Genomic DNA, 72089 nt, shown 5'->3' on the forward strand with positions numbered 1-72089 from the left:
CGAGTCTGGATCTTGGATAAAGCTGCATGAGCCAGTCTCTAATCCCACCAAAAGTGTCACAAAATGCTAATCCCTTTTCAAGACAATACGTCTCCAGTAGCAGTGCAATTGTCCCCAGGAAGTCAACAAAGAAGCTGGAAAGCTATCGCCTTCCAGAACCTGTCAGAGATGTAAATAGTGGGGCTGCGTTTTCTGCGACGCTGGGGTAAGGCGGCTTCGCCACCACGTTTTTAGACCTTGGTCTTAAAGGGGTCATACTCTGATTTGTTTTCTACATTTAAAACACTTCCTTGTGGTCTACATAACATGTAGTTGTGGTTCTTTGGTCAAAACGTTGCATAGACTGTTTTACAGACCACCTTCTTGTGGCTTTCTGACCGTCCCTTCAGGATGGGTCGCTTTATGGGTGGCCTAATTTACGTACCTCCACTTTGACTGTGTCTTCTCCCAGTCAGCCACGTTGTAGTTTTTAGCGTTTCAATATGGACTCTTCTGACAGATATAAGGTAGAACTATACGCTACTTTTTATCAGAAATGGCTACCAAAGGGCTTCACGGTGGAAGAGGGGTTAGTGCGTCTGCCTGACAATATGAAGTTCCTGCAGTCCTGGGTTCAAATCCAGGCTCGGGATCTTTCTGTTTGGAGTTTGCATGTTCTCCCCGTGAATGCGTGGGTTCCCTCCGGGTACTCCGGCTTCTTCCCACTTCCAAAGACATGCACCTGGGGATAGGTTGATTGGCAACACTAAAAACTGGCCCTAGTGTGTGAATGTGAGTGTGAGTGTTGTCTGTCTATCTGTGTTGGCCCTGCGATGAGGTGGCGACTTTGTCCAGGGTGTACCCCGCTTTCCGCCCGATTGTAGCTGAGATAGGCGCCAGCGCCCCCCGCGATCCCAAAAAAGGAATAAGCGGTAGGAAATGGATGGATGGATGGCTACCAAGGACTATAACAGTGGTACCCATTACCTCCCTGCTTGGCACTCAACATCAAGGGTTGGAATTGGGGGTTAAATCAACAAAAGGATTCCCGAGCACAGCCTCCGCTGCTGCTCACTGCTCCCCTCACCTCCCAGGGTGTGGAAAAAGGCGATGGGTCAAATGCAGAGGGTAATTTCACCACACCTACTGTAGTGTGTGTGTGACTATCAGTGGTACTTTAACTTTTAACAGCGGAGTTACCCACATTAGGAGCATTGTGAAAAAGAAGGCTCTTATTGACTACAATGCTGGACTCATCGGGTAAATCTCCACCATATACTGTTGTAGATATCCGCTGATGTTACACTTGGGAAAAATGTCACAAATTGGGCAAATTCCAAACGGCTTGTTTGAAGGAAGTATGAAGGAAGGCAAGATTGTTTTGGCAATATCTCTGTCATGACTCCATGGTTTGATTTCACATTTTTTGGACTTATGCAGATCCCAAGTACACTTAAACAGGTACCAATGGTGTAAGAAAAGTGGGGTTTTGTTTATCAGGTCCCCTTTAAATCTTGCGTTGTATCGGTGGTACACCGATAAAAGTTAGAGGGGACGATGTAATAGTGTGGCTTTAGGTAAGGCAAAATTTCAACAGTTAGAAACAATAACCCTTTTCACGATTTTAACGGTTCCAAGAGCTAAAACAATGCAAGCATAGGGCATCTTTTTTCTACAAAGGCACAATGCCGCCCGCAGAGATCGCTTTGACAACAGACGCTCCTTTGACCACCACTTTGAGTCTTGCATATTTAATGAGCCAGACGTGACGTCAGGTGATTACAACCTGTCGTGCCAATGTCACAAACACTTACCTGCTGATGTCATCATAGTGTCCTTGTCGCTGTATCACAGGTGTACACCTAATTACAACGGGGAGGTTATATGAATGCATACCGTTTTGTTTTAGTGGTGAAAAACTAACAATCAAATCTGATTGGCTGTCCTTCCTCACGCATTCCGGCCCGCCTTGTGATTGAAAGACTTGGTGTTGGATAGTTTCCACACCTGTCCCACCAACTTTCAATACAAAATTATGATTGGCTTTTGTTTCTGTCAACATTTTTGTCTCGTTTTTAATCGCTGATTATACTTTTCTGTTTCTGTTCTGTCAATTTCATTTGTGTTTGTTTTCATGTTTTGTATTCACTTCCTATCAGTGCATTTATTTTGTTTCCACTTCCTGCTGGTCCCCGCTGAGCACTGTGTTTTTTACCCTCACCTGCTGCTGATTGGCAGCCGGTCCACATCTCCCACCAATCAGCATGTTTCTATTTATGCTTGTCTCGCACGCTGCTCAGTGCTCAAGGATTGATTTATGAGTCAACTGTTACATGCAAGACTGCTTTCTCTCTGTTTATCCTATTTAAATCCTCTTACCTGATTGTTGTCCTCCTGGTTCCTGCATCTTGGGGTCACAACACGTGCAGCCATGCGAGTTTGTGACATTTTAAATAATTTTGTTATCGTTTTAGACTAGTCAAGGTGATTTGTTTTGATTAGTTATTGTCTTTTCTTAGTCTTAGGGAAATATGTGGTTGATGAAAACTCAAGACAAAACTTAGTAGTCGACAAAATTAACACTGTCTCTCTGGTCCCCCCTGCAGAGTGGAGTCAGTACTGCATGACTGAGTACTGAGTTGAATTTTTGAAATATTTGTGAAATGTTTATTTAGTGGTCCGTGCTTTTAAACTAAGTAGTGCTTTAATGTTGTCATTCCTAAATAATGAGGTATGGATTGAAGTTGAGTTGATGAAAATATTTTCAAAATATGGCATCGTGAAGTTTGTGTGTTGATACCTTGAAACATGTATTTATACAAGTATTTATTTCGTAATGCTCCGAACTTTACTGCAATGTTTAATGCTTAATAGAGTCCTATAAGAGAAAGAAAGAGGAAAAGAGAAATTCACTTATAAGAATGTAAAGGTCACCAATTGATGTTCTAAGTTTTTATTGCCGAGTCTTGGCGCTATTGTGACTATTACATAATATCCGCTGTTATTAAATAAGTGGCGTCACATGACTATGTGACATTTAGGATGTTTCAAACGCAGTAATTGACTTCTAAAAATAGCCCTGCTGATATCCACCAGCAGGCCAGGGGCCTCATGTATTGAGAGTTGCTTGGAGTTTTACTCCTAAAATATGCTGTACGCTCAAATCCAGAAAACGCACGAACAAACAGTTTCAGATATGTTCAAGTGTGTGCAAACACGTTTCTTTTTTACACCCCAATCAATGTGGACTTGAGTGCACATAATGGAGTGCAGCTGGCTGCTACTTGTCCGGCCCCCCTTTGAATATGCAAATCATATTTAAATTAGCCACGTGCCCGAGACCCCACATGCTACACAATCAGAAAACACAAAGATAATGTGCTGATAAAAGAATTCACCGACAAGGAGTAGGAGGTACTTGTTCCCGAAGTCAAGGCCAACATAGACTTGTTGGCACAAAGAAGGGTTGAGTGGGATAAATGTGCCAAGCTGTCAGTGCTGTGGAGTCAGAGAACTGCACACGGGAACAAATAAGAAATAAGTGGTTCTACTGTATATCAAGGAAAAAAGGGCTGTGCTTGGCAAAAACAGGCGAAGAGACTGGAGATTAGTGTTGTCCCGATACCAATATTTTGGTAGCAGTACCAAAATTATTTCTATACCTTTCGGTACTTTTCTAAATAAAGGGGACCACAAAAAATTGCAATATTGGCTTTATTTTAACAAAATATCTCACGGTACATTAAACATATGTTTCTTATTACAAATTGTTCCTAAAATAGTGAACATACAAGACAACTTGTTTTGTTTTTTTATTAGTAAGTAAACAAACAAAGGCTCCTCATTTAGCTGCTGACATATGCAGTAACATATTGTGTCATTTTCCATTCTATTATCTTGTCAACATTTTTAAGGACAAGTGGTAGAACATTTATTATTATTGAACTTTTCCAGAGGAAGTATATTACCGAATATGATTCGTATTGCGGTACTATTCTAATAGCGGTATTAACCCCACTGGAGATAAAGTAGTGTTTACCCCGTTTGAAAAGATAAGCGCTGCAATGACCCGTCAAACGTTAGAAGAAGTGTGAGCACATGTGGGTGACTCTGACAACCCCCAATATAAATACAATTTGTGTAATTTACGGCAATATGTGTAGCCTGTTCACAGCCAGATTAGAGTTACCGTATATCCTTGAATAGCCACCGGGCCGCTAATTAATTTAAAACCTCTTACTCCTGCGCTTATTCAAGGCATATGGTAAAAATAAGCACGCACTAATAATTTTAAAACTTCTTCTCACCCCTGCACTTACCAATGGCATGCAGTAAAAAATTGAGTGTGATATAAAACAAAAAATAAGAAATTATTCTGCGGCCACAGCCCGGTGGTTGGGGACCACTGCTCTATAACATGTCATCGCGCCCACCTTTACGCCATGCTATTTGCGTGCCGGTCGGACACATGCATATCACCGCTTCTCCTACGAGATTGCAATGCATACTTGGTCATACCTTTTACATGATGGTTGTGATATAAACACCTTTAACACTCTTACTAATATGCGCCACACTCTGTGAACCCACATCAAACACATTCCTGGAGAACATTGGCACTGTAACACATTATAAACGCAACATAAGAATTACCCAGAATTCCAATGCATCCATGACTCTTGGCTATATTATACACGCACCCCCAACCCCGCCCACCTCAAACGGCGCACGGAGAGGGGGGGGTGGGGCGGGGTTTGGTGCTAGCGGGGTGTATAATATAGCCAAGAGTCATGGATGCATTGGAATTCTGGGTAATTTTTATGTTGGGTTTATAATGTGTTGCAGAGCCAATGTTCTCCAGAAATGTGTTTGGTGTGGGTTCACAGAGTGTGGCACATATTAGTAAGAGTCTTAAAGACAAGTTGTTTTATATCACAACCACTAGTGTGATCCGTATGGCTGTGAAACAAGACCCCTGGTTTACGCATAATAAAACTCCTCCGCCATTTTGGAAATGACGACAGGGGAAGCGTCACTCGTGACGTCACGACTTTGACCTGGCGGTGAAAGTAAGCATGTGCTAATAAATTTGGGGAGCGAGTTTGACCCGGCAGTAATTCAAGGCAGGCGCGTATTACATGTGCGGCGGCTATTCAAGGAAATACGGTATGGGTGGAAAATTATGTAATATTTTGTTTATATATATATATATATATATATGTGATATGCAAGATGGCGGCGCCCGGACGGGCTGCGACACTGCGGTGCTCTTGCTAAAGATGGAACATTTGGCGGAAATGCCAGACTTCATGGCTGGCTCGCATCGTGGTCACTCCGTGATCACGTACGACCGCCAGACACTTCTGGATATGGACATATCGGGCCGTTTTGGACTGATAGACGCGGGCGTGCTAAACATGCTAACTAGCATGGGAATACGTCGGCGGCTACATCCAGCGGCCTGTGAAGCAGGGGAGTCTAGTAGCAGCGGGGGCCGTCTACGGAGCAGACGCCAGCGGTGTGATCGGAAACGCGGATGCCGAGCGGGGCTTAAAACAAAGCAGAAGGCTAATCCCCACAGAACACCACTTCCCTCCATCCTGAAGACGGATTTAGATGAAAGATGCGAGACTACTGGTCTGGGTAAGGAGTCAGTTAAATTAGAACAAGTTTTTTCTGCTTTGAGTGTTTCAGAGTTGGACATGTGTTTTACTGAGGTGGCTAACTATGATGCGTGCAGTTTATCAAAGCAACAAACAAACAATCGAAAAATCCCCGTTACTGAGGTGGCTAACTATGATGCGTGCAGTTTATCAAAGCAACAAACAAACAATCGGAAAATCCCCGTTACTCAGGAGGCTAACCATGATGCGTGCAGTGAGGAGGCTAACCATGATGCGTGCAGTTTATCAAAGCAACAATCAAACAATCGGAACATTCCCGTCGTATCAATTCCTAGATATGGTCGTAATTATACTGAATGCACTGGGCATAATAAACACAACATTATTAATATTGCTACTACGGATAATTTGATCAACAATTCCCTAAAACAGCCCACAACCTATAATATAGGTTTTTTAAACATAAGATCATTGTCTCCCAAAACGTTGTTAGTTAATGATATTATCAGAGACAACAATCTTAACGTCATCGGTCTCAGTGAAACCTGGCTTAAACCAAATGACTTTTTTGCGCTAAATGAGGCATGTCCTCCTAACTTTACACATGCGCATATTGCCCGTCCGCTTAAAAGGGGTGGGGGGGTCGCACTAATATACAACGAAAACTTTAACCTTAGTCCTAACATAAATAATAAATATAAATCGTTTGAGGTGCTTACTATGAGGTCTGTCACACCGCTACCTCTACACCTGGCTGTTATCTACCGCCCCCCAGGGCCCTATTCGGACTTTATCAATGAATTCTCAGAGTTCGTTGCTGATCTAGTGACACACGCCGATAATATAATCATAATGGGGGACTTTAATATCCATATGAATACCCCATCGGACCCACCGTGCGTAGCGCTCCAGACTATAATTGATAGCTGTGGTCTCACACAAATAATAAATGAACCCACGCATCGCAACGGTAATACCATAGACCTAGTGCTTGTCAGGGGTATCACCGCTTCCAAAGTTACGATACTCCCGTATACTAAAGTATTGTCCGATCATTACCTTATAAAATTCGAGGTTCAGACGCATGTTCGTCAAACTAATAATAAGAAATAACTGCTATAGCAGCCGCAACATTAATACGGCCACAACGACAACTCTTGCTGACCTACTGCCCTCGGTAATGGCACCATTCCCAAAATATGTGGGCTCTATTGATAACCTCACTAACAACTTTAACGACGCCCTGCGCGAAACCATTGATAACATAGCACCGCTAAAGTTAAAAAAGGCTCCAAAAAAGCGCACCCCGTGGTTTACAGAAGAAACTAGAGCTCAGAAATTATTATGCAGAAAGCTGGAACGCAAATGGCGCACGACTAAACTTGAGGTGCACCATCAAGCATTTAGTGATGGTTTAATAACTTATAAACGCATGCTTACCTTAGCTAAAGCTAATTATTACTCAAATCTCATCCACCGTAATAAAAACGATCCTAAATTTTTGTTTAGTACGGTAGCATCGCTAACCCAACAAGGGACTCCTTCCAGTAGCTCCACCCACTCAGCTGATGACTTTATGCAATTCTTTAGTAAGGAAATTGAAGTCATTAGAAAGGAGATTAAAGACAATGCGTCCCAGCTACAACGGGGTTCTATTAACACTGACAAGATTGTATATACGGCGGATACTGCCCTCCAAAATAATTTCTCTCGTTTTGAGGAAATAACATTAGAGGAATTGTTACAACGTGTAAATGGAATAAAACAAACAACATGTTTACCTGACCCTCTTCCTGGGAAACTGATCAAGGAGCTCTTTGTATTATTAGGTCCATCAGTGCTAAATATTATAAACTTATCACTTTCCTCGGGCACTGTTCCCCTAGCATTCAAAAAAGCGGTTATTCATCCTCTTCTTAAAAGACCTAACCTCGATCCTGACCTCATGGTAAACTACCGACCAGTGTCTCACCTTCCCTTTATTTCAAAAATCCTCGAAAAAATTGTTGCGGAGCAGTTAAATGAAGACTTAGCGTCTAACAATCTATGTGAAACCTTTCGATCCGGTTTCAGGGCAAATCACTCCACGGAGACAGCCCTCGCAAAAATGACTAATGATCTATTGCTAACGATGGATTCTGATGCGTCATCTATGTTGCTGCTCCTCGATCTTAGCGCTGCTTTCGATACTGTCGATCATAATATTTTATTAGAACGTATCAAAACACGAATTGGTATGTCAGACTTAGCCCTGTCTTGGTTTAACTCTTATCTTACTGATAGGATGCAGTGTGTCTCCCATAACAATGTGACCTCGGACTACGTTAAGGTAACGTGTGGAGTTCCCCAGGGTTCGGTCCTTGGCCCTGCACTCTTCAGCATCTACATGCTGCCGCTAGGTGACATCATACGCAAATACGGTGTTAGCTTTCACTGTTATGCTGATGACACCCAACTCTACATGCCCGTAAAGCTGACCAACATGCCGGACTGTAGTCAGCTGGAGGCGTGTCTTAATGAAATTAAACAATGGATGTCCGCTAACTTTTTGCAACTCAACGCCAAAAAAACGGAAATGCTGATTATCGGTCCTGCTAGACACCGAACTCTATTTAATAATACAACTCTAACATTTGACAACCAAACAATTAAACAAGGCGACACGGTAAAGAATCTGGGTATTACCTTCGACCCAACTCTCTCCTTTGAGGCACACATTAAAAGCGTTACTAAAACGGCCTTCTTTCATCTCCGCAATATCGCTAAAATTCGCTCCATTCTGTCCACTAAAGACGCTGAGATCATTATCCATGCGTTTGTTACGTCTCGCCTCGACTACTGTAACGTATTATTTTCGGGTCTCCCCATGTCTAGCATTAAAAGATTACAGTTGGTACAAAATGCGGCTGCTAGACTTTTGACAAGAACAAGAAAGTTTGATCACATTACGCCTGTACTGGCTCACCTGCACTGGCTTCCTGTGCACTTAAGATGTGACTTTAAGGTTTTACTACTTACGTATAAAATACTACACGGTCTAGCTCCATCCTATCTTGCCCATTGTATTGTACCATATGTCCCGGCAAGAAATCTGCGTTCAAAGGACTCCGGCTTATTAGTGATCCCCAAAGCCCAAAAAAAGTCTGCGGGCTGTAGAGCTTTTTCATTTCGGGCTCCAGTACTCTGGAATGCCCTCCCGGTAACAGTTCGAGATGCTACCTCAGTAGAAGCATTTAAGTCTCACCTTAAAACTCATTTGTATACTCTAGCCTTTAAATAGACTCCCTTTTTAGACCAGTTGATCTGCCGTTTCTTTTCTTTTTCTTCTATGTCCCACTCTCCTTTGTGGAGGGAGTCCGGTCCGATCCGGTGGCCATGTACTGCTCGCCTGTGTATCGGCTGGGGACATCTCTGCGCTGCTGATCAGCCTCCGCTTGGGATGGTTTCCTGCTGGCTCCGCTGTGAACGGGACTCTCGCAGCTGTGTTGGATCCGCTTTGGACTGGACTCTCGCGACTGTGTTGGATCCATTATGGATTGATCTTTCACAGTATCATGTTCTCATATGTTCTCATAGTCATCAGTATCATCAGTATCACAGTATCATGTTCTCATAGTCATCATTGTCACCGACGTCCCACTGGGTCATTATTGTCACCGATGTCCCACTGGGTGTGAGTTTTCCTTGCCCTTATGTGGGCCTACCGAGGATGTCGTAGTGGTTTGTGCAGCCCTTTGAGACACTAGTGATTTAGGGCTATATAAGTAAACATTGATTGATTGATTGATTGGTTTGAAATCTTTTAAATTTCAAAATGCCAGCTTATCAGTGAGGATACAAACGACTTTGACTCTTTTTTGATTGCTCAATGTATTATTATAACCCAGGAGAGCTACTGGCGGTAGCAGCCGTACGTGACACAAAGTCAGGCCGTTCCTCCACCGTCTCCGGTGCCAATTAATGTGCAGCAACCACCGGCTGCAGCTGTCTGCTGTGCTGGCCAAGCTGTGCTGGAATAACAGGAACATGCTCTGACAGCAATAAGTGGTAAAATTGTCCCCTAGACAAATTTATATACGTCCCCACAAATGTGAATATGAATCATTACGCATTGGTGAAAAAGTGAGTTCTGTGTCCCTGCCTCAATCTTTTACATTGTTGAAATTAAATGTCGGCAAAGCCCAAAGGACCACATATGTGTGGAAATGCACGTACCACTGCCATGAAGTTGCTGTGAGACAGTGCAGCTTTCCACTTTCAGTTCACTCATGGTACGTCTTCACTTTGCTGCGAAAAAAGGGCGTATGCCAAAAGTTTGTACATACGCCCCAGCACTCTTTACACCTTATTTTGCTTTTTTTTTTGTTAATTGGTTGTTTTATATTTAGTAGTTTTTTTGTTATTCAATATTTTTTGTTATTCTGGGCAACAATAAATTGGCCCTAGTGTGTGAATGTGAGTCTGATTGCTTGTCTGTCTATCTGTGTTGACCCTGTGATGAGGTGGCGACTTGTCCAGGGTGTACGCAGCCTACCACCCAATTGCAGCTGGGATAGGTTCCAGCACCCTCGCGGCTCCAAAAGGGACAAGCAGTCAAAAATGGATGGATGGATGTTTTTTTGTTGTGGTCTTTTTTACACTATAAACAATATATTTCAGGATTTTATAACACTAACAACCTGATTTACTGCGCTGCATGATTGATATTAGTATTTATTTTAAAGCTGCATACATGTTTCACATTTCACATTGTTTTATATATATATATATATATATATATATATATATATATATATATATATATATATATATACATATATATATATTTATATATATATATATATATATATTAGGGCTATGAATCTTTGGGTGTCCCACGATTCGATTCAATATCGATTCTTGGGGTCACGATTCGAAAATATATCGATTTTTTCGATTCAATTCAATTCTCGATTCAAAAACGATATTTTTCCAATTCAAAACGATTCTGTATACATTCAATACATAGGATTTCAGCAGGATCTACCCCAGTCTGCTGACATGCTAGCAGAGTAATAGATTTAAAAAAAAAAAAGCTTTCATAATTGTAAAGGACAATGTTTTATCAACTGATTGCAATAATGTAAATTTGTTTTAACTATTAAACGAACCAAAAATATGACTTATTTTATCTTTGTGAAAACATTGGACACAGTGTGTTGTCAAGCTTATGAGATGCGATGCAAGTGTAAGCCACTGTGACACTATTGTTCTTTTTTTAAATGTTTATAAATGTCCAATGATAATGTCAATGAGGGATTTTTAATCACTGCTATGCTCAAATTAAAACTAATATTGATACTGTTGTTTATAATGTTCATTTTTGTTTCACTACTTTTGGTTTGTTCTGTGTTGTGTTTGTGTCTCCTCTCAATTGCTCTGTTTATTGCAGTTGCTGGGTCCGGTTTGGTTTTGGAATCGGATTGCATTTTTCTGGTATTGCTGTGTAGTGGTTTGTTGGATTGATTAAAAAAAAAAAAATCTAATTTTTTAAAATGAGAATCGATTCTGAATCGCACAACGTATTCGATTCGATTCGTATACGAATTGATCTTTTCCCACACCCCTAATATATATATATATATACATATATATATATATATATATATATATATATATATATATGTATGTATATATATATATGTATGTATATGTGTATATACATATATATATGTATGTATATGTGTACATACATATATATATATATATATATATATATATATATATATATATATATATATATATATATATATATATATATATATATATATATATATATAGTGCCTATCTCAGCTACAATCGGGCGGAAAGCGTTATCGATGGGAAAATGCCTTTTTAGACAATATTATTTGCCTGAGCGGCTAGGAGACATTGAGAGTAACAAACGGTACAAAATGGAATAGAAAAATACTAATTAAAAAAAATATACATTTTGGATGCTGGCTTTAATTTTCCTGAAGGAACTCTCCTGAAGGAATCAATAAAGTACTATCTATCTATCTAGCCAGATCCAGCCCACGGGCCAAAGTTTGGAGACCCCTGATGTAGATAATGCATTTTATTATGAAAAGCACTTTGAGTCTCTAAATAAAAAGCGCTATATAAATGTAATACATTAATTCACAATTATATGTATAAATAAGTCATAAAGTGTACATGAATAGATATTTATTGTAGGGGATGTTCCAGTCAGGATTTTATGCTGGGAGGGAGATTGGCTGATAAAGTACCAATGTATTTAGGCCTGAGTGCTATTTAACTGTTGAACAGTATCAACATAATATCGAAACTGGTTACTTTTTTTTTCTCGGTGTGTAACATGTTTAGTCTCATCCTACAGTCATAATGGTGCTTGATAATGATACTTGGTAATGACACAAGCAAATGCGGTTTATTTGCCATAATGGAGATCATCACTACTATCTTAGAGGAGCGACTCTTCACTGCGTATGCAGATACATAATAAGCTGCTAGCTGCTCTTCAGCCAGGAGCATACTTGCCAACCCTCCTGGATTTTCCGGGAGACTCCCAAAATTCAACGCCTCTCCCGAAAACCTCCCGGTAGAAATTTTCTCCCAAAAATCTACCGAAATTCAGCTGGAGCTGGAGGCCACGCCCCCTCCAGCTCAAACATGCACAGTTCGAAGCTTGAAAAGGAGGATTGCAGGCGGATCTGACTGCATTTAAAGTCATTTTTAAAAACGACTGCTAATCCTCCTCCTTTTCGACCGGTCGGCCGCGGAGAATTAAAGTAGGAACACTCCGGAGGCAGAAGTTCATTAAGAGGGGCGGACTCACCGGCTCTCAGCCATGTTCCGTCACACAGAGGAAGTCAAGTCCACGGGAAGTAAAGAAATCCCTCAGGATAAACGTTTTGTTTGTCAAAGATCTTGCATTCACAAGACCGAACCTGGCGGTGGCCAGCACGTCCAAGGGCACAGCTAATCCAGGTGGGGTCCGACACACAGCCCGCAGTTGGCGGGGGAGAAGAGCCACAAGGCGGGAAAGAAAGGCAGGAATCCAGCCAGGTGAAAAGGCTGACTGGAACGTCGAAAAACCAACGTCGAAGTTGATCATATCAATGGAAAAGGGGCAAAGATCCAACAGTGTTTGGCGGTCATACACAAGCAGTGAGCTGACAGAGACAAAAATAGACGCAAACAACACAAAAACGAACAGCGCTGACAGCGAGAGACGGCAGGGCAAAGCACATACTGGTGCCATCTTCTGGAAACTCGGAAGTGACGTTACTCAAATTGTGAAAGGTAAGTGTTGTTGTTTTTTAGTAACCAGCAAGCACAGTACAGTTAGTAGAACAACTGTGTTTTTATTACTGTGTATTTGATAGGTGCCGTCTGAAATTCAACCATTTATTTTATTTATATGTATAATAAAATAAATATATATAGCTAGAATTCACTGACAGTTAAGTATTTCATACATATATATATACATATATATATGAATTACTAGAGTTGGTGAATTGGCTGTAAATATACTCTCCTCTTAGACACCCCCAACCACGCCCCCAAACCACGCCTCCACCCCACCCCGACCACGCCCCCCACCTCCCGAAATCGGAGGTCTCAAGGTTGGCAAGTATGACCAGGAGATTAAAAATAAATCGTCAGTCAGAGGGGATTGTTGTTTGTGATCGGCATTAAAATGCATTAATCGGCAATGGCTATGAACACGATGCACTTGCTCGTGAAAATCGGTCCATACTGATTGTTGGCCGATCAATCGGCACATTTTTTTTCTATTGATAAGTTAGGAATCACATTATGACATGAATATGTGATAAACGATGTCTCATTATCAATAAGGTTCAAGATGTTTATCAGGATTATTATTTTTTTTGTACTTTGTAAACACTTTCTTAAACAGCTTCTTAAACTGAATGATCTTTACACATTGTTAAATATTACATTTCATAATTTAATTCCACATACTAATATACTAAAGGTTTAACTGTTGTATGTGCATACAAATAATGTAAAGTACATTTTTCTCTGACGTTATATTTCTCCTATTTTTTTGAGGAGAATGTCCATCCATCCATCATCTTCCGCTTATCCGAGGTCGGGTCGCGGGGGCAGCAGCCTAAGCAGGGAAGCCCAGACTTCCCTATCTCCAGCCACTTCGTCTAGCTCTTCCCGGGGGATCCCGAGGCGTTCCCAGGCCAGCCAGGAGACATAGTCTTTCCAACGTGTCCTGGGTCTTCCCCGTGGCCTCCTACCAGCTGGACGTGCCCTAAGCACATCCGTAGGGAGGCGTTCGGGTGGCATCCTGACCAGATGCCCGAACCACCTCATCTGGCTCCTCTCGATGTGGAGGAGCAGCGGCTTTACGTTGAGCTCCTCCCGGATGGCAGAGCTTCTCACCCTATCTCTAAGGGAGAGCCCCGCCACACGGCAGAGGAAACTCATTTTGGCTGCTTGTACCCGTGATCTTATCCTTTCGGTCATGACCCAAAGCTCATGACCATAGGTGAGGATGGGAACGTAGATCGACCGGTAAATTGAGAGCTTTGCCTTCCGGCTCAGCTCCTTCTTCACCACAACGGATCGATACAACGTCCGCATTACTGAAGACGCCGCACCGATCCGCCTGTCGATCTCACGATCCACTCTTCCCCCACTCGTGAACAAGACTCCTAGGTACTTGAACTCCTCCACTTGGGGCAGGGTCTCCTCCCCAACCCGGAGATGGCACTCCACCCTTTTCCGGGCGAGAACCATGGACTCGGACTTGGAGGTGCTGATTCTCATTCCGGTCGCTTCACACTCGGCTGCGAACCGATCCAGCGAGAACTGAAGATCCCGGCCAGATGAAGCCATCAGGACTACATCATCTGCAAAAAGCAGAGACCTAATCCCGCGGCCACCAAACCGGAACCCCTCAACGCCTTGACTGCGCCTAGAAATTCTGTCCATAAAAGTTATGAACAGAATCGGTGACAAAGGACAGCCTTGGCGGAGTCCAACCTTCACTGGAAACGTGTCCGACTTACTGCCAGCAATGCGGACCAAGCTCTGACACTGATCATACTGTCTTGGTTGACAAGACTCTGCAGCATCGCGTGGACATCGGGGGCGGTACCTCTGGATTGGCAGACCGGGGTGGTGGTCCCTCTCTTTAAGAAGGGGGACCGGAGGGTGTGTTCCAACTATCGTGGGATCACACTCCTCAGCCTTCCCGGTAAGGTTTATTCAGGTGTACTGGAGAGGAGGCTTCGCCGGATAGTCGAACCTCGGATTCAGGAGGAACAGTGTGGTTTTCGTCCTGGTCGTGGAACTGAGAAGAATGTTTTGTACGTAATTGTAGCTGTTTGTAAATGCACCAAATCACTGAATTTCAATCATTGTAATGACTAAATAAAGGCTTTGAATGTTCTCTTCTACGGACATTATATATTATTCTAACTGAGCTCTTTTCTAACACAATTAGTAAATGAATATATCCCCATATTTCTACACGATATTTTCAAATATGGTAACATGAGCGAACAGTAGAAAATATGGAGGGATTTTTCGTCTACAACATATTTTGCTATATTCATTATTGGAAATATTTATTTCCTTCAATTTGTTTCTTATGATAATATTAATTGTTTATTCTTCAAAATTGAAGCGCTAAACAAATGTTTTGTTTTTTTATTATTATTTTTGCTATTCAAATACTTTGAAGACACATAAGTTATTAAGTTTGTAAGTTTCTTGTAACTTAAAACTTGTAGTCGCACAACAGGAAGTAGTTTTGTTTATGCAAATGTGGCGCATGCGTAAACATATTTGGCAGCCGAGTAAAAAAGGGAGTGAAATGATATAAGATGCTGTTTTAAGCTAAGTCAAGCTAAAAAAAAATCATATCCTATTACACTTTTATGCACATGAGGGTGATTGCTTAAATAATGAATTGTGTTTTCTCACATTTGTTTTTTTCCTGTCAGACGATGTCATTAATCATGAATGATTTTAAGATTTAATCCTTCTCGAAGTAACCTTGACCAGGAATCGAACCCATCATCTGCCACGAATGTCACCAACAGGTATTTAACCTGCCCTGTAAGAACATAAATTAATATTTTATTTCAAACAATAAACATTCTGTGCTTGCATGTAAGGCTGCCAGTAACATTTAAAACATTAAAACACAAAAGGAGCCAACAGCAGAGTACAAACGCCCCTCGGCGGCCGTGCTTCATATTACATCTTGTACATAATTTCTGTTTTATTAAACATTTTTATATGAAACTCTTTAAAACGACAAAAAATTACCTAATTCTCCCTTGTAATTATACAAAAACGTCTTTTCTCCATAATACATGTATGACGTACTGCAAAAATAATTCTAAGGAAATATACAAAAGGCATTATTTTATATTTTAGGTAATTATAGATACATAGTTATATGCTGGACTTCACTAGAAGAAGGTTTTCAGTATTCACTACTACAAATATTAAACAACTATTGTATACTATAACTATATTACAATCACCAAAAGAATTATTATTTTATGAAATATATATTGACACAGGAATAAAAAATAAAATAAAATAAAAAATATATATATATATTTATATAATATATACATATATTTTTTCCTGCGTCAATATATATTTCATAAAATAATAGTTATTTTGATGATTATAATATAGTTATAGTATACACTATATATATATATATATGTATATATATATATATAGTGAAGTGCATACAGAAAGTATTCACAGTGCTTTACTTATGTTACAGCCTTATTCCATAATGGAATAAATACATTTTTGTCCTCAAAACTCTACACCCAATACCCTATAGGAACTCTCCTGACGGAATAAATAAAGTACTATCTGATCTAATCTAATCTAATCTATAATGACAATGTAAAAAACGCTTAGTTTTGTTTTTACAATTTTTTGCAAATGTATTGAAAATATAAAAAAAAAAAAGAAATCACAAGTAAGTAAGTATTCACAGTCTTTGCCATGAAGCTCAAAATTGAGCTCAGGGGCATCCTGTTTCAACTGATCATCCTTGAGATGTTCCGACAGCTTTATTGGAGTCCACCTGTGGTAAATTCAGTTGGTTGGACATGATTTGGAAAGGCACACACTTGTCTATATACCAGGGGTCGGCAACCTTTACCACTCAAAGAGCCATTTTGACCTGTTTCACTAAATAAAGAAAACAATGGGAGCCACATAAGCGCTTTTGAAATTTAAAATGAAATAACACAGCGTACAAGGTTTTTTTTACTTTGTGCTATGTATAAATCAGGGCTCTCAGACACGCGGCCCGTACCGTATTATGAAAATGTAATATTAGTGCGGCCCGCGAGTTTTATTTGAATGCCGCTTGATAACATCACATTTGCCAACCCTCCCAATTTTTCCGGAAAACTCCTGAAATTCAGAGCAACTATTTTCTTGAATGTCTACTGATTTTACCGATACAACAATAATAAGGGTGTGCCATGATGGCAAGGCGTTTAGCGCACTCTACAACCGTAACAAACAGCTTGCCAGCCAATTCACATATTGTATTTGGCTTCTGCAGGCACACGTGAGTGACTGCAAGGCATACTTGTTCAACAGCTATACAGGTCACACTGAGGGTGGCCGTTTAATAATTTTAAAACTCTTACTAATATGCGCCACACTGTGAACCCACACCAAACAAAAATAACAAACACATTTCGGGAGAACATCTGCACCGTAACACAACATAAACACAACAGAACAAATACCCAGAATTCCATGCATCTCTAACTCTTCGGGCTACATTGTACACCCCCGCTACCACCAAACCCTGCCCCCCCAACCCCGCCCATCTCAAACGATGCACGGAGAGGGCGGGAAGGGGGGGGGGGGGGTGTTGGTTATAGTGGGGGTGTATAATGTAGCCCGGAAAAGTTACGCCTGCATGGGATTCTGGGTATTTGGTCTGTTGTGTTACAGTGCGGATGGGCACCACGAGTTTGTGGTGCCCAAGACCAGACTTAAGTCCAGGGGAGACAGGGCCTTCTCTGTGGTCGGCCCTAAGCTCTGGAACACTCTGCCCCTCCATGTTCAAACTGCGTCCACAGTGGAATGTTTTAAGTCTCGTCTTAAGACCCACTTTTATTCTTTGGCTTTTAACACTACGTGAGTTGTGTGGTCCTCTGTCCTCTGTTGTCCTCTGTGTTTTTTTATACACTTTGATTTCTATTTTACTGTTTTAATTGATTTTACCCTTTAAATTGTTTTTAATCATATTTGTTTTTTTATTGTTTTTTTATATTGGTTTTATATTTATTTATTTTTTGTTTTTATTCAGTCATGGTGGAGCATATTATTGTTTTTTTTTTAAAATATTTTTAACATGGCTGTGCAGCACTTTGGAAACGTTATTGTTGTTTAAATGTGCTATATAAATAAAGTCGATTGGATGGGATTGGATGTTCTCCCAAAATGTGTTTGTCATTCTTGTTTGGTTTGGGTTCACAGTGTGGCGCATATTACTAAAAGTGTTAAAGTTGTTTATATCACAACCCTCAATGTGACCTGTATGGATGTCGACCAAGTATGCCTTGCAGTCACTTGTGCATGTTGACAGCAGCCGCACAATACATCTGACCAGCCGGCACTCAGACAGCATGTTATAAAAGCGGACGCGACGTCGTAATTTAGAGGCCGTTAAAGGCATTGTCATCACTGCACGCATTCAATATTGTTATCCGGTTGAAAATCTGAGAATACTACCCTCTGCAAATTTTTGGGAGTGGCACTGAAAGTATGCAGCTGAACCACATCAGAGAGATCAAAGAGCCGCGGGTTGCCGACCCCTGCTATATACAGTATAAGGTCCCACCTTTGACAGTGCATGGCAGAGCACAAACCAAAAATTAAGTCAAAGGAATTGTCTGTACACCTCGGAGAAAAGATTGTATCAAGGCACACATCTGGGGAAGGGTACAGAAAAGTATCTGCTTCCATTAAGGTCCGAATGATCATAGTGGCCTCCATCAGAAGTTTGGAAGCACTAGGACTCTTCATAGTGCAGATGGCCTGCCATCCACACTGAGCAATCGGGGGAGAAGGGCCCTCGTCAGGAAAGTGACCAAGAACCAGGTGGTCACGCTGTCAGAGCTACAGCATTCCTCTGAGGAGAGAGGAGAACCTTACAGAAGGACAACCATCTCTGCAGCAATCAGGCCTGTATGGTTGATTGGCCAGACAGAAGCCATTCCTTCGCACAAGTTTGCCAAAATCTGTCTGAAAGACTCTCAGACCATTGGAAACAAAATTATTTGGTCTGATGAGACAAAGATTGAACTCTCATGCGTGAATGCCAGGCGCCATGTTTGGAGAAAACCAGGCACCGTTAATCACCAGAATAATACAATTCCTACAGTGAAGCATAGTGGTGGCAGCAACATGCTGCGGGGATGTTTTTCAGCGGCAGAAACTGGTAAACTAATCAGTATAGAGGGAAAGATGAATGCAGCAATGTACAGCGACATTCTGGATAAAACTTGCTGCAGTGCGTTTTTGAACTAACGGTTCATCTTTCAGCAGGACATGCGACTCCTTAGTCTTTTACTTCCAATACATTTGCAAAGATGTCCCCCCCTTTTAAACAAGTCTAATTTCATTAACAACCTGGTCTGATGAAGATAAGGTCCTTTTTTTATTTTATAAATAAAATAAAATAAGAGAAGCATTTTCTTGGATAAAAAGAAAGTAAAATAATATAAAACAATTATATAAAAAATAGTAATTAATGATAATGTTAGTGGACCGGAGGCACACACAATCATGTGTGTTTCATGGACTGTGTCCCTTGCTGACTGTGCTATATGTTGTGGGGGGGGTGTTGATGCACTAATTTAAAGCGTATTGTGGATATTTTTATGTTGATTTAATTAAAAAAAGTAAGATGTCCCCCCAAAAATTGATGCACTAATTGAAAGCGTATTGTGGATATTTTTATGTTGATTTAATTAAAAAAAGTAAGCTGTCCCCCCAAAAATTCACTTTGTTATTATGGGGTATTGCGTGTGGAAGTTTGGGGACAAACATTAATTTATTTTTAATTTTGGAAAAAGGGTGTAGGGTTCCGATGCCAATATTTTACCAAAATTATTTCGGTACTTTTCTAAATGAAGGGAACCACAAAAAATTGCATTATTGGCTTTTTTTTTAACACAAAATTCTAGGATACATTAAACATATGTTTCTTATTGCAAATTTGTCCTTAAATAAAAATAGTGAACATATAAGATAACTTGTCTTTTTTTAGTAAGTAATGAAACAAAGGCTCGTAATTTAGCTGTTGACGTATGCTGTAACATATTTTGTCATTTTCCATTGTATTATTTTGTCTAAATTATTAAGGACAAGTGGTAGAAAACAAACTATTAATCTACTTGTTCATTTATTGTTAATATCTGCTTACTTTCTCTTTTACATGATCTATTTACATTTCTATTGAAATGTAATAATCACTTATTCTTCTATTGTTTGATACTTTACATTAGTTTTGGATGATACCACAAATTTGGGTATCAATCCGATACCAAGTAGTTACAGGATCATACATTGGTCATATTCAAAGTCATGTTGAAATGTGTCCAGGAACATATTTCCTGAGTTTATAGACATAATTAAACAAATGAAAGAAGTTCTTGTGATGTCAAAAAATACTGACGGAATGATAGTGGTATCGATTAGATACGCTGCTGTACTTGGTATCATTACAGTGGATGCCAGATCCAACAATGGCGTTTGTTTAGATTTTGATGCCGGTGAGTTATGGTGTGTAGTGAAGCATGTTTAGCTATTCCTCGTCCTGCATGAATGAAACTTGTAAGAAACTTACTTTATTTGTCGCCATGGAGGCGAGGATTCCGATACTTTTTAGAGAACGGTATAGCACCAAATCGGATTCATTAGTATCGCGGTACTAAACCAATACCGGTTTACCATACAACCCTACAAGGCTGTAAGACAGGGGTTACCAACCTTTTTGAAACCAAGAGCTACTTTTTGGGTACTGATTAATGCGAAGGGCTACCAGTTTGATACACACTTAAATAAATTGCCAGAAATAGCCAATTTGCTCAATTTATATATATATATATATATTTATATATATATACAGTATATATATATATATATATATGTATGTATATATAAAATGGGTATTTCTGTCTGTCATTCCGTCGTACATTTTTTTTTCCTTTAACGGAAGTTTTCTGTAGAGAATAAATGATGAAAAAAAATACTTAATTGAATGGTTGAAAAGAGGAGAAAACAGGAAAAAAATGAAAATTAAATTTTTAAACATAGTCTATCTTAAATTCCGACTCTTTATAATTCAAAATTAAAAATAAACAGCTAATTGGAATCTTTTTGAAAAAAAATTTAAAAAAGAATTTATGGAAAATCATTAGTAATTTTTCCTGATTAAGATTAATTTTAGAATTTTGATGACATGTTTTAAAAAGCTGCGATGAGGTGGCGATTTGTCCAAGGTGTACGACGCCTTCCGCCCGATTGTAGCTCAGATAGGCACCAGCGCCCCCCGCGATCTCTAAAGGGAATAAGCAGTAGAAAATGGATGGATGGATGTTTTAAAAAGGTTAAAATCCAATCTGCACTTTGTTAGAATATATAACAAATTGGACCAAACTATATTTCTAACAAAGAAAAATAATTATTTCTTCTAGATTTTCCAGAACAAAAATTTTAAAAGAAATTCAAAAGACATTGAAATAAGATTTAAATTTGATTCTAAAGATTTTCTAGATTTGCCAGAATAATTTTTTTTAATTTAATCATAAGTTTGAAGAAATATTTCACAAATATTCTTCGGCGAAAAAACAGAAGCTAAAATGAAGAATTAAATTTAAATGTATTTATTATTCTTTACAATAAAAAAAAGAATAAATGTACTTCAACATTGATTTAAATTGTCAGGAAAGAAAAGGAAGGAATTTAAAAGGTAAAAAGGTATATGTGTTTAAAAATCCTAAAATCATTTTTAAGGTTATATTTTTTTTCAAAAATTGTCTTTCTGAAAGTTATAAAAAAAAAACAAAGTAAAAAAATTAATTTATTCAAACAAGTGAAGACCAAGTCTTTAAAATATTTTCTTGGATTTTCAAATTATTTTTGAGTTGTGTCTCTCTTAGAATTAAAAATTTCGAGCAAAGCGAGACCAGCTTGCTAGTAAATAAATACAATTTAAAAAATAGAGGCAGCTCACTGGTAAGTGCTGCTATTTGAGCTATTTTTAGAACAGGCCAGCGGGCTACTCATCTGGTCCTTACGGGCTACTTGGTGCCCGCGGGCACCGCGTTGGTGACCCCTGCTGTAAGATAACAAAATATGGGAAAAGTAGAGCACTGTGAATACTTTCTAGATGTATTGTACGTCATCAGCCGGAACTGTGAAATGCGATGGAAACATAAACTACACCCTTATACAGGGCTTTTAACTTCCTGTGGAAAACTGGCTATTTTTTTTTTTTTCAAATAATAATAATAATACATTTATTATACAAGGCGCCTCTCAAGGCACTCAAGGCCGCCATACATCTCATAAAAACATAAAAGCAGCAAAAATACAATGCAGGCAAAGCAACAATTAAAAACAGACAATTGCGTCAGGCATAGGCCTGCCTAATCAGTTTGGTTGTGATGTAAGTTTTAAAAGTGATTACGTAGTCAGTTCGGGATGTCAGATGAGTTCCAGAGGCGAGGTGCAGAGCGGCTGAAGGCTCTTGACCCCAAGGTAGAAAGGCGGGCTGAGGGGACGGTCAGGTTGATGGAGGAGGAAGACCTGTGGGGTCGGCCAGGAATATTGATGTGTCGGAGGTCAGACAGGTATTGCGGGGTGAATTTATGCATAGCTTTGAATGTATAGAGGATCTTGTAGTTGATGCAGCGTATGATGGGAAGTCAGTGGAGTTGGTGAAGAACGGGGGTGATGTGCCTGATGAGTTCTGCTGATTATAAAGGCAACATGATTCTGGACTAGTTGGAGTTTATGGAGAAGTTTTTTGGGGCGACCAAAGTGTAGGGAGTTGCAACAATCCAGATGGTAAGTGACAAGAGCGTGAACCAGGCTTGCAGAACTATTAAAATAATACAAACCCCGTTTCCTTATGAATTGGGAAATTGTGTTGGATGTAAATATAAACGGAATACAATGATTTGCAAATCATTTTCAACCCATATTCAGTTGAATATGCTACAAAGACAACATATTTAATGTTCAAACCATTTTTTTTTTTTTGCAAATAATCATTTACTTCAGGATTTGATGCCAGCAACACGTGACAAAGAAATTGGGAAAGGTGGCAATAAATACTGATAAAGTTGAGGAATGCTCATCAAACACTTATTTGAAACATCCCACAGGTGTGCAGGCTAATTGGGAAAAAGTGGGTGCCATGATTGGGTATAAAAACAGCTTCCCAAAAATGCTCAGTCTTTCACAAGAAAAGATGGGGCGAGGTACACCCCTTTGTCCACAACTGCATGAGCAAAAAGTCAAACAGTTTAAGAAAAACGTTTCTCAAAGTGCAATTGCAAGAAATTTAGGGATTTCAACATCAACGGTCCATAATATCATCAAAAGGTTCAGAGAATCTGGAGAAATCACTCCACGTAAGCGGCATGGCCAGAAACCAACATTGAATGACAGTGACCTTCGATCCCTTGGACAGCACTGTATCAAAAACCGACATCAATCTCTAAAGGATATCACCACATGGGCTCAGGAACACTTCAGAAAACCGCTGTCACTAAATACAGTTGGTCGCTACATCTGTAAGTGCCAGTTAAAGCTCTACTATGCAAAGCGAAAGCCATTTATCAACAACATCCAGAAACGTCGCCGGTTTCTCTGGGCCCGAGATCATCTAATATGGACTGATGCAAAGTGGAAAAGTGTTCTGTGGTCTGACGAGTCCACATTTCAAATTGTTTTTGGAAATATTCGACATTGTGTCATCCGGACCAAAGGGGAAGCGAACCATCCAGACTGTTATCGATGCAAAGTTCAAAAGCATCTGTGATGGTATTGGGGTGGATTAGTGCCCAAGGCATGGGTAACTTACACATCTGTGAAGGCACCATTAACGCTGAAAGGTAAATTTAGGTTTTGGAACAACATATGCTGCCATCTAAGCGCCGTCTTTTTCATGGAGGCCCCTGCTTATTTCAGCAAGACAATGCCAAGCCACATTCAGCACATATTAAAACAGCATGGCTTCATAAAAAAAGAGTGTGGGTACTTTCCTGGCCCGCCTGCAGTCCAGACCTGTCTCCCATCGAACATGTGTGGTGCATTATGAAGCGTAAAAACTGTTGAACTACTGAAGCTCTACATAAAACAAGGATGGGAAAGAATTCCACTTTCAAAGCTTCAACAATTAGTTTTCTCAGTTCCCAAAAGTTTATTGAGTGCTGTTAAAAGAAAAGGTGATGTTACACTTGGTGAAAATGCCCTTCCCCAACTACTTTGGCACGTTTTGCAGCCATGAAATTCTAAGTTAATTATTATTTGCAATAAAAATAAAATAAAGTTTATGAGTTTGATCATCAAATATCTTGTCTTTGTAGCATATTCAACTGAATATGGTTTGAAAATGATTTGCAAATCATTGTATTCCGTTTATATTTACATCCAACACAATTTCCCAACTCATATGGAAACGGGGTTTGTATATATATAACTTTATAATATACAGTACAGGCCAAAAGTTTGGACACACCTTCTCATTCAATGTGTTTTCTTTATTTTCATGACTATTTACATTGTAGATTGTCACTGAAGGCATCAAAACTATGAATAAACACATGTGGAGTTATGTACTTAACAAAAAAAGGTGAAATAATTGAAAACATGTTTTATATTCTAGTTTCTTAAAAATAGCCACCCTTTGCTCTGATTAATGCTTTGCACACTTTCGGCATTCTCTCGATGAGCTTCAAGAGGTAGTCACCTGAAAAGTTTTTCACATCACAGGCGTCATAGTTTTGAAGCCTTCAGTGACAATCTACAATGTAAATAGTCATATAAAGAAAACACATTGAAATGAGAAAGTGTGTCCAAACTTTTGGCCTGTACTGTATGAAAATACATGTGTGTATATATATATATATATATATATATATATATATATAAAACCCCAAAGGGAATAAGCGGTAGAAAATGGATGGATGGATATATGTATATATATATATATATATATATATATATATATATATATATATATATATATATATATATATATATATATATATATATAACTATACAGTTTATATAATTATATATATATATATATATATATATATATATATATAAACAACAGTTAAACATGACCGGACTATTGTCTGAAAATACTGCATGACCTACAAATACATCATTACTAGTACAACCATAAATTAATGCCATGTCTAAAGTGTGTCTGTGCATTTCTGCACGTCCAGTATTTTTTGTATCAAACTAAAAGATTCAAACAATTCTAAAAAGTATTTTGCCATGGGCTTGGAGGGACAGTGTGTTTACACATCCATCCAGACATTATCTACTGCTTTTCACAGGGATGCTGGAGCCTATCCCAGCTGCGTTTGGGCGGAAGGCGGTGTTCACCCTGGAAATATCGCCACTTCATCGCAGGGCAAACATGAATATTAGAATCACCAGGTATTAAAAAGATCTTGTATTTGATGAGCAGAGCAGCAATACAATTGGAAAAGTCCTTGATAAAATGTTTTGTTGTGCTTAGGAGTGCGATAAATGCAAAACTCCAACTTGGTCTGTCACTGTTCCAAACAGCTCATTTGAAAGAAGGACAAAGACATTATCATCAGAGTTTTATGGTAAAAAGAGGCTTTCGTGATAGTTTCTAAACCTACCCTACGACCTTGGTTCTTGGCGTGTTGATGAAAGTACAGTCTGGAGGAAACAGTTCCGAGAAAGCAGCGGGCTCACTTGGCTTTCTTCCAGGTTTCAGTGAGTGAATAATATATCCAATGAATGCGATTTGAAGAAATCTTAAAAGATGCAAGTCTTACTTGTGACTGGCCTCGCATTTACAAGTGTGTACTATGTTACTGGCGTGTCCTCAAGATGCAGAAGACCGAGGAGGTAACGTGCAGGTAAATAACTATATAATGTAATGATAAAGACAAACAATAGACCGGTATCGTTGAAAAGGGAACTGAAGCATAGAGAAGACTATGCCAAAAACTAACTAAAACTGACAGGTTGCAATACAATAAAACAGAATGCTGGAACACAGCAAAACTCACGACAGGAGGAAAGAGCGTCCACATGAGTGATTGTGCATCCTAAACAAACACACTCAAATTAAAAAGAAGTGATTGCTAACAGAAAGCAGGTGCTTGGATCAGTGATCAGAGAAAGATGTGTGATGCGGTCACGACAAAACACCATCACAACAGGAAGTGCCACCAAAAGAAGAGCGGAGGACAGGAACCAACACCAAACACAGGAGAACACCAACAAAAAGATACGGCCTGGTAGGATAGGATAGGATAGGATAAGATAGGTCTTTATTGTCATTGCACAAGTACAACAAAACTTTGTTTTCAGCACAAACCTGTTCAAGATTAGACAAACAGTGTACTGGGTTACAGAACAAGAACGCTGATGGGTCGCCATAAGGCGCCCCGTAAAAGATGGGAAAAAGGTAAACGCTGAGGATGGATGAGTAAAAAAATACAATCCAAACTGGGCTCCTAAGGGGGCCCGGTTCGGAGTGGGAAAAAACCTCCATAGCACAGCACATATACATATTACAACATACATCTCGAGATATCAAGCATCAGAGGGAAGGTAGTTCAAGGTCATGGTGGTAGGTCGCAGCTCTCAGGCGCTGACCATCCATTCATCACCCCTACGGGATTTGCGTTGAGGGCGTTTTGTTGGAAGGGGGTGGGGGGGGTGGGGGGCGTATGTGTGGCGTATATTTTTTTTTTTGGGATGTGTGTGTGTGTGTGTGTGTATAAGCCCGTAGTGTGTCTCTGTTCCGCGGCCTTGATGTATTGTACCGTCTCGTCCAAAGTCAACAACAACAGGTGTGTGTCCATGAGAGACAAGAAGGGAGTCTGTTGTGTCTTCGCTGCGCTGTTCTTCGGGAGAGTCTCGAAGCCAGGGAAACAATCCAAGTTAGAATGATTTTGTATGCGAGTGAAAATAAAATTTGCTTTTCACTTTAAATTGTCTATGACTGGTCCTCAAAACCTGCGGGGTAGACATTCCGATGTAATCCACAGTTTGTCTACAGACCAGAGCAACGCTTACTCCAATCAGCAGATGTCCTGTTGTCATAATTCCGAATAGATGGATATCTTCACGTCGTCGACAGAAAAGGGTCGCCAGGCACACGGCCCTCCTTCTTCTCCCAAGAGTCCGTTGTGTGTCCAGCAACAACCGCTTCGTCTCGACAGCAGGTTCCCCCAAAACCAAGATCTTGTCAATTTTGTTGAGGCCAGTTAAATAGGTCCAATGTTTAGATTTGGAGAGCAGTGGAAAAAGAGGCAACAAGAAAGTTAAGACAAGACAAAACAAAGAAGCAAGCAGGAGAGGAAAGGGAAGCGTCCACCCTCGTTGAGTGCCAGAGAGAGAAAAAAACAACAACCGTAACCAACCGTGATGTGCACTTTGTTACGGTCTCTGTAACAGAAGTCGGAACGGCCGGGCTCGGCGGCTGAAGTTTGCAGCAATTCAAGCCGCCGGAACAACTGGAAGAAGCGCCGCAGTGTACATAAACATGGTAAATCCAATATACTTGCATAGTGCTTGTCTACCTTCAAGGTTTTCAAAGTGTTTTGACACTATTTCCACAGCATCAGCTCAGCAGTATCTTGCTCAAGGATACTTCGATATGGTCATAGGGGTACTGAAGATCGCACCCGTTAACATCAGGTTGGGGGCCAAACACTCTACCACCTGAGCCATTTATTTATGTGTGTGCGTGCGTATGTATGCATGTATGTACACACAAATAAATAGCAAGGACCCCGGCCAATTTATTTCAGTGTTGTTCCATCAGTGCCAGCAAGGGCTTCTCTGCTGGCCTAACATAACCAGAAATCATGATCATAAATAAAGATACAATTAATTAGTTTACTTTCCCTACATATATAAAAATATTCATATTCTCTTAATGTCATATTATGCTCCTTCCACTGCTGTTGTTTTAGGGCATGGGTGTCAAACTCTGGCCCGCGGGCCAAATTAATTTAATTTGGCCCTTGAGGCAATATCAAATTAACATTAGAGCTGGCCCGCCAGTATTATACAGGGGCGGTGTCGCAGTAACACCGCACTCACCGCCAATACTCATACTTGCCAACCCTCCCGATTTTCCGGGAGACTCCCGAATTTCAGTGTCCCTCCCGAAAAACATTCTCCCGATTTCCACCCGGACAACAATATTGAGGGCGTGCCTTAAAGGCACTGCCTTTAGCGCCCTCTACAACCTGTCGTCACGTCCGCTTTTCCTCCATACGAACAGCGTGCCGGCCCAGTCACATAATATATGCGGCTTCTACACAGAGGTATGTGAATGCAATGCATACTTGGTCAACAGCCATACATGTCGCACTGAGGGTGGCCGTATAAACAACTTTAACACTGTTACAAATATGCGCCACACTGTAAATCCACACCAAACAAGAATGACAAACACATTTCGGGAGAACATCCGCACCGTGACACAACATAAACACAACAGAACAAATACCCAGAACCCCTTGCTGCAATAACTCTTCCGGGATGCTACAATATAAACCCCCCGCTAACAGCAACCCCCTCCCCATTTACTTTAAAATGTATTAGCCTGTGGAAAAAGCTAGTGTTGATATTTACCTCAGAAGGCTGCAAATAGAAAAGAGGCATTGAATTGTTATTAAAATTGTATTTAATATGCCATTGGTGTTTTTCGTTTATTTTTTTAAAGTTGATTTTGCACTATTAAGTTATATAAGCGTTGCTTGTTCCATATTCAGTGTTAAAGCAAATCAGTGTAGCAAACTGAGCAATGATTATTGATATTTTTTTATTATTATTATTTGAAACTCGATTTTGCATGTCACTATAAAGTTATATAAGCCTTGCTTGTTCAATATTCAATGCAAAACTTGTTGGGGTCCCTATTAAAAGGTTAATTTGTTCAACCTTGGCCCGCGGCTTTGTTCAGTTTAAAATTTTGGCCCACTCTGTATTTGAGTTCGACACCACTGTTTTAGGGTAAGGGTTTTTATCCAATCATAATTCAGCTGGCTTATGTTGCCATGCTGTATGAAATCTGCCCGGGGCCTTCAGAATCCACAATGCAGGTGTCTATGCACTGTAAGTGAACGGGCACATACAGTTGTTAGATAATTAAGATAGCCAATCAGATCTCGAGTTGTTGTCAGTAAGGTCTTCGAACTGGCCTCATGTTGAACGTGACATTTATGCGTCGTGTGATTGGATACTCACTGGTTTGAGCCGTGGCGGTGTTATTCAGATCAGCAGAGCCACAACCGGGTCCGTTAGCGCAGTGGTCCCCAGCCACTGGCTCGATTGGTACCGGGCCGAAGAATAATTTTTTATTATTATTATTATTTGTTTTTAATTGTTTAATCAACATACAAAACACAAGATATACACTTACAATTAGTGCACCAACCCAAAAAAACCTCCCTTTTTCATGACAAAACCCACCCCCTCCCCCCCGCCGGGCCGCGGGACAAATTATCAAGCGTTGACCGATCCGCAGCTACAAAAAGGTTGGGGTCCACTGCGTTAGCAGACGAATTTGAGAACATATACATTTGATAGACAGTTGCGATAGCCAATCAGATCACAGGTTGTTGACAGTAGATGGGGAATTGCCCGCCATTTCCACTCGAATCATCCAACTACGGGCAAAAAACCACTGGCTTATACACCTGTGGAGAGGCGGAGCCAACGGGCCGACGGCAGGGCAGGGCACGCTGCCCTGCCCAAGATGGCGGCAAGGAGGCGGAGGATGCGGTGGAGCGGAGAGGCGGGGCTTGCTGGGAGCAATGCCTCCACAATCTAAATCAGGTGCGTGGCACACACACCTGCACACAATTAACTCATCTCCTCCTGCTGTAAAGAGGAGAAGGAGTAGAGATCAGAGAAGGAGTTGGAGTGTCCGCAGCAGATGCAGTGCGTGAAGAGCAAGAGCGACAGAAAGCAGATGACGACAACGGCGGCTGAAAAGCGACCAGCGAACGAGCAGTGGAGGAAGGAGCTGAAAAGCGATCCAAACTGCAGCCAAGCTTTATTGCAAAATAAAGAAGTCAAACCTGCTTAAGAGATGTCCTTCCTTGGTGGTCTGCTGAACCCGAGCGACGACAGTAAGAGACTGTCACAACGTCATCGAATGGGTGCTACAAATTGTGAGTTCAAATATTTAATTTCTTTATTTTTTTGTTACGTTTAAAGTTAAAGTACCAATGATAGTCACACACATACTAGATGTGGCAAAATTATTCTCTGAATTTGACCCATCACCCTTGATCACCCCCTGGGAGGTGAGGGGAGCAGTGGGCAGCAGCGGTGTCGCGCCCGGGAAACATTTATGGTAATTTAATAGGTTTTTTGCAATTTAAATTTTGACAGTGCCACCTAAGATATGTTTTAAAGGCTGATGCGGGTTTATTGGTTTTTAAATGCGCCAGAAAAGAACCCGTTTTGTACATTGTTGATGTTTCAATGGCCAGTAGGGCATTATTGTGTTTCTGTATAGTATTTCTCCCGCAATGGTCATGTGGTGACATCAATTATGGTATTTTGAGAGGTAATCATTGAAGTCGGACATCACTGAAAGCCTAGGTGGGAAACGCACGACCCGCCACTGAATTGTTTTGACCCAATGTGTGACCCCTGAGTCAAAGAGTTTGGGGACCCCTGGTCTACATAGTACATACAAGTAAAGTAAGAAATATGCAACAGAGTAAATAAAGAATCCCAGCTAAGAACAAAAGTTGGAAATTAGCATTAGCTATAAAAACTCTCTGGACGCTACAGTAGTTGCATTAATTTTTTTTGGAACTATGTGCAACTGTATCGTCCATATTTAAATACAATGGTATTCAGTTCTATTCTAAGGCTTTTCTTTGCCTTCCAGTCTCCAAACAGGTCGAGGTTATTGTTTTCTTTGTTTGCTGTGTGACTACTGGCTGCTTTGCCACAAAAACTTGATCTTCTGGTTGAGCGTGTGTGTGTGTGTGTGTGTGTGTGTGTGTGTGTGTTTATGTGTACTTTGTCACATCCTGCTTCTGCCCAGCACAAGGATGAGGACGCTGTGTCCGTTAGAAGAAGACGAACCGCCGATAAAGAAAACTTGAACTCCTGAGCTGCCGTCATGAAGCACAAAGGTGAGCTTGTAGAGAATGGACACTCCAGGTCCTGGTGCTGCAATCACTTACCTCTTCTTTCTCCCTCGTATGACAGCACCTACCTACGCCGCTGTCCTCGTGGTCCTCGTGCTGACGTGGAACGTGTCCAAGAATGTCCGGCAGGGAGCGAGACAACTTCTGGGTGAGCACCTGTCTGGTTTGCCGACATCAAGCGTGGTCGTCACGCTTCATGTTCTCCTCCTTCCTTTTGCAGGAGTGAGAAGTGTGGAGCAAATTAAAGTCAAAGTGCAGCCAGGTGAGCAAAACTTGTTTCATCTAATTTTTACGTCCATTACTTGGCTTTTGTCTCCTTTTTTCCTGCAGAAACTTCTTCGCCAAAGTGCGGCCTGTCCAGATTTTGCCCTCCTCAGCACTTTGCCGTTTATGTGCGCAGCGGAGCCGCCGACGTAGTCGGCCCAAAGATCTGCTTTGATGGTCAGATGTAAGTAAACAAATGTTTAAATGTCACAACAATATTTGAAAATGTACAAATAATAGTTCAAAGTCACCATGACGACCGAATTTTCCTACACGCTAGCCACGGCGTAGGAGTCAACTCGCGCTGACAAACATGAACCAACCGACTTGTTTACTTTATCATGTGCATGACGGAATATTTTTGACTTGATGGATTATATTTTTAGTCTCAACAATTGCTAATAGGAAACTATCTTTCCGGGACCTTCCATGAAGGGTATCAGAAAGCTCAACAAGAAAAGAAAGACCATAATAATAAGAATTATAGGAGGGCTGTCAAACAATTACATTTCTAATAAGATTATTTGCGATAAATTATGTGCATGCATAATTTGAATTATTTATTTTAAATAAGACCCCAATGTAAAGACAAAAATGCAAAATGGCATACAGGAACCTTTTTTAATGTTTTACCTGAATTCAACAGTGTTATTTAATGTACAGTCTGGGTTTATTTTGAAATAAAATTAATCAAGTACATTCATCAGCGTCACCTCGTTCACTTTCAACTTTTTTTTACTTGACTTTTGACTTTATTTGGACAAACGACACAATTGCACTTCATAGACCATCACAATTTAAATTGAGTCCCAACCGGAGTAGGAAGAAGCAGAAGCTATTCCAGTCCCACCCTCCCTTGCTCTCCTTTTACAATTACAAGAAATACATCATTGATTCACCCATGCTATCATTCATTCTTTCGGCAATGTAAACCATATTGTCTTAATCTGTCAAACAGTTCCAAGATGAGGAAAAAAAAAAAAGAAAATTATAAATGCACTCGGAAAACACTTACCTTCCATGTACAAACGCCAAAACTGGTGAAGTGGGCACGTTGTGTAAATGGTAAATAAAAACAGAATACAATGATCTGCAAATCCTTTTCAACCTATATTCAATGGAATACACTGCAAAGACAAGATATTTAACGTTCAAACTGAAAAACCTTGTTAATTTTTGCAAATATTAGTTTATTTGGAATTGGATGCCTGCAACATATTTCAAAAAAGATGGCACAAGTGTCAAAGACTGAGAAAGTTGAGGAATGCTCATCAAACACTTATTTGGAACATCCCACAGGTGAACAGGCTAATTGGGAACAGGTGGGTGCCATGATTGGGTATAAAAGCAGCTTCCATAAAATGCTCAGTCATTCACAAACAAGGATGGGGCGAGGGTCACAACTTTGTGAACACATGCGTGAGAAAATTGTCGAACTGTCTAAGAACAACATTTCTCAACGAGCTAATGCAAGGAATTTAGGGAATTCAACATTTAAGGTCTGTAAAATCATCAAATGGTTCAGAGAATCTGGAGAAATCCCTGCACGTAACATTAAATGACCTTGGATCCCTCAGGCGGTACTGCATAATAAAAACATCAGTCTGTAAAGGATACATCACATGGGCTCAGGAACACTTCATAAAACCATTATCAATAACTACAGTTTGTCGCTATATCTGCAAGTGCAAGTTAAATCTCTACTATGCATAGCGAAAGCCATTTATCAACACCCAGACAAGCCCGAGCTCGTCTAAAGAGTTAAAGGGTTTTGTGGTCTGACGAGTGTTTTTGGAAACTGTGGATATCGTGTTCTCCGGAACAAAGAGGAAAAGAACCATTCGGATTGTTATAGGCGCAAAGTTCAAAAGCCAGCATCTGTGATGGTATGGGGCTGTATTAGTTCCCAAGGCACCATTAATGCTGAAAGGTACACACAGGTTTTGGAGCAACAAATGTTGCCATCCAAGCAATGTTTTCATGGACGCCCCTGCTTATTTCAACAAGACAATGGCAAGCCTTGTGTTACAACAGCATGGCTTCGTAGTAAAAGAGTGCAGGTACTAGACTGGCCTGCCTGTAGTCCAGACCTGTCTCCCAGGGAAAATGTTTGGTGCAATATGAAGCCTAAAATACCACAACGGAGACCCCGGACTGTTGAACAGCTTAAGCTGCACATCAGGCAAGAATGGTAAAGAATTCCACCTGAAAAGCTTCAAAAATTGGACTTTTACTGAGTGTTAAAGGAAAGGCCATGTAACACAATGGTAAACATGCCCCTGTGCCAACGTTTTGCTATGTGTTGCTGACATTAAATTCTAAGTTAAGGATTATTTGGAAAAAGTAAATACGTTTCTCAGTTCAAACATTAAATACCTTGTCTTTGCAGTGTATTTAATTGAATATAAGTTCAAAAGGATTTGCAGATCATTGTATTTTGTTTTTGTTTACAAATTACTCAACGTGCTAACTTCCCTGGTTTTGGTGTTTTTACTATTGACTAAATTACTGTCATACAACAAGACGCCGGTCAGGTAAACATCTAGGTCAGGGGTCGGCAACCTTTACCACTGAAAGAGCCAATTTGACCCGTTTCAAAAAATAAGGAAAATAATGGGAGCCACAAGACTCTTGGAATTTATAATGAAATAACACTGTATACAGAGTTGGTTTTTTTTGCTTTGTGCTATTTATAAACCAGGGGTCTCAGACACGCGGCCTGCAACTAAATATGAAGATTTGATGTTAGTGCGGCCAGTGAGTTTTATATGATTGCCCTTTATTAGCATCACGCATACAATTCCTCCCGATTTGTCCGGGAGACTCGCGGGTTACAGAGTGACTATTACCTCGGACGTCTGCTGAGTCAAACCCAATCAACAAAAATACGGGCGTGCTACGATGGCACTGCCTTTAGTGCCCTCCACAAATTGTACAAACAGCTTACCAGTCAGGTCACGTGTTGTATGTGGCTTTTGCAGATGCACACATGCGACTGCAAGGCATTCTTGTTCAACAGCCATACAGGTCACACTGAGGGTGCCAATTTGAACAACTTTAACACTATTACAAATATGCGCCACACTGTGAACCCACACTAAACAAAAATGACAAATACATTTCGGGAAAACATCTGCACTGTAACACAACATAACAAATACCCAGAATCCCATGCAACCCTGACTATTCCAGGCTACATTATACACCCCGCTAGCACCAAACCCCCCCCCCACCCCTTCCTGCGTCGGTTGAGGTGGGCAGGGTTGGGGGGGAACGGTGCGGCGCATATTAGTAAGAGCGTTAAAGTTGTTTATATCACAACCCACAGTGTAACCTGCATGGCTGTTGAACAAGTATGCCTTGCAATCGCTTGAGGATTGTAATAGAGGTTTCACACAATACGTGACCGGCCGGCACGCACAGAGTTGTGTAACAGCGGCCACAACTACATGTATTTGATGATGTTATGGGTATTGCCATCACGGCCCACCCTCAAAGTTGCTGCCCGAGTGAAAATCGCAGTATGCAAACCTCAGACAATTTAAGGGAAAGGCACTGAGGTCAGAAATCTCCCGGTAAATTCGGGAAGGTGGCCAAGTTTACAGCTGAGCCACACCAGAGCGAGCAAAGAGCCGCATGCGGCTCCGGAGCCGCGGGTTGCCGACCCCTGATCTAGGTAAAGTTAAAGGAGCATATGCATATGAATACATTGTGTGAATAATCTGCTTCAATACATTGTTTATATAATGCAGGCATTAACATGTGGACCTTGACAGCTCTAAATAACAATGATAATGATAATAAAAACCTTGTGATATTTAAATGTAAGCACATAGACTTTAACAGAGTGTGTGTATGCATGTGCGCTCGCTAAATCGTGCCAGAGAATCGTGATCTGAATTTCAAGCAAGAAAAGCGTGAGGTTGGCGTCCATTTTGTATTGCAGGTAAAATAAAGTGTGTTGTATAAAAAAAAAAAATCATTACCATTGTTAAGTTAATATTTCCTGTGCTGCAGCATCATGAGTCACGTGCTCAACAACGTGGGACCCGGCCTCAACATCGTAGTCATCAATGGTGAGCAGCAATTTGTTTGGTTTTTAGTTTCACTCTTCATTTGTGCAGCATTTCAATGTTTTCATGAGCAGCTGCAGTACAAGCAAGACATCTGTTGGTTTTCATCTCCATCTCACTCAAAAACTGGCGTGTCAAACGTACGGCCCGAGGGCTGTATCGGGCCCTCGATCAGGTTTTGTGCGGCCCACGGGATGAGTTTGCTAAGTATGAAAATTAACCTGAAATTTTTGAATGAAAGAAAGAGCTATTCTAAATGTGTCCACTGGATGTCGCAAAAGCAATTATTTCTATCTTCGTAGATGATGCTACGTATGTAAAAAAACAAAAACAAATGATGTTTGGACATCAGTCGAGAAAAATGATCAAACTACATAAATAATATCCTGTAATTTGATATTGATATTTTTTTTTATCTTGCTAGATTACACCAATGAGGTGACTGATGAACATTATCACATAATTTATTCAGAAAATATAGATACAATACTATTAGCTGCAACATGTTAGTGTCAAAAAAACCTAACAACATTATGATTTGTACAATTTCAGAATGTGCCTGTTCAACTTTTAAACAAAGATAAATAATAAATGGGTTGTACTTGTATAGCGCTTTTCTACCTTCAAGGTACTCAAAGCGCTTTGACACTACTTCCACATTTACCCATTTACACACACATTCACACACTGATGGAGGGAGCTGCTATGCAAGGCGCTAACCAGCACCCATCAGGAGCAAGGGTGAAGTGTCTTGCTCAGGACACATGTCCCACTGGGTGTGAGTTTTCCTTGCCCTTATGTGGGCCTACCGAGGATGTCGTGGTGGTTTGTGCAGCCCTTTGAGACACTAGTGATTTAGGGCTATATAAGTAAACATTGATTGATTGATGATTGATTGATGAGACGAGGTTGGTACCAGGTGGGGATTGAACCAGGGACCTTCGGGTTGCGCATAGCCACTCTCCCACTGCGCCACGCCGTCTCAAAGAAAATAATCTTAAATTGTCTCTATTTTTAAGTTATCGTGCCGTGATTTTACCACTTGGGAGTCGATTTTTTTCTATGTGGCCTCCGCTCTAAAATGAGTTTAAAGGCCTACTGAAACCCACTACTACCCACCACGCAGTCTGATAGTTTATTTATCAATGATGAAATATTAACATTGCAACACATGCCAATACGGCCTTTTTAGTTTACTGAATTGCAATTTTAAATTTCCCGGGCCTTTTTTCTTAAACATTCGCATAATGATGACTTGTACGCGTGACGTCACGGTCTGTTATGAATATGAGCGCTGCACACACACACACACACACACACAGCTAAAATCCGTCTGCTTTAATGGGATAATTACACAGTATTTTGGACATCTGTGTTGCTGAATCTTTTGCAATTTGTTCAGTTAATATTGGAGAAAGACGGAGTTGGGAAGCTTTAGCCATTAGCCACACAAACACACGGTGATTCCTTGTTTAAAATTCACGGACGTGAAACTTTACAATGGATCACAGCGAACATGGATCCAAACCGAATGTCAACCAGCAGGTTTCGGTGAGAAAATTGTGGTTAAAAAGTCGCCTCTTACCGGATATCAGCTGAGCTTGTGCCTCCCGTACAGCTGCCGTCGACTTCCCCGAGACAATGCGCGTCAACACCCGGCCGTGGACACACACTTCCGACTATCAGGTGCTGTTAAACTCACTAAAACACTAGCAACACAATAGAAAGATAAGGGATTTCGCAGAATTATCCTAGTAAATGTCTCTAAAAACATATGTTTTTTGTTTTTTTTTTCTAGTCCGTCGCTATCAATATCCTCAAACACAAATCTTTCATCCTCACTCAAATTAATTGGGAAATTGTCGTTTTCTCGGTCTGAATAGCTGTTTTTTTTGGAGGCTCCCATTAAAATCAATGTGAATATATGAGGACACATCAACATGTGACGTCATCGTCTGCGACTTCCGGTAGAGGCAGGGCTTTTCTCCAGTTGCGAACTTTATCGTGGATGTTCTCTACTAAATCCTTTCAGCAAAAATATGGCAATATCGCGAAATGATGAAGTATGACACATAGAATGGACCTGCTATCCCCGTTTAAATAAGAAAATCTCATTTCAGTAGGCCTTTAACACCTCTGCTCTAAAACCATTCTTAAACTTTTAGCTGACATTTCCCATATTCTTACCACTAGTGGTGAAAAATAGTAGAGATCAAAGGTAAATGTCAATATGTTCTTGTTTTGTCTCTCTGCAAACTGAAGTCAAATCCATTTTGTTTGGGCACACTACTTAATCACACTTGGACACATTCTGAACCTCAGTCCTCTTTCATGAAAGAACCACCGCGGTCACGCATGATAAAGCACTTGGCAACAGAGGCTAGGACAAACTCCCTTTAGGGAAGAAACCTCCAACAGAACCCAGGCTCTCAGGGGTAGCCATCTGTCTCGACCAGTTGGGTTGATATAGATCAAGGGTCACCAACCCGTCAATCTTTGGTACCCTTTTTGGTCAATGGCGAAAATATAAAAAATAAAGTAATATTAATATGACATCAGTGACACGTTCACCCGGGGAGTGACCAGCAGACACGCAATCTGACACGTATTTTTACCCCGGCATGCCTCGCCTCTCTCTCTTCAGCTTGACATCCGCAGTGCTCGACACCGCACCCCCCGAGCGTGGCTGCACACTACACCCGCTCGTCTTGTAAACGCTCAAGATTACAAAAATCATTTTGCTGTAACAATGCATTAAAGGCCTACTGAAATGAGATTTTTTTATTTAAATGGGGATAGCAGGTCCATTCTATGTGTCATGCTTGATCATTTCGCGATATAGCCATATTTTTGCTGAAAGTATTTAGTAGAGAACATCCACGATAAGAAATGGCGACTTGTCCAGGGTGTACCCTGCCTTCCGCCCGATTGTAGCTGAGATAGGCGCCAGCGCCCCCCGCGACCCCGAAAGGGAATAAGCGGTAGAAAATGGATGGATGGATGGATGGCATCCACGATAAAGTTCACAACTTTTGGTGCTGATAAAAAAGCGTTGTCTTTACCTAAATTCACAGACGATGACATCACAAGAGTGAGGGCTCCTCACGTCCTCGCATTGTTTTTAATGGGAGCCTCCAGCAGCAAGAGTTATTCGGACCGAGAAAACGACAATTTCCCCATTAATTTGAGCGAGGATGGAAGATTTGTGGATGATGATATTGATAGCGAAGGACTAGAAAAATAAAATAAAAACAAAAGGCGATTGCATTGGGACGGATTCAGATGTTTTTAGACACATTTACTAGGATAATTCTGGAAAATCCCTTATCTTTCTATTGTGTTGCTAGTGTTTTAGTGAGATTAAATAGTACCTGATAGTCGGAGGGGTGTGTCCACGGGTGTCTTGAGTCCAGTGTCTGAGGGAAGTCGACGGCAGATACAAGGACGGCGCAAACTCCACAGATCTCCGGTAAGAGGCGACTTTTTAACACAATTTTCTCACCGAAACCTGCCGGTTGACAAGTGGTCGGGAACCATGTTCGCTTGACCGCTCTGATCCATAGTAAAGCTTCACCTCCGGGAATTTTAAACAAGGAATCACCGTTTGTTTGTGTGGCTAAAGGCTAAAGCTTCCCAACTCCATCTTTCTACTTTGACTCCTCCATTACTAATTAAGCAAATCGCAAAAGATTCAGCAACACAGATGTCCAGAATACTGTTTAATTGCGCGATGAAAAGAGACGACTTTTAGCCGCAAATGGTGCTGCGCTAATATTTCCTGACATTCCGCGACGTTTTCAACAAGAAACTCCGCGGGAAATTTAAAATTGCAATTTAGTAAACTAGACCGGCTGTATTGGCATGTGTTGCAATGTTAATATTTCAACATTGATATATCATTGATATATAAACCCACTACTACCGTGGTCGGTAGTAGTGGGTTTCAGTAGGCCTTTAAAGGGGAACTGCACTTTTTTGGGACTTTTGCCTATCGTTTACAATCGGTATGAAAGACCAAATGTTTTTTAGGGTTTTTTTGCATTCTAACATGTAAAAAATGGCTTGTTCTAGGTGGGTAGCAATGCAGCTAATGGGAGCAATCAATTCAACTTCTAAATCACTTTAAAAATGCATTCAAAAACCATCAACAGCACTTAAATTACATTCCGTGACCTGTATAATAACCAAACTGTACATTGTTATTGTGAAAGTGAACACTTAAGAACTCTCTTTCTATCGTGCTAACACATCGGCATGTTAGGTATTAGCCGTAAAAGCTAACTACATCAAGAGATAAAGTCAAAGTACCCATGATTGTCACACACACACACACTAGTTGTGGCGAAATTATTCTCTGCATTTGATCCATCACCCTTGATCACCCCCCCTGGGAGGTGAGGTGAGCAGTTGCGGGTGCCACGCACGGGAATCATTTTTGGTGATTTAACCCCCAATTCCAACCCTTGATGCAGAGTGTCAAGCAGGGAGATAATGGGTCTCATTTGTATAGACATTGGTATGACTCGGCCGGGGTTTGAACTCACAGCCTACAGATCTCAGAGCGGACACTCTAACCACTAGGCCAAGCTAGCTTCTAAAACAACACGAAACACGATAGATTTTGTAATGTCCAACACGATGTGATAGGATACCAATCTGTACTTACTGAAAACAATCATCTTACAGTATCTGTAAAGTATTAGCCCACATTTCATGGTGTGATTGTACATAGCTAGCTAGATGGCATATGCTGTCCGTCATGATCAATATAAAGTGTAACTCACTCGATGGACAGTTAGTTGTCTGTCTGGTCCAGCTGGCCAGGGAGGATTTTCTGGTTTGTTTGGGGGAAGCACGCCATTTATATCAAAATAGCATGGCTTCAAATTCCACATTTGCAGCTCCGTGTCACGCTGACCTCAGTCTATCGGCTTTCACTCTATTCTGCGTGTTCGCTTCTACAAGCAGCAGTTCATCCTACATTCATTCAGCTTCAAATCCTCACTTGTACAAAAATTTTTTTTAAATTGTTGTCTTTTTTTTTGTGAGCATTCTTCTTTGCTAAGATAATCCATCCTACCTCATAGGTGTGGCATATCAAGATGCTGATTAAACATGATTAAAACACAGGTGTGACAGTAAAAGGCCACTCTGATATATATATGTATGTGTATATATATATATATATATATATATATATATATATATATACACACACACACACAGTTGACGCAGGGGTAGGTCTTGCTTTTTGCCTTAGACCAGGACATTGGGCTTGAAAACGTTGGTGACCACTGAAATAGAGGGACATAGGATGGATAATAGATTGACAATAGAGACAAAGTTGAGGGAAAGAACGTAGGTCGTTTTACGTTTCGTTTATGATGGATCCAAAAAACTGCAGAGTCAGGAGCCAGGTAACTTAATTTAGTGATCTCTTTATTTTTTATGTAGGCAAAAAACAGAAGAAACTTTCAGCGATCGTAGGAGCGGGATTTTACACACCATGAAAAAGGAAAAATAACAAAATGTAACAAAAGGCAGACAAAGGAGAAACAAAACAAATGGGCAAACTAGAAAAGGGGGTAGACGCCGGTACTGAAGGGTGATAATCCCGAGCTTAATGAGTCCATGGAGCATGACGGTGAAGAATTCATGAATATGAGCACACTGAAAGAAGGTAGTGGCATATCCCAGCTGCCACTACTTAACTTAAGTAGCTGGCACCACTGATTAATGCCAGCTGTGCCCATTTGTTCCGCTGCCAGTGGCACGCCCAACTGCAGAGGAGAGAAAGGAAAAAGCAAGCACAGCATATAACCACTCGGCAGCAAAAGAATGTAACAATGACAAAAGGGAGCCCGAGTAAAGGGACAATAGAGAGACAGAGTAAAGGGACTGAAAGTAGATAGATTGAAAATAGAGAGACAGAGTAGGGGGACATAAGGTGGCACAAAGCATAGATAGATTGAAAATAGAGTAGAGGGACATAAAATAGACAGATTGACAATAGGGGGGCAGTGTAAAAGGACATAAGGGACCATATAGAAACATTGTAGAAGGACAGAAAGTAGATTGACACTAGAGAGACATAAGGTAGAAGGACTGGTGACCTTCTGGTACAGACTGCCCATGTGATAGTCTATCTTCTCTTGACTCTGCTGTACTCAGCCATGCATTCATCTGTGTGTATGTGATTGATAATGGGGGATGTGTGTCATCCGGGCAATATCTGTAAAGCATTATGTTTTGCATTTTTTTTAATGTATGAATATGAAGTTTGATTTGCTTTGATAGCGGTACAAAAAGTGTCATTTCCTGCCAAGGGGAATGGTCGCAAAGAAAAAAGCACTGCTTTTGCTTTCGGTAATTTGAAGCTTTCCTGCAGGAGAGTTTGATGGCATCTTCGAACTGTTCTTGGTCCAGGCACATCCATCCATCCATCCATCTTCTTCCGCTTATCTGAGGTTGGGTCGCGGGGGCAGCAGCCTAAGCAGGGAAGCCCAGACTTTCCTCTCCCTAGCCACTTCATCCAGTTCTTCCCGGGGGATCCCGAGGCGTTCCCAGGCCAGCCGGGAGACATAGTCTTCCCAACGTGTCCTGGGTCTTCCCCGTGGCCTCCTACCAGTTGAACGTGCCCTAAACACCTCCCTCGGGAGGCATTTGGGTGGCATCCTGACCAGATGCCTGAACCACCTCATCTGTCAATGTGGAGGAGCAGCGACTTTATTTTGAGCTCCTCCCGGATGGCAGAGCTTCTCACCCTATCTCTAAGGGAGAACCCCGCCACCCGGCGGAGGAAACTCATTTCGGCTGCTTGTACCCGTGATCTTGTCCTTTGGGTCATGACACAAAGCTCATGACCATAGGTGAGGATGGGAACGTAGATCAACCAGTAAATTGAGAGCTTTGCCTTCCGGCTCAGCTCCTTCTTCACCACAACGGATCAATACAGTGTCCGCATTACTGAAGACGCCGCACCGATCCGCCTGTCTATCTCACGATCCACTCTTCCCTCATTCGTGAACAAGACTCCTAGGTACTTGAACTCCTCCACTTGGGGCAGGGTCTCCTCCCGTACTCATAGATGGCATTCCACCCTTTTCCAGGCGAGAACCATGGACTCGGACTTGGAGGTGCTGATTTTCATTCCGGTCGCTGAAGATCCCGGCCAGATGAAGCCATCAGGACCACATCTGCAAAAAGCAGAGACCTATTCCCGCGGCCACTAAACCGGAACCCCAAAACGCCTTGACTGCGCCTAGAAATTCTGTCCATAAAAGTTATAAACAGAATCGGTGACAAAGGACAGCCTTGGTGCAGTCCAACCCTCACTGGAAACGTGTACGACTTACTGCTTGCAATGCAGACCAAGCTCTGACACTGATCGTACAGGGAGCGGACCTCCACAATCAGACAGTCCGGTACCCCATACTCTCTGAGCACTCCCCACAGCACTTCCCGAGGGACACGGTGAATGCCTTCTCCAAGTCCACAAAGCACATGTAGACTGGTTGGGCAAACTCCCATGCACCCTCAAGGACCCTGCCGAGAGTATAAAGCTGGTCCACAGTTCCACGACCAGGACGAAAACCACACTGTTCCTCCTGAATCCGAGGTTCGACTATCCAGCGTAGCCTCCGCTCCAGTACACCTGAATAAACCTTACCGGGAAGGCTGAGGAGTGTGATCCCACAATAGTTGGAACACACCCTCTGGTCCCCCTTCTTAAAGAGAGGGACCACCACCCCGGTCTGCCAATCCAGAGGTACCGCCTCCGATGTCCACGCGATGCTGCAGAGTCTTGTCAACCAAGACAGCCCCACAGCATCCAGAGCCTTAAGGATCTCATCCACCCCCGGGGCCTTGCCACCAAGGAGCTTTTTAACTACCTCAGCAACCTCAGCCCCAGAAATAGGAGAGCCCACCACAGATTTCCCAGGCACTGCTTCCTCATAGGAAGACGGGTTTGTGGGATTGAGGAGGTCTTCGAAGTATTCCTTCCACCGATCCACAACATCCGATGTCGAGGTCTGCAGAACACCATCCGCAGCATACACGATGTTGACAGTGCACTGCTTCCCCTTCCTGAAGCGGCGGATGGTGGTCTAGAATCGCTTCAAAGCCGGCTTCCCCGATCTCCTCCCATGTCCGAGTTTTTGCCTCCGCGACCGCTGAAGCTGCACACCGCTTGGCTTGTCGGTACCTGTCCACTGCCTCCGGAGTCCTATGAGCCAAAAGAACCCGATAGGACTCCTTCTTCAGCTTGACGGCATCCCTCACCGCCGGTGTCCACCAACGAGTTCTACCGTAGGATTACCGCCACGACAGGTACCAACTACCTTGCGGACACAGCTCCAATCAGCCGCCTCGACAATAGAGGTGCGGAATATGGTCCACTCGGACTCAATGTCCAGCACCTCCCTCGTTACATGTTCAAAGTTTTTCCGGAGGTGGGAATTGAAACTCTCTCTGACAGGACACTCTGCCAGATGTTCTCAGCAGACCCTCACAATGCGTTTGGGCCTGCCAGGTCTGTCCGGCATCCTCCCCCACCATCGCAGCCAACTCACCACCAGGTGGTGATCGGTAGAAAGCTCCGACCCTCTCTTCACCCGAGTGTCTAAAACATGAGGCTGCAAATCCGATGACACAACTACAAAGTCGATCATTGAACTGCGGCCTAGGGTGTCGTGGTGCCAAGTGCACATATGAACATCCTTATGTTTGAACATGGTGTTTGTTATGGACAATCTGTGACGACAAAAGTCTAAAAACAAAACATCACTCGGGTTCAGATCCGGACGGCCAATCTTCCCAATCACGCCTCTCCAAGTTACACTGTCGTTGCCAACATGAGCGTTGAAGTCCCCCAGTAGGACAAGGGAATCACATTCCAGTACTCCCTCGAGTGTATCCAAAAAGGGTGGGTACTCTGAACTGCTGTTTGGTGCGTAAGCACAAACAACAATCAGGACCCGTCCCCCCCACCCGAAGGCGGAGGGAGGCTACCCTCTCGTCCACTGGGTTGAACTCCAACTTACAGGCTTTGAGCCGGGGGAAACAAGAATCTCACTGTGTGCAACGCCAGAGTGGAAGAGAGTCCAGTCCTTCCCGAGAGAACTGGTTCCAGAGCCCTTGCTGTGCGTCGAGGTGAGTCTGACTATATCCAGTCGGAACTTCTCTACCTCGCGCACTAGCTCAGGCTCCTTCCCCCCCAGTGAGGTGACGTTCCACGTCCCAAGAGCTGGCTTATGTAGCCGTAGATCGGACCGCCAAGTGCCATGCCTTCGGCTGCCGCCCAGCTCACCACACACCCTACCTCTATGGGTGGTGAGCCCATTAGAGGGTTGACCCACGTTGCCTCTTCGGGCTGTGTTCGGCCGGGCCCCATGGAAACAGGCCCGGCCACCAGGCGCTCGCCATTGTGCCCCAACTTCGGGGGTCCAGGCACAGATTTACTGAAAAAAAGCGAATTGGAGGAGCTGTTATCCTCAAGCAAGCGGCCCCTTCCACAATTCACAACAGTTGCCTAGCAACCAGAAGCCACACAGAAAGGGGGCAGAAAGAGTTTGAAGCAATTTTAAACGGTTTCTGACCACGCAGATTGATCTCAGTTTACAGGCTGACACCTCCAGTTGATTTCTGATCGGCACACAGTACAGATTTATTGAAATATAGAAGTTAAAAGCACCGTGATTTACTAAAGAGGCAACGGTCGTTAGCGGGCTGCTAATGCTACGATGCCAAAAGCCAAACAAAACTCTCTAAGCCCAGCACGTTCGGTATCATTTGGATCAAATGAGTCTCTGCAAACAGGACACAAAGGAAAGCAAGACTTTATGTTACAAAAAAATAGAAAAACCTGAAGGCAAATGTAGCAACAGCAGGATTGCAACAGAAAGAAGATATGAGTAGCCTACAAGACAACATAAAAGCAGAATAACAACAGAAAAATGGAGCTTCGAGATCTCAAGGAAAGTGTGATGAATCTCCTAACATAGCAAGCAGAAATGCGACAAAAGGTGAAGATTCTCAGAGAGAAAAATATTGAATGCGTCAAGAAATGAGAGTTCTTCAACAAGATACCATCATTCTAAAGAATATCATAGATTAAATGGATCCGGTCATACCAATGACGGGGCACCAAATTAAACTAGTATCCTACGCGAGAGCTGTGGATAATGGAGGAGAACAAGATCAAAATGAATGCCGTCTCAGTCCAGCAACAAGTAGTCATCTTTCTGCAATCAAAAAAATAATTGACATCGACCAATGAAATGTGAGTTCAGATATTTTATTTCTTTTTTTTCCCGTTTAAAATGTTTTTTGCAATTTTAATTTTGACAGTACCACATACGATATGTTTTAATTGCTGTGGCGGGTTTATTGTTTTTTAAATGCGTCAGAAAATAACCTGTTTTGTACAATGCCCAGTGGTGTTTAAATGTGTGTCTGAATACTATTTGTCCAGCAATGGTCATGTGGTGACATCAATGATGGTATTTTGGGAGGTAATCATTGAAGTCAGACATCCCTGATGGCCTAGGTGCGAAACACACAGCCCGCCACCGGTGTCTTGTATAAAGTGTAATTCATGGACCTCGTTGTTGCGTGTGTTAGTAAGGTCTTTTGTTTGACATGGAATGTGGACTATTGTGATCAGGTCTTTGCCACAGTAAATGGTTTCAGGTTAAAACACTAGTGACATCTGTTAAACAAGACAAAAGGCAAAGAATCAAACAGACAGAATTAAATTTGGACTCTGATCCGAGGAGAGACATTGCTACTGTACACTCCTTGTACAGTCCTGCAGCAAGCTCTGCCCCAAGCTCGTACTCCTCCTTCTTTATAAATGTACAGCACTGCAACTGGTGTACACAAGACTTTTTTGGAACATGCATCAGCCACAGACTCTTCTTACTAAGTGAGTGGTATAGATTCAGATACAAGTAATTTTCCCCTCATCAGTAGTAATTGTTTTCTATTTTACAGGTGAAAAATACCATAGCAATATTAAATCTGATGTTAAACTTTCAATTATTCATTCCAACAGCAAAAGATTGTATGCCAACTACTGAAGCATTTTTTGAAACATTTCAACAAACCTTTTAAAGTGATCGCTATCTCAGAAAGATGGATAGATGCTCTAGTCTAAAAGGAAATGATTTTGATCGATGAGGATATTAACTAAATTACATGAACAGAACCTACAAGAACAGAGGAGTAGTGAATACGAGTATGTGAATTTGAACTTCTAGTGGTAAAAACATGTCATTTGCATAACAAGGCCTATCAGAATCACAGGACATCAGGACACGCTACTTGATTATATTTTTACTAATTATTTTGCACAATGGCACTACAAATGGTCTGCGAATAACTCACATTAGTGATCATCTGACAATTTTCACAATCCATGACGGAAACTACAGGAAAAGGAGCACGGATGACAAAAGCACATTTCAATCAATCAATCAAAGTTTATTTATATCACACCTATGGATCATGTTTTGTTTTGGTCATGTTCAGTTTAGTTTTTTGGACATTTAGTTCTGTTTTGCATTTCCTTGTTTGTCTTGTTACCATGCCAACTCATTAGTTTTCATCTGTCATGTCTGATCATGGGTTTGTATGGCCATACTACCCTGAGCATCCCCAATCTCGTTTGTTCTCAAAGCTAAGCAGTGTCTGACCTGGTTAGTACTTGGATGGGAGACTGCCTAGGAATATCAGGTGCTTTTGACCTTTGGACTCTTTAAGTTCCCTTTTTTTTCACTCCCTGTTTTGTCACCATGATGACCAATCAGTTCACCTGTCTTGTCTCACACCTGTGCACTCAGCATGTTCATTATTTAAGCCACAGTTACCAGGTAGTCAGTCTGGCAACTACACCTCCTGCACCCATGATATCCATGCTGGTTCTCATTCCCTTGTCTCAGTCACAATAAGTTTTTGTTATTCATGCCATAGTGCAAGTGTTTTGTTTCATGTTTGTAGTTCATAGCTTTTGTGCAATTCTTTTGATTCATAGCCCAAGTTTTGTACCTCCATTGCGAGCGCTTTTTGTTTGTTCCTGTTTTTAGTTTATGAGTAAATAAATTAAATATGTACCTACCTTCACGCCATTTCCACACCATTTGCTTCGCACCTCGGGAAAACAACCCAAGACCAAGTCCAAGTTTGACAATTTATATAGCACGTAATCACAAGTGTCTCAAAGGGCGGCACAAGCCACAATGACAGTTTTGGCTGACACTTTAGCCTTCGTCAGAGCTGTTGTAGCTTCCTAATGTGATGTGTCTGAAAACAGCTGACTGGGTTGAGGAAACTTTCAAAATGAAGTTGTATTTTATTTTTAGTTATAGTCTTTGGATGTTTTAGTTTTAGTCTAATTTTAGTCAATCAAAATACCGTATTTTTCGGATTATAAATCGCTCTGGAGTATACGTCGCACCGGCCGAAAATGCATAACAAAGAAGGAAAAAAACATAAATACTGTACGTCGCACTGGAGAATGAGTTACATTTTTGGGGGAAATTTATTTGATAAAATCCAACACCAACAATAGACATTTTAAAGGCAATTTAAAATAAATAAAGAATAGTGAACAACAGGCTGAATAAGTGTACGTTATGTGACTCATAAATAACCAACTGACAAGGTGCCTGGTATGTTAACGTAACATATTATGGTAAGAGTCATTCAAATAACTATAACATATAGAACATGCTATACGTTTACCAAACAATCTGTCACTCCTAATCGATAAATCCGATGAAATATTCTTCCTCGATGTCGCTTCTGAACAACTCTGCCAACTCCAAAGGTATGCGCCGCTTCCTCTTGTCGTTTTCTGCTGCATAGTTCACTACGTCCAGCTTGTAATCTGCAGTACATGATTTCCTGTTCGGTCCAATTTTTGTTTTTATAAGTTACCGCCAATGATGAAATGATCCATTTTAACAGCTATGTGTAGCTTATGTCACAGTATGTGACGATTGCTGACATTTTCTTCGTCTCTTCCGCGAATGAGCTAAATAATATTATTTGATATTATACGGTAATGTGATAATTGCGATTTATAGTCCGAAAAATACGGTAATTAAGATTTCATGCAGTCTTAGTTAACGTAATCACACAACATTTTCGTAAACTTAAATCACAGCATATTTATTGACTAAAATATTAAGTATTGAAGTGATTTAATTAACTCATATTATGTTCTACATATGATGAATGTTTATATTCAACTTGGAGAAAGCGAACCACCAGGTTTAAGTAAATAATAGTTGAGAAAGAGCTATTGTTGGACACTTGCATGTGGACTGGAATTAGCTCTCTCACGAGAAAAAGCAATAAAATCAGGCTTCGGAATGCAAAAGGAAAAGCTCTATCCTGGAGTAGAGATTCCATGTTTATCTTAAACGTCAACCTACAAGTTATGGTGTACATATGTTGTCTTACCGGGCTTCACGGTGGCAGAGGGGTTAGTGCGTCTCCCGCACAATACAAAGGTCCTGCAGTCCTGGGTTCAAATCCAGGCTCGGGATCTTTCTGTGTGGAGTTTGCATGTCCTCCCCGTGAATGCGTGGGTTCCCTCCGGGTACTCCGGCTTCCTCCCACTTCCAAAGACATGCACCTGGGGATAGGTTGATTGGCAACACTAAATTTGCCCTAGTGTGTGAGTGTGAATGTTGTCTGTCTGTCTGTGTTGGCCCTGCGATGAGGTGGCGACTTGTCCGGGGTGTACCCCGCCTTCCGCCCGATTGTAGCTGAGATAGGCGCCAGCGCCCCCCGCGACCCCAAAAGGGAATAAGCGGTAGAAAATGGAAGGATGGATGTTGTCTTACCAGTCACTACACACAAACACCTCCTTACATGGTCATGTCCTGTTTTGACTTAGCACACTCACAGACAGAGAAAGAAGGAATAGATGGTTTAACTTCTCACGGTTAGGAGTCCTTAATTTTTTGACCGGAGTTCCTCCAGGTAATGCAGACCTGTTTAATGACGCACACTTGTAATAAAGCAACTTTTTGTTCAGCAAAGCGTCTTTGAAGTCTCTTTGGATCCAGCCGCACTGCTGCTTTGACCTCCTGCCCGGGAGGGGGTGACATGACCAGAAATACACTTCATTATAAGAAATAAGACCTCATTAAAGTTTATTTGAAAGCACTTTTATTTAGACAACCTGCTAAGCGTTTGTTTAAAGGGGAACATTATCACCAGACTTATGTAAGCGTCAATATATACCTTGATGGTGCAGAAAAAAGACCATATATTTTTTTAACCGAATTCCGAACTCTGAATGGGTGAACTTTGGTGCATTAAACGCCTTTCTTTTTATCGCTCTGGAGGCGATGACGTCAGAATGTGAAGTCACCGAGGTAATACAGCCGCCATTTTCATTTTCAACACATTGTAAACATTGGGTCTTAGCTCTGTTATTTTCCGTTTTTTCGACTATTTTTTGGAACCTTGGAGACATCATGCCTCGTCGCTGTGTTGTCGGAGGGTGTAACAACACTAACAGGGAGGGATTCAAGTTGCACCACTGGCCCGAAGATGCGAAAGTGTCTTCCGCCAGACCCCCATTGAATGTGCCAGAGTGTCTCCACATTTTACCGGCGATGACAGACATGGCACAGAGATGTATGGATAACCTGCAGATGCATTTGCAACGATAAAGTCAACGAAATCACAAAGGTGAGTTTTGTTGATGTTGACTAATGTGCTAATCAGACGTATTTGGTCGCGGCGTGACTGCCAGTTAATCGATGCTAAAATGCTACACTAATCAACGCTAACATGCTATTTACCAGCGATACTAAAGCAGACATGGAACAGAGATGTATGGATAACCTGCAGATGCATTTGCAACGATAAAGTCAACGAAATCACAAAGGTGAGTTTTGTTGATGTTGACTGCCAGCTAATCGATGCTAACATGCTATTTACCAGCGGTGCTAAAGCAGACATGGCACAGAGATGTATGGATAACCTGCATATGCATTTGGAACTAGATTACGTTTCCTTCCACCCACATTTAATGCGAAAAAAACACTTACCAATCGACTGATTTAAGTTGCTCCAGTGTCACAAGATGCGAAAGTCTTGATCGTTTGGTCCGCACATTTTACCGGCAATGCTAACGCAGCTATTCGGCCTTGCTATGGCTATGAATAGCGTCAATAGCTATTCGCTCAATAGCTTCAGTTTCTTCTTCAATACTTTCATACTCTAACCATCCGTTTCAATACATGCGTAATCTGTTAAATCGCTTAGGTCACTGAAATCCGAGTCTGAATCCGAGCTAACGTCGCAATATCTTGCTGTGGTATTCGAAATTGTTTGTTTACATTGGCAGCACTGTATGACGTCACAGGGAAATGGATAGTCGCATCGCAAATAGCGAAAATCAAGCACTTTAAAGCTTAATTTAGGGATATTCTGAGACCAGTAAAATTTTGAAAAAAACTTCAAAAAATACAACAAGCCACTGGGAACTGATTTTTATTGTTTTTAACCCTTTTGAAATTGTGATAATGTTCCCCTTTAAACTTAAAAGTAGCACAATCTTATGGCCAGGAATGGTGTATGATGCATGATGCTTACCATGAGCAATGCCAAATATATATATATCAGACGCATTTACTACTTTTTTATGCCATGTCTCTGACAAAGCAGAATGTGTGTTACGAAACAGAGTTACGGTGCATGCCTTCATCATAATTTGTATACGAACGCATAAGACCCAGAAGCAGCAAAGACACATAGCTTTAACCTCCTCTTTACTTTTTCCCAGGTGTACACATACTACAATGTGGAACATGTTTACCACTTTGGTAAAATATTTAAATGTGCTTTATAAATAAAGTTGATTTGATTTTATTTGAATTCCACACATTTTTGTTTTGGAATACGTCGGTGAGAAATTCTACTTCCTCAGCATCTGATTAGCTGTCCTTTGTAACTAACTGCCGGCCCCACTGTCATATGTGCACTGTTAAAGAGCTGTGATTGGTTATATTCCCAACTTGTCCCACCCATCTGCAAGACACATTTATATGTCATTGGGTTTTGTTTATGACAACATTTTTGTCTTGTATTTATTCGTCAACCTTGGTTTACTGAGGGCCTAGTGGAGGAGTGTGTGTGTCTGTTTGTGTGCGGATGAGGGAAGATGATAATAGCGTATGTTCTTCCTTTTTCAGCGGATATCTCCACTATTGTCGATTTCTGTCAATTTGCAATATATTAGTCAAAATAAAATGTACTTTCCCAACGTTAAATATTTTGATTTGAGGGGGAAATACATTTATTTTCCACTACATGCTAATTGAGATAGGCGCCAGCGCCCCCCGCGACCCCAAAAAAAGGGAATAAGCGGTAACAAATGGATGGATGGATGGATCTAACAAAAGCATTCCGCACAATTAATCACAATATCTTATTTAACATTATAGCATTAGAGGCCTGGTCTATAACTGGGTAAAAAGTTACTTAAACAGGAAGAAATATGTGAAGCTAGGCAAACACACGTCTACAACGCTAAACATATCCTTTGGCGTTCCGCTGGGATCTATACTGGGACCAAAATTGTTCAATCTCTACAAAAACGACATTTGTAAATTTACAAAGGACATGAAGTCAGTACTGCGATGAGGTGGTGACTTGTCCAGGGTGTACCCCGCCCTCCGCCCGATTGTAGCTGGATAGGCTCCAGCGCCCCCCGCGATCCCGAAGGGACAAGCGGTATAAAATGGATGGATGGATGGATGAAGTCAGTACTATTTGCAGACAACAATGTTGTGTTTTGTTTAGGAGAGAACACATAAAAGTGAATAATGTAAAAAGAGTAAGATGTTGGACAGAGGAAAGTGTTGCCACCATACAAGCCGGCTTCGGTATTACAGATTGGGATGTTGTTTATAGTTCAAGCGGGGATTCAAATAAACTGACATTTACTGTTTCCTCATATATATTTTTGTGTGGACTCTAATATTCCCTGTAAGGAAATGACCATATTTTCCAACACCAACAGTGGGTCACCAAGGAACTAAGAAGTGTCAAAAACATGTAAAAATGTATGATATGCCGTTAGAGATGTTATTCAAAATTATATTTTACATACTGTATGCTACTGAAATGCTCTCACATAAACAACTGAAATGTTTTTCTCTCACACACACTACTGAAACACTCTCATACACACTAATGAAACACTCTCATACAGACAACTGAAACACAAGGACCATGCAGGAAAGGAAAGACATAAACAGAGCGGTAAGGAGCAAGATCCGGAAAGAGTTTATAGGGATAAGGTTGAACACAAATATGCTAGTGGAGATCTTCGGGAATCTTGGAAAGGAATAAAAGCAATAACCTCCATCTCTCAGGGTAGTAGTGGGAGTGACAGGAATCCTATTAAAATTGAGAGAATAAATATTGCTGACCTCCAAAATACATTTAATAATTTGTATTATCGCTTTGAAAATAATGACTTTTCTGAAAAAAATTACCTCCTTAAAGAGTCTCATACCCCTGATCCAAACATTGTCATCAAGCAGGAGCATGTTCGAGAGCTTTGAAAACGGGTCAAAATGGCTTTCCTTATTTTCCTGACCTTACTTATGGGCGCACTCTCCAATATTGTGCTGACCAACTTTGCAGTGTCCTCCAACATATATTTCAAATGTCACTGAATTGTAAACTGATTCCTGGCATGTGGAAGTCTTCTACTGTGTTAAACCTAACCCAAAAACATCTAAATCGAAACAACTTAGTGATTTCAGACATTTAACCTTTAATCCTCAGGCTCCCAAGCAGGCACAAGACATTAAAACAACGTTGAGAACTTTTTGAATTACGCCGTGACTCAAACCTAATGTTGGAAAAATATGCTTTTTGACAATGTTTAATCAATGTTGGGTTCTGACATTAATTTGACCATTGAATTTTGGTCATTTTCCAACCAATATTTTACAACACAAATATAAAATTGAAACAACATGCTTTTTGAAAACATTTATTCAATGTTTGGTTGTGACATTGATTAGACCATTGAAATTTGGTCATTTCCCAACCAACAGCGTGAATCCATCGTTGGACATCAACGCTCATTCTACCAATACAACTATTTTGCAACGCTGTTTCAAAGTCCGTTTTTAAGGACATGTACGTATAATCATTGTTGTATCAATGTCTTGTGGCTGCTGGGCTCCTATTCACTGATTTTTCTTCAGCATTTACAGCAAGGCAGCGTCTGTCTAAATTTGAGTTGTCTCACCATCTTGTAGTTTGGATTTTACAATTTTTAACTGGCAGAGAGCAAAGGGTCTCTGTAAACGGCTGTCTCTCTGACTGTGTAACCATCTCCATGGTATCACCCCAAGGATGCGCCCTTTCACCATTGCTTTTTATTAAGTATACTGATGAATGCAGGAGTAGGCAAGAGGACAGCTATCTGATTAAATTCTCTGCACTGCTGTCCGTCCTCTATGGTTCACGGTCAAAGTCCTAACTAATTTCATCTCCTGGTGTGACTGTCACTTTTCGGATTTAAATGTACCAAAAACCAAAAAACATACGATTGATTTTAGACCTAAGTAGGTTTTGGCTTGATCGTGTAGTTTCTGCTTGGTGGTATGAAGTGTTACGCTCTTTTTCTCATCCAACAGGCTAAGGGCATACTTAAATAGGTCCTATAGGAATCCTGTAGGAGTCCTAACTAATTTCATCTCCTGGTGTGACTGTCACTTTTTGGATTTTAATGTACCAAAAACCCCCCAAAAATATTATTGATTTTAGACCCAAGAAGGCTTTGGCTTGATCTTGTAGTTTCTGCTTGGTGGTAGGAAGTGTTACGCTCTTTTTCTCATCCAACAGGCTAAGGGCATACTTAAATAGGTCCTTTAGGAACGTTTTCCTTGTCAGTGCCTTGCAATTTATTGAATTCTGAATCCTCTCTGCTCTCAGTAAATGTGAGAGTCTGACCTTAATTTTGCTTTTGGTATATTTTAAGATTTTTTTTCTTTTTTGTGGTCCTCTGCCTTCTTCCATGCTTTCCTGAGAAGGCGTTCCTTAACTAGCTACTGAATCTCCTTTTCCCGTCTGCTAATATGTCTGAGAAGAGGTTTCCTGTGCTGCAGTTCCCTGAATTTCCTGTGCTGCAGTTCCCTGAATTTGCTGATGATGTCCCCACAAAGGATAAGTTTAGAGTTGTTGCTACCCATGAGGGAGTTCCCACAATGATCGTATGCAGGCTCCGGTCACTGTTTTTCCATGGATCTTTCTCGCAGGCTTTTGGCTAGTTGACTTTAGTTTTGAGGCAGAGATTTTTTTGTGTCATCTCTCTTGGATGTTCCCTGCTTGATGTATTACAAATATGTGTCAGCTGTGGGGTTTTCATATAGGATATTGCGAAGTCTCGTGGTGGGGCTGACAGTCCTTCGTTCTCCCGGTGCAATGTGGGCCCCATTGCACTGTGGTCGTCAACCTGGCTATGGTTCCTCCTTGTCCGACCTGCTGACACAGTGCTAGTTTACACCTGGGTGGAACTGACACATTTTGCCTTCCCTTGATGGATTTGTATACCCCGTAAGTTGTAATTTTAGACCACCCGCAACTGCATTTTCTCAGGATCCTATAATAAATAAATAATAAATGGGTTGTACTTGTATAGCGCTTTTCTACCTTGAAGGTACTCACAGCGCTTTGACACTACTTCCACATTTACCCATTCACACACACATTCACACACTGATGGAAGGAGCTGCCATGCAAGGCGCTAACCAGCACCCATCAGGAGCAAGGGTGAAGTGTCTTGCTCAGGACACAACGGACGTGACGAGGTTGGTACTAGGTGGGGATTGAATCACGGACCCTCAGGTTGGGCACGGCCACTCTTCCACTGTGCCACATATTCAAATGTGTTTTATTTTCCTATGACAAGATCCCGGAACTCTCCAAAATAACTGTTAAATTCAAATGAACTAACTAAATAAAATGAAATATAATAGATCAAATAACCATTATTTGTTGACATTCGGTTTCAAAGCCAAAGGGAGCCATGACGGAGGCATGAGAGAACCTCATTTGGCTCTAGAGCCGCAGGTTGCAGACCCCTGATCTAACGATAGCTATCATTGAATATAGATTCAATATAATTAGTAATTGTTAGGCATGTATACACTAAAACGTTCTGTTAAACCACTAATGGTAACAAAACCTATCCTTTGGTGTTCCTAATTTTTTTGTTGGAATAATGTAAGAGCACAATTTGCAAACAGCTGAGTCCCTTTTAAATTTATGAACTTATTTCTTACCTGCCTGAATAAGTTACATTTCTTATTATTATAATCAAATGACAGCAGTTGTTTCCAGGAGATTATTTTCTAATAATAGTGTTTTAGACCAGTGGTCCCCAACCTTTTTGTATCCGCGGACCGGTCACCGCTTAACAATTAGTCCCGCTGCCCGGCAGGGGGGCGGGTGGGGGGTGGGTATCCTCTACTTTTTTTTTTTTGTTATGAAAAAGGGAGGTTTTTGTGGTTGGTGCACTAATTGTAAGTGTATATTGTGTTTTTTATGTTGATTTAATAAAAATAAAAAAATAAATAAATAATTGTATTTTTTATTTTAATTTTTTTAAATAAAAATTAATAAAAAATTATTCTGCGGCCCGGTACCAATCGGGCCACGGCCCGGTGGTTGGGGACTACTGTTTTAGACCACTTACAATGACAGTAACAAAAAGTATATATTTTTTCATCACTTCCTGAGAGGCAACAAACATAATAAAAACATCACATACAGTACAAGGTCTTCTGTCACTATGACAGATTGATAGAATCTTGTTATATTCCCGTATAAGAAGAATGACTCAATCGTCGCACGGAAAAGGAGGGTGAAGTTAAGCGTGTTTTCGCCATTGCCAGGTCTAAATTGCCTGTCAAAAGGGTATCAACCTGTCAGAGTACGTTGTCATCCGTCGTCGTCGTGTTTGCGCAAGTTGTTACTGTGTTGTACTGTATTAGTGCGGCCCCTCCACCCCTTTTAAGGCGACGGGCAATATGTGCATTCGTATAGTTAAGAGGAGATGCCTCATTTATTGCAAAAAAGTCGTTTGGTTTAAGCCAGGTTTTGCTGAGACCGATGGCGTTAAGATTGTTGTCTCTAATGACCTCATTAACTAATAACGTTTTGGGACACAATGATCTTATGTTTAAAAAGCCAATATTATAGGGAGAGGGCTGTTTTAATTAGTTTTTGATCAAATTATTCGTTGTAGCCATATTAATAATGTTGCGTTTATTATGCGTAGTGCACTTAGAATAATTACAACCATATCTAGGACTTGATATGATGGGAATGTTCGGATTGTTTGCTTGGTGCTGCGATAAACTGAACGCATCATAATTTGCCACCTCAGTAGAACGCATGTCCAACTCTGACACAGTCATAGCAGAAAAAAAAACGTGTTCTAACTTAACTGACTCCTCACCCAAACTAGCAGGCTCACGTCTTCCATTTAAATCCAGCTTCAGGATGGAAGGAAGCGGTGTTCTGTGGGGATTAATTAGCCTTTTGCTGTATTGTTAGCTCCGCTCGGTATCCGTGCTTCTGCTTTCGATCACATCGCTTGCGTGTGTTCTGTAGACGGTCCCCGCTGGTACTATACTCCGCTGCGTCAAAGGCCGCTGGATGTAGCCGGCGAAGTATTCCCATGGTAGCGAGATGGTCCAACGTACACGCATCTTTCAGTTCAAAACGGCCCGATCTATCCACATCCACTATTGTCTGGCAGTCATAAGTGATCATGGAGTGTCCACGCTGTAAGCCAGCCATGAAATTTGCAGAATTGTCCGGTATTTTTTGCCAAATGTTCTCTTACTACCATGAGCGTCTGTAGCCGCAGCCCGTCAGGGCACCGCCATCTTGGGTTCAATATAATACAACAGCGTGGCTTTGTAAAAAAAGAGTGTGGGTACTTTCCTGGCTCCCCTGCAGTCCAGACCTGTCTCCCATCAATAATGTGTGGTGCATTATGAAGCGCAGAATACGACTGCAGAGACCCCGGACTGTTGAACGACTAATGCTTTACATAAAACAAGAATGGGAAAGAATTCCACTTTCAAAGCTTCAACAATTAGTTTCCTTAGTTCCCAAACGTTTATTGAATGTTGTTAAAAAAAAGGTGATGTAACACAGTGGTGAACATGCCCTTTCCCAACTACTTTGGCACATGTTGCAGCCATGAAATTCTAAGTTAATTATTATTTGCAAAAAAAATAAATAACGTTTATGAGTTTGAAAATCAAAAATGTTGTCTTTGCAGTCTATTCAATTGAATATGGGTTGAAAAGGATTTGCAAATCATTGTATTCCGTTTATATTTACATCTAACACAATTTCCCGACTCATATGGAAATGGGGTTTGTACATCACATTCACCCATTCAGCCATTAACATTCACACATTCACTCACACATTGCTGTTGCTTTCAGGTGTCAATGGAGCTGTGGACAAAAGTGGTTATCTCAACATGAAAGATGGCGGTAAGACATTTCTTATCCATCTTTTAGCAGCACTTGTTTAATTCATGTTGGTTTCCTTCTCTGGAAAAGTCCCAGAGGAAATATTGGCGTACCTGAAAGCCATTAAATCAGGAGACATGGTCATTGTGGCGTCTTTTGACGACGCTACAACAAAGTAAGTTTTCATTCACACAAAGTTTGTGATTCACCACTAAACTAAAAAAAAAAATGTTTTAGGTTGACAGAAGAAATGAAAGGGATCTTTGTAAACATGGGCAGCACATTGATCACATCACTGCGTTACCGTGACAACTGGGTGTTTGTTGGAAGAGGCAGGGCAGGAAACATCAGCTCCTTTGAGAAGGTCAGTGATGCTTTCTTAGCTTCTGTATCTGTTTTCGCCTGTTTCCATGACGACCAGTGATATCCTCACGTTTCACTCGTCAGCGAGCTGCCAACCAGCGTGAAAACAACGCTTATGAGGAGTGGCCTGCAGCTGTGGAAGTAGGAGGATGTTTCCCCGCCACTGCCTAAATATTTACCAACAATACAAGAATCATCTTCGCTGTACAGTCAAACTTCACCAGTTCCTGGGAATCCTGTGCAAACTGTCAAACTGTACCAAAGAAATCATTTCAATTCAGACTTTTTCCCGAAAATATGAACGAACACCAAACATTTTATAGCAAAAACTATGATTTGACATACCTGTGTCCTGATTCACATCAGATAGCCTATCGGTTTGATATCATTAAAAAAAAACAGATATGGAGGATATGAGCTTTCATCTAATGTTTTTCATACTTACCATTCTTCTCTGTTTGACTGATTGCACTTTATCTAGACTGACCATACGTCCTCTTTTCCCGGACATGTCCTCTTTTGCGGGACTGTCCAGGTTGTCCGGGCGAGATTTCCTAAAAGCCTCAAATGTCCAGCATTTTGTACCAAGGTTGCGTGTATTTTTAATGTACGTACAGGGTTAAGAGGGGTTGAAAATAAAGTATTTTGTGAAGGTATACGAACGCAGCAACATTTGTGAGGGAGGGGCCGATTCAGAGAGCAGGATGCAGTGGATTAATTGTCAATCAAGGCGTACTTGGTCAACAGCCATACAGGTCACAGTAAGGGTGGCTGTATAAACAACTTTAACACTGTTACAAATATGTGCCACACTGTGAACCCACACCAAACAAGAATGACAAACACATTTCGGGACAACAACTGCACCGTAACACAACATAAACACAAAAGAACAAATACCCAGAACCCCTTGCAGCACCAAATCTTCCGGGACGTTACAATATACACCCCCACTCCCCACCTCAACCCCGATTAAGTCACATCAAATATTACACTTTTGGTGGATTTTGGTTGAAGGTTTTACATATTTTGTGTTTGCCATAAAAAAAACATAGTTTTGTTTGATCAAAAAAGGGCGGAAAACAAACAAAAAAACTACATAAAAAAAAACCTAAAACATTTTGAAATTAAGAATAAATCTGAAGTTGATGTAGACTCCAGAGATTTAAGCATTAAATATAAAATGTATGTATGCCCTGTCACACCATTATCATCATTTCATGACCTAAGAAAAACACTTTTTTTACACTTTTATACTGAAATAAATACACCAACAACTTATTAAATAAAAACAGAAAAAACTACTAGCAGTGGTAAAGTTCAGATCCATGAAGGAAAGAAGAAAGTGAATGAATGTTTGTAACTGAATAGATTTACATCCATACATCCATTTTCTACCGCTTATTCCCTTTTGGGTCGCGGGAGGCGCTGGTGCCTATCTCAGCTACAATCGAGCGGAAGGCGTTGCACAACCTGGACAAGTCGCCACCTCATCGCAGGGCCAATACAGATAGACAACATTCACACTCACATTCACACACTAGGGCCAATTTAGTGTTGGCAATCAACCTATCCCCAGGTTGATGAACTGCAATACTTGTATTACAACAATACTTGTACTCCAAAACATGTACTGCAATATTAGTGTATTTCAATGTACTTGTTCTACAATTATTGTACTACCATACTTGTACTTCAATAGTTTTGTACTTGTACCACAATGTACTTGTACTTTAACGTACTTGAATGACAATAGCTGTACTATAATGTACTTGAAGTGAATTATATTTATATATTACTTTTCTCTCGTGACTCAAAGCGCTTTACATAGTAAAACCCAATATCTAAGTTCCATTTACAGGCCTACTGAAACCCACTACTACCCACCACACAGTCTGATAGTTAATTCATCAAAGATGAAATATTAACATTACAACACATGCCAACACGGCCTTTTTAGTTTACTAAATTACAATTTTAAATTTCCCGGGAGTTTCGTTTTCGAAACGTCGTGTAATGATGACGTGTACGCAAGACGTCACAGGTTTTAGGAAGTACGAGCGCTACGCACACACACAGCTAAATGTCGTCTGCTTTAACGGCATAATTATAAAGTTTTTTGGACGTCTGTGTTGCTGAATCTTTTGCAATTTGTTCAATTAATAATGGAGAAGTCAAAGTAGAAAGATGGAGTTGGGAAGCTTTAGCCTTTAGCCACACAAACACACGGTGATTCCTTGTTTAAAATTCCTGGAGGTGAAACTTTACTATGGATCAGAGCGCGGTCAAGAGAACGTGGATCCCGACCACATGTCAACCAGCAGGTTTCGGTGAGAAAATTGTGGTTAAAAAGTCAGTTCTTACCGGAGAAAAGCTGACCTTGTGCCATCCATAGCTGCCGTCGACTCCCCTGAGACACTGCGCTTCAAGACACCCGTGGAGAGACCCTTCCGACTATCAGGTAATAGTAAACTCACCAAAACACTAACAACACAATAGAAAGATAAGGGATTTCCCAGAATTATCGTAGTAAATGTGTCTAAAAACATCCCAATACAATCACGTTTTGTTTTTTTTCTAGTCCGTCGCTATCAATATCCTCAAACACGAATCTTTCATCCTCGGTCAAATTAATGGGGAAATTGTCATTTTCTCTGTCCGAATAGCACTTTTTGTTGGAACCATCAACATGTGATGTCATCGTCTGCGACTTCCGGTAGAGGCAGGGCTTTTCGCTTAACACCGAAAGTTGCAAACTTTATCGTGGATGTTCTCAACTAAATCCTTTCAGCAAAAATATGGCAATATCGCGAAATGATCAAGTATGACACATAGAATGGACCTGCTATCCCCGTTTAAATAAGAACATCTCATTTCAGTAGGCCTTTAAACCAGTGTGGGTGACACTGGGAGCAGGTGGGTAAAGTGTGTGCTCTTGCTCAAGGACACAACGGCAGTCACAAGGATGGCGGAAGCGGGGCTCGAACCTGGAACGCTCAAGTTTCTGGCACGGCTGCTCAATCAACCGAGCCACATATTATACTTGCAGTATAATACTTGTACTGCAATGTATTTGCACTTCAGTCTACATGCATCACAACAAGTGTACTACATTTATTATACTTTAATGTACTTGTACTACAATACAACATGTCTGAAAAGGAGTAGGAAGATGCACATCTTATTTCATCTCCCCAATTACTGATTGTCCTTTCTTTTCTTATGGTAACATTTCAAAAAGGATTAAAGACAGGAAGAGAAGGAACTAAGAATGTGGAATGATAAACAATGATGAAAATTTTGAAAAGTAAATACAATTCCAGTATTGGTAGTGATATATTCATATTTGATAATATTTATACTTTATGTCATTTAAGAACGTTAGCATTTACATTTATGGACATGTTGTTCTGCAGTTGGCCAGCAGGGAGCAGTGCAGTCACTCTAAAAAACAATTTTCTGGCCATACTTTATATAACTGCTGTAATCTTTTAAGAAACACACTGGCCACCATATTAGGTACATCTAATAATAATAATAATAATATTAGGTATTTTCCATCCGTCCATTTTCTACCGCTTATTTCCTTTGGGGTCGCGGGGGACGCTGGTGCCTATCTCAGCTGCAATCGGGCAGAAGGCGGGTACACCCTGGACAAGCATTCACAGTGAGGACATGCAAACTCCACACAGAAAGATCCTGAGTCCGGGATTGAACCCAGGACAACACAGGACCTTCTTATTGTGAGGCAGACGCACTAACCCCTTTTCCACCGTGAAGCCTATAATAGGTATTTTATTTCCTATATTTATTGTTGCAAATGTACTTTGCACAGCATCAAGTATTAAAAGTATTTTGTAAAAACAGTACCTCAGGATGCAAATGTCCAAGCCCACCAGATTTTTGGAAGAAGAGTCGTCTATCAGTGAATTTTTATGCTTTGTGCAAAAATCGGTGATACGAGCCTCCCTACCACTAGTTGGCGTAGTGTTGTGCGGCCTTACTGAATAGCATTAACTTATAGCTGGAAATGGACATACGGTAACTTTGTTTTTCTAACCATGGGAAGAAGAAAGTGATTGTGAAGGACAGTGCAAATAAAAGGGAAAGGATGATATTCATTAAATTAAAGAAATCATCAAAAACATGACATGAGTGTGCAACTAGCCAACTTGGTGAAGCAGCTGGAGTGGAGCACTGCTAGTCTGCACCGCACTGAAGCAGAATCAGTCAATAACGCCGGCTCATAATATCTTAAGATTTACCCATGAAAATATGGCAACGCTGCTGATGATGTGTTTGACGGAGAAAATGCTGGGAGAAAATATTGTATTACATAACTTCATTAAACAACTGTAATTGTTTGTACTACATTCTATTGTTTTGTTTTTCATCCTATATTTCTGATTTAAAAGTTAGCTTGTATTTGTAAAAGGCTTGTCACATGTTAAAATGGTGATGTTTTGCAGGCCAATTCAATTGATTGTCATTCATTTCAATGGGCAACGTGTCATGACAGGTAGGAACAATTAAACCTGTATTCAGGAGCTGAATAAACATCTGGTGCAGCGCAGTAGTGCACCAGTGAGACTAAAACAAGGAAACACATTTGATTGATTTCAACTCCACCATCATTCCACTTATTTAAAGAAACATGTTAGTCGACTTGACGATTGTTATGTTGCTTCTCTCCCTGGTTCCTATTTTCTTACCTCGTTTTCACGTCTTTGTCTTTTTTTATCGGCTGCATTGTTGTGTCAGAATCCTACTTATTGTTTTTGTCTTGTCAGGTCGTTATTTACATGATCCGTGGTCCGGATCATGTTTTGTATTTTCTGTTGGTTTTGGACTCCTTTAGTTCCTGTTTGTGCACCTCTGACTTTGTTTTGGCTGCCATGGTCGCTCATTGTGTTCACCTGTCTCTGATTAGTGTTCGCCCACTCACCTGCTCCTCGAGCACTAATCAGAGGCATTATTTAAGCTTGCCTTTGCCAGTCAGTCGGCCTAGCGTCATTGTTTGCCTCATGCAACCTGTCTACGTAAGTTTTGCTTGTTTTTAGTCCATGCTAAGTGGTAGCTTCGTTTCGAGTGCGATCAGCACATTATTCCTTTTGCTTGTTTTCTGTTTTTGGTACTTTGCGTTATTTTTTAGAATAAATCATGTTCTTACCCGCACGCCTTGTCCAGAGTAGTCCGTCTGCATTTCGGGAGAACGAACCCCGCAGTAAGTGGCGAAAACCCGGACGTGACAGTTCTTTTCAAAGGGGACAATGCAATTCCTTAAAAACACATGAATACACATGGTTCAAAAAGCCAGAATTAGCCAGAAGGCTAGTTTTCATCTGTAGTTCCCTGGCCATGACGTAAAAAAGGCAGAAAAAAAAATTACAATTTTAAAGAAAAAGACCAAATGCACACAATACGATTACGGTATGATAAAAAATAAAATACAACATAAAATTGATCATAGCATCAAAACAGGCTCATCTTTTAGTGCTGGCAGCCACATTTTCCATTTTTGTGTGAGGTTCTTGTATGTTGTGACCAGTTGAACCTCCTCAGATGCTGAGTTGCACACATTTGGAATGGACACTGAATCAAATCAGTCAAACGAATAAAGGACGTGACAGGAATGCATAGACAAGGAAGATTTATTTCATTTGCCGCCTTCGTGGATCCAAATCTTCATGTAAGCCGCGATGCATTGCATCCATACGTTTGTAGCTTTACAAAAGGAGGATATACAATATATATTTATATTTATCATACAAGTGAGTCCTTTGATGCATTTGGACGTGACGTGGCGGTGGAAACACAGCGGGATGGACAATCATCTTCATATTTATCAAAGTGCTGATGATATTTGACAATAAATGAGCCCTTCACACACAAGTTTGCATATTTTCCACAACTGCTTTCTTCTACTTTGAAGCAGCTTGGGTTCTTCTTTTCCCGACACGGAAGCGACTTTATGCGATGATGAAGTGACTAAAAGACCTTTTCGTTTCTTTTTTTAACCTACTTTTCCCCTTCCTGCAAAACAGAAGATCCACGCCTGCTTTTTATACAGATGAAATATGATCAAATGTGGTAGGATGTACATGAAGCAGCTACCAGGAAGTTACTACGACTGTGTGTACTTTTACACAGCAGCAAAACATCCTGCAATCACCCGAGCAGAAAAGTGCCTTATAAATATCTCACACACAGGAATGTAATGGCTCTGATGAATCTGGCATTGATCTATGAACAATATTCGCTTGATCCTTTAAAGCAGTGTTTTTCAACAGATTATGTAATTTCACCTAGCTAGGTTAAAAGTATTTTTTTCAAACCAGTAGTTAAAATCCGCAAATGATGTGTTGTTGTTGAGTGTCTGTGCTGTCTAGAGCTCGGAAAGTAACCGTGTACCACGCTTCCATATCAGTAGGTGGTAGCAAATTTTCTTTGCACGACGATGGTAATATGCAGACGACAGCGGGAGGCAGTGTGCAGGTAAACCAAAAGTAAACAAAAGGCGAGTGCCGCTAAGAAAAGGCATTGAAGCTAAGGGAAGGCTATGCAAAACGAAACTAAAACTGAACTGGCTGCAAAGTAAACAAAAACAGAATGCTGGACGACAGCAAAGACTTGCAGCGTGTGGGAGCAGCAGACGGCGTCCACAAAGTACATCAGTACATGACATGACAATCAACAATGTCCCCACAAAGAAGGATAAAAACAACTTAAATAGTCTTGATTGCTAAAACAAAGCAGGTGCCAAGAGTAGTGTTAAAGGAAGACATGAAACTACCACAGGAAAAAAATCAACAAAACAGGAAAATACATCAATAAGAGCGTAAGACAAGAACTAAAAAAACCCTACATAGGAAAACAGCAAAAAACTCTATATAGGTCAAGCCGTGATGTGACAGGTGGTGACAGTACACCTACTTTGAGACTGAAACGATATTGATGCATGCTTGGTTATGGTTTGAATGCATATCCAACAATTGCGACAATTACTTTTTCCTGTCAGCTGAGTTTCGTTTTTTAATGATTTCTGCTGGTGGTGTGCCTCTGGATTTTTTCAAAAAAAAAAAAAATGTGCCTTGGCTCAAAAAAGGTTGAAAAACACTGGCTTTGAAGGTGCAACATTAGTCATGTCAGAGGAGTTCATACTTGACAGTGACAAGGAAAAAGCACAAGGACAAAAGCAGGCAGTGTTAAAGTGAACCCCCTTTTTTTGGCATACAAACCCACAAAATAGCGGCAATAAAGAATAATTAATCAACTTTTTTTGCCTTTTGACACAGAAACTGCAGCGGTGAAATATGGTAGGGATGGGAATCTTTGGGCACCTAACGGTTCAATCTGATTCCTGGGGTAATGATTCAATTGAGAATCGATTCTCATTTTGTATTATTTGGTATAATAATTATAATTAAACTTTTTCAAAGCAGGTTAGAAAAGTAAAAAAAAAATGTCTACTGTATGTAAAAATGGGTTCTTATTAAAAAAAAAAATCTTAATTTAATTTTTTCAAATTTATGAATCGGTTTGGAATCGAAAAGAATGACAATCACGATTCGGATGTGAATTGACGGTTACACTTTAGTATGGGAAACATATTTTCACCATTCATTAGTTGCTTATTAACATGCAAATTAGTAACATATTGGCTCTTAATTAGTCATTATTAAGTACTTATTAAAGCCTTATTCTACATGGCCTTATTTTACAACCAGTAAGCCATTAACAGAGTCTTCCCTCAATAACCTCAGATTTATTGCTTATTAGTACCCCTAACCCTTATATGGTGTCCTAGTGTCCAAATAACTCCAAATAAAGTCTTTGTTACTTTCATAAGCAACTAATTAATGGAGAATATTAAAAGTTAAAGTACCATGAATTGATTTACGTGGACCTCGACTTAAACAAGTTGAAAAACGTATTCGGGGGTTACCATTTAGTGGTCAATTGTATGGAATATGTACTGAACTGTGCAATCTACTATTAAAAGTTTCAATCAATCAATCAATGATAGACACACACACACACACACACACGCACGCACACACACACACACACACACACACACACACACACACACTAGGTGTGGCGAAAATATTCTCTGCATTTGACCCATCACCCTTGATCACCCCCTGGGAGGTGAGGAGAGCAATTGAGCAGCATTTTTGGTGATTTAACACCCAACTCCAACCCTTGATGCTGAGTGCCAAGCAGGCAGGTTTTCACGCCCAGGAAATCATGTTTTGTTTTGGTCATGTTATGTTTAGTTTTTTGGACACTCAGTTCCTGTTTTGCACATCCTGGTTTGGTTTTGTTACCATGACTACTCATTAGTTTTCACCTGACACGCACCTGTCTCACGTTTTGGCACTCGCTCACCTGTTTTCAATAATTATGTCACTGCTATTTAAGCCATTCTGTTTCTGTTCTTCGGCCTTGCTATCTATGCTATTGATCCATGCCCCTTGTTTCGGTCACAGTAAGTAGTTGTGTTATTTATGCCACAGTGCAAGTTTTTGTTTCATGTTTATAGTTCTTTGCCTTTGTGCTAGTCTTTTGTTTTATAGCCCAGTTTTTGTACCGCCATTGTGCGCACTTTTTGTTGGTTCCTGTTTTTAGTTTTAGTGTGACAATAACGATGTCTTTACCTTCACGCCATCGCCGTTTCCACTCCATTCGCTTCGCACCTCGGGAAAACAACGCCATAGTCCATGTCTTGACGCAGGTAATATGTTCCCCGTACTAAAGTGTTACCAAATTGATTTTTCTGCACCCCTAAAATATTGTTGTGCCCCCCTCCCCCACACACACAACTCTCCTGCATTATTAATATCATATCAAAATGATCGTAATATCATTATTTTGACACGTTGTTTCTTCTTTCATTCATCAGAAGCAAAACATGACGCAGATTCAAAAGCAGAATATTAGAGGTTTGTGGATTTCAACGTTTTCTCATTTGAAATGGCTCATGTGTGCACTGAAAAGCAAGGGGCGGTATAGCTCGGATGGTAGAGCAGCCGTGCCAGCAACTTGAAGTTTGCAGGTCTGACCCCCGCTTCCGCCATCCTAGTCACTGCCGTTGTGTCCTTGGGCAAGACACTTTACCCACCTGCTCTCAGTGCCACCCACACTGGTTTGAATGTAAAAATTAGATATTGGGTTTGACTATGTAAAGCGCTTTGAGTCACTAGAGAAAAAGCGCTATATAAATATAATTCACTTCACTATCAAAATGATCGTATTATCATTATTTTGACGCAGATTCCAAAGCAGAATATTAGAAGTTTGTGGCTTTCAACGTTTTCTCATTTGAAATGGCTCATGTGTGCACTGAGAAGCAACAACGCAAAGAAAACATCGAGGAGTTGAACGAAAACGTCTCTCCGTGACGGCTGACGAAAGCGTCCCGATACTTTTGTCCGCGCCAAAACAAATGGATGAGAAATGTGCTGTGATTTCTTTGTCAACGTCACTTCACATTATATATTATGACGGCACATCATCGTAAACACAACGTAATCATAGCAACAATATCCATGTGTGTTATATGATGACGGCAACGATATTCATGTGAATATGATCATCATTCATGTAAACATGTTTCATTAGGTCATGCAAACAGGAAACCAACTTCCACGATAAAAAGGGTTTGCACGTCACGAAGTCGCCGAGCGCTCGCACTGAGATCCCGTCGGAGCCGGCGGGGGATGTCAGTGGGAGCCTCTCGTTGGACCAGAACAGCCATAAAGTCCATAAAAATATTCCTTCATATTTGATGTTTCCCAGCATGAACGCCGACCCAGTCTGACCGAGACTGCGGGGGGAGGGGAAGGGGGAACGGGGGGATAGGTTTGAGGCGGGGGGGAGCCAGACTGGGCCGAGGGGCTCCTGGTGCTCGGAGGGCCTTGATGTCGTCGTTCAGAAACCGAACAGTTGGTAAAGCTAGTGACATCGCCTCAGATGCGGCTGGCCGGCCTGCAGCAGTAAGTGCAGCTCCGCAGGCTGTCTCGGTCCGTGCTGCCGTCTGCGCTCCCACGCCGACCTTCGCTGTAGCGAGACACTGCGGGACACGGCAACATGTTACTGGCATGTTTTGTGGTTATTGTGCTGAATCAGCATGTGATCATCATCACTGACCGCGTGGGAATCATTTCTTTCATCATTTTAAAAGTTACAGTACCAACGATAGTCACATACACATACTAGGTGTGGTGAGATTATCCTCTGCGTTTGACCCATCTTCCTCGCCCCCTGGGAGGTGAGGAGAGCAGTGAGCAGCAGCGGTGGCCACGCCCGGGAATCATTTGATTTAACCCCCAATTCCAACCCTTGATGCTGAGTGCCAAGCAGGGAGGTAATGGGTCCCATTTTTATAGTCTTTGGTATGACTCGGCCGGGGTTTGAACTCACGACCGACCGATCCCAGGGCGGACACTCTAACCACAAGGCCACTGAGCAGGTTTATCAATATATTTTTATTAAGTCATGTTTTATTCCTCTATAGTACTTTTGAAATATCAACAGTTATTACAATTTATTATGTTGGAAAATGCCCTGTGATGAGGTGGCGACTTGTCCAGGGTGTACCCCGCCTTCCGCCTGATTGTAGCTGAGATAGGCACCAGCGCCCCCCATGACCCCAAAGGGAATAAGCGGTAGAAAATGGATGGATGGATGTTGTCAAATACAAACCCCAAAACCAGTGAAGTTGGCACGTTGTCCAGCCATTCATCCATTTTCTACCGCTTGGTCCCTTTTGGGGTCGCGGGGGGCGCTGGCGCTTATCTCAGCTACAATCGGGCGGAAGGCGGGGTACACCCTGGACTAGTCGCCACCTCATCGCAGGTTGGCACGTTGTGTAAATCGTAAATAAAAACAGAATACAACGATTTGCAAATCCTTTTCAACTCATATTCAATTGAATAAACTGCAAAGACAAGATACTTAATGTTCGAACTGAGAAAATGTATTTTTTTTTTTGCAAATAATCATTAATTGGAATTTAATGGCAGTAACACATTGCAAAAAAGTTGGCACAGAGGCATTTTTACCACTGTGTTACATGGATTTTCTTTCTCACAACACTCAGTAAAGGTTTGGGAACTGAGGAGCCCAATTTCTGAAACTTTTCAGGTGGAATTATTTCCCATTCTTGCTTGATGTACTGCTTAAGTTGTTCAACAGTCCGAGATCTCTGTTGTCGTATTTCAGGCTTCATAATACGCCATGCGTTTTCAATGTACCCGAAAGGGACAAGCGGTAGGAAACGGATGGATGGATGTCTCGAGTGTTGGCAGTGCTCTTGAGTTTATTTATTTAAATGAATTAAAGATGCAGAAACTTTGAGGAATGATGCAGTTGACCTGATGATAATAGTTTTGAGGAGAATGTTTCTGTATTATTCATAAGACTACTGTACCTTTCACTTGTGTAAATATTGACTATTGTGTGTGAAGTGCTGCTTAAAGTTAAATTCCATTTAACAATTGGGCCATTAAGTTAGGATACATGTTGTCTTGGTTGATAAAATGTTGCTTAAGTTGTTCAACAGTCTGAGGTCTCCGTCGTGGTATTTTAGGCTACATTTTCACTGGGAGACAGGTCTGGGCTACACGACGAGTTGAGTTTATACCAAAATGGATACATGGTTGATACCGCAGAGGATTGGGTGAATGTCATGTGATCAGATGAAACCAAATTAGAACTTTTTGGTATAAACTCAAATCTTCGTGTTTGGAGGAAGAAGAATACTGAGTTGCATCCCAAGAACACCATACCTACTGTGAAGCATGGGGGTGAAAACATCATGATTTGGGGCTGTTTTTCTGCTAAGGGGACAGGACGATTGATCCGTGTTAAGGAAAGAATGAATGGGGCCATGTATCGTGAGATTTTGAGCCAAAACCTCCTTCCATCAGTGAGAGCTTTGAATGGTTGACCAAATACTTATTTTCCACCATAATTTACTAATAAATTCTTTAAAATTCCTACAATGTGAATTCCTGGATTTTTTTTCCAAATTCTGTCTCTCACAGTTGAAGTGTACCTGTGATGAAAATTACAGACCTCTGTCATCATTTTAAGTGGGAGAACTTGCACAATCGGTGGCTGACTAAATACTTTTTTGCCCCACTGTATCTGACTGCAAATATACTTTATGTAGGACGTCATGTAAATCATTGTGTGACAGAGCATCCTCTCTCAGTTAACGATCCTTTGTCATTCCTACCGTGTTTACCTTTTGTAAACGACTTGAAAAAAACTACGTGTGCTTGGCGATGACATTTAGATGCTAACTGGCAGACCAGCTGTGCACAAGTTTATTATTTCGTCGGTCAGTGGTCAACAAAATAAACACACAGTTTTACATAATTAAACAGTTGTACATTAATACATTTAAAATGTTGCAGACCGAAAGGGTTTAGGATGAAGTAGAACACTTATTGCGCCTAACCCTACAATGTCAAACACAAGATGGGCTTCCAAAAATTATGAATTTTCCTTTGCACAACATATTATAAATACACCTTGTACACAACATAAATACTGTTCCACTATATATACACAGTAAAGGCATGTTAAATATCCTTGTACACGTGTTAGTTAAACCTTTGTACCAATCATATACTATATACAAACAATTATGCTTCCATTATTATTTATATCCCACATTTAGTTTTTAATTAACATGGTGTTAACTACTGTGTTGGTTCAAGAGTGATATATTTTTTAAAGACAATGGTCTTAAAGTGTTTGCACAAGTAAACATACTGCAGGATTGTTTTTAATTTAATGTTAACTGTTAAATAACTGAATGATTGATCATACTATTTTATCACACGCTTGTGTATTTTATACATTATGTGTTTAGAATTATGTACAGTATTTAATTGTTACAGAAACATTTTTATTCAGATCATTTTTTCTCAATCGTATTACATGTTGTATTTATTTGTATAAAGTATTTAGTAATTTATGATACAAAGGTCCTGAGTAGTCCTGGGTTCAATCCCAGGCTCGGGATCTTTCTGTGTGGAGTTTGCATGTTCTCCCCATGGGTTTTCTCCGTGTACTCCAGCGTCCTCCCATTTCCAAAGACATGCCCCTGGGGATAGGTTGATTGGCAACACTAAATTGGCCCTAGTGTGTGAATGTGAGTGTGAATGTTGTCGGTTTATCTGTGTTGGCCCTGCAATGAGGTGGCGACATGTCCAGGGTGTACCCCACCTTCCGCCCGAATGCAGCTGAGATAGTCTCCAGCTCCCCCCCCCCCCCCCCCCCCCCCCCAGAAGCCCAAAGGGGACAATCGGTAAAAAAATGGATGGATGATTTTAGTCAATATATAATCGGTACAAAAACAAAACATGATAGACACTACCAGTGATTCTTACAATAAAAAATGTTGATTTGGCAAACTTACATCTCTCTTCCTCTCCGTTCTCCAAGTCGTCCTCGTCGTCTTCAGGCAGCAGACGTCCATGGCAGGCGTTGCTGGAAGTGATCTGACTCGACGTTTCCAAGCTGGTCCCCAGCTGCAACCTGCGCATGTGACGCACTACTGCTGTGGCGTTGAACGCTTGCTGCAGCACACCCACACAATCATTGAAATACAAATTATTATTATTATTCATTCTTGTCCTTCACCTAAATATTTATTTCACTAACCTTCCATTTGCTTTTGGCAAAGTTCTTCTTGATTTGAGCGCTGACGGACTCGTGGATGTTCTTGTCCAAAGCTGTGTCACCACAGATCCTACACAT

At 41.0% G+C, this 72089-nt stretch overlaps 2 protein-coding genes across 2 annotated transcripts in view; one reads left to right on the top strand and one right to left on the bottom strand.

The window, feature by feature from the left end:
* The first annotated feature begins 29840 nt into the window (after window positions 1–29840).
* si:dkeyp-67f1.2 (uncharacterized protein LOC556106 homolog) lies at window positions 29841–58725 on the top strand. Its single transcript, XM_061875207.1, has 10 exons — window positions 29841–30076; window positions 30967–31057; window positions 31134–31220; window positions 31293–31334; window positions 31403–31520; window positions 35354–35412; window positions 57921–57971; window positions 58041–58125; window positions 58188–58314; window positions 58398–58725. The coding sequence occupies exons 2-10, from the start codon at window positions 31045–31047 to the stop codon at window positions 58482–58484; spliced, it is 669 nt and encodes a 222-aa protein (XP_061731191.1). The 5' UTR covers window positions 29841–30076; window positions 30967–31044; the 3' UTR covers window positions 58485–58725.
* A 6662-nt stretch (window positions 58726–65387) lies between these two features.
* camk1a (calcium/calmodulin-dependent protein kinase Ia) overlaps window positions 65388–72089 on the bottom strand; it is a 50537-nt gene continuing 43835 nt past the window's right edge. The window contains exons 10-12 of the mRNA XM_061875208.1: window positions 71994–72081; window positions 71749–71908; window positions 65388–68388 (exon numbers count right to left, since the gene is read on the bottom strand). Of these exons, the coding sequence (XP_061731192.1) occupies window positions 68285–68388; window positions 71749–71908; window positions 71994–72081 (352 nt within the window). The 3' untranslated portion in view covers window positions 65388–68284. The remainder of the gene's footprint in view (window positions 68389–71748; window positions 71909–71993; window positions 72082–72089) is intronic.

This window comes from Nerophis ophidion, linkage group LG16, assembly GCF_033978795.1.
Source record: "Nerophis ophidion isolate RoL-2023_Sa linkage group LG16, RoL_Noph_v1.0, whole genome shotgun sequence".
Taxonomy (NCBI): Eukaryota; Metazoa; Chordata; class Actinopteri; order Syngnathiformes; family Syngnathidae; genus Nerophis; species Nerophis ophidion.

What these genes read in the sequence shown, in the direction of transcription:
- si:dkeyp-67f1.2 (XM_061875207.1), top strand. An exon ending in GGGAGCGAGACAACTTCTGG is followed by an intron (nt 31,221 to 31,292) that starts GTGAGCACCTGT and finishes TTCCTTTTGCAG; the next exon opens with GAGTGAGAAGTGTGGAGCAA. An exon ending in TCTCAACATGAAAGATGGCG is followed by an intron (nt 57,972 to 58,040) that starts GTAAGACATTTC and finishes TCTCTGGAAAAG; the next exon opens with TCCCAGAGGAAATATTGGCG.